The 72089-nt window shown below is 39.5% G+C and overlaps 1 protein-coding gene across 1 annotated transcript; it reads right to left on the bottom strand.

Moving 5' to 3' along the window:
• Positions 1-32289: 32289 nt before the first annotated feature.
• Positions 32290-71413, bottom strand: Pcsk1 (proprotein convertase subtilisin/kexin type 1). Its single transcript, XM_051182760.1, has 14 exons — positions 71169-71413; positions 68167-68271; positions 64906-65016; positions 61995-62141; positions 60749-60825; positions 56272-56360; positions 52697-52869; positions 51154-51366; positions 48602-48702; positions 40053-40286; positions 38914-39071; positions 37778-37911; positions 34760-34921; positions 32290-32952 (listed from the first exon to the last, which is right to left on the bottom strand). Exons 1-14 carry the CDS (start codon positions 71346-71348, stop codon positions 32575-32577), a joined length of 2262 nt encoding a protein of 753 aa, XP_051038717.1. The 5' UTR covers positions 71349-71413; the 3' UTR covers positions 32290-32574.
• Between the last annotated feature and the right edge of the window lie 676 nt (positions 71414-72089).

Below are 72089 nucleotides of genomic sequence, written 5' to 3'. Positions count from 1 at the left end.
ATTTGTATCACTTCCCATTTGCATTGGGCATCATAATGTACATTCCTATAAAAGGCAAATATGGCTTATATTCCATAAGATACTAGAACTACTAGTCTTTCAAACTGTTCTCTAGATTTTTTAAAATCAGTATAACAATGTGATTAATAGTACTGATCACAGTTTGGCTCTCTGTTCTTGAAAATAAAATATTACACACAATGTGCTCACTGTTCTAATAGAATTCGCTTGCTTATTGCATCAAATGACAATTAGATTTATCTACTACATCTCAAATCAAAACCAGCCTGGATGTCCTACTCATGAAAAACAAAAAGGAGAAGATGTCCACATTTTTAGGCTTCATTCTCCAAGGTTCTACTGCGTTTAGAGCAGTAAATGCATAACAGTTATCATGATATGATGCCAGAATGTAGAGATGGAACATGTAATTTTAGGCATACTAGATGGAGGTCAGGAGCCTATAATGTAGTTAACTTTAATATAAGGTCAGTGATCTGATTCTAAGACCAGGAACTCATGAAGAAGTTGTGGATCAGATGATTTTGGCATTTGTTACCCAGTATGGGTCTGGCTGGTAATTAATTAAATGCTATCTTAGGTCGGGTTCCCAAAAATTACAAATTTCTTAAATAACAAAGGATCTTTGGCACTGAAGTGGATAGCTTCTTTCTAATCTACTTATTGGCTTCTGGATTCATGTCATATACAACTGGATGCACAGAACTTCATAATGACCATAGGCATGAGGCATGAACCACATTCTAAAATAGTGCCCCAACTTCACATGGTGTCTCTAGGCTGGTACTTCAGTTAGCTTAATCTTTATTGGTTGAAATAGTAGTACCTGAGTTACCCGACCAGAGGGAACCAGTAGATTCTATGACTGTAATCCCATGATGCCATCTCCTATATCATGAAACGAGTTTGTTAATCTGTTAAAATATTATTCAGAACCCCATAATCCTAAGACGGTTCTCCTGAGTATCTGGATAGTAGATGCTCCTGAGTTACCATGGGCAGAAAGACAAACTTAGCCAGAAAACAAGTCATTTCTTTAATCCAGCTACTGCAATTTCCAGGATAGAAGCAGAATAATTTGCAACCAAAGGTTATAAGAGAGGATATGGCGGTATATCAAGTCTTAGCATCTTTATTTCTGACAGGGTTACTGTAGGTAAGGAACCCTTGTCTTTGTGTCACTGATTTCTCTAGAAAAAGGCATTTGTACCAGCTCTGTTGTGGTCAAGTTTAGCTGGTATTAATATACTGAATCACCTGTATGACCAAATGTTAAGTGTCTTTTCTGCAGTAATACTTTATGACGGACACTGACACCCACTGTACATTGTGTGACCATTTTCACCGGTCAAGTATCTGTCTTAACTCCAGGCCTGCGTCTAGTCTTCTAGTCTAAATGATCCAACTTCAAATGAATTATTAGTCATTCCTTGCTGCTGAGGAGTTTCACACACATCCTTCCTTTAAGTGACTCTTTTTGTTTATGCAAAGTAAATAACCAGAGGTGTATACTGTTTGAAACTGGTACCTTTATAAGTGGCAGTATAGTATAGCAGAAACTTACTTTTAGTTTGCATCAGAATACCAAACTGGCCCATGATTGAATCTGGCCTGTATTTGTTCCTCTTTTAATACTAAGTATTCAGGGTTGTTTTTACATGTCAAAATATTAGAGTTATTAGATATTTTCCCTGAGACTCACATCTTGTCAGTGAGTCTCTTCTGGCATTTCTATTTCACTTACTATGAACCAGTTTCCCTCCGACCCCACCCATGTTTTAAAAGTTATCCTGGAATACAGTATGATCAGCTCCAAAGCCCCACAGGCAGATTTCTGAAAGGAAACCAGTAGTAAAAGAAAAAAAAAAAGCCCCAGAGAAGATCACAAACCAATAAAGGTGATGTAAGGGAACCAATGCAAAGCACCAAGAATGTCTATTGTGCAGTAACAAGGCAGGGACACGTAATTAAGCTGAGCCAGGAGGATGGTGCTTTGCTAACTAGTTGGTTTTTAAGTCTAGAGAGATGTGAAGAGGGATAGTTGATAGTGTTAAGGAAATAGTAGAGATAGGAGAGAGAGTTTGTGCAGGAGAGAAAAGAAGGAAAAGTCTCCACAATATATATTTCTAAGGAAAAGTAGAATCTAAGTCTTCATGAAGGAACTGCTTTTGATAGTCAAGGACAGTTTCCACATTTAAACACAGAGGAGCACAAAAGAATCACTGAAGGTTTTGATGGGGAAAATTATAATTAAATTTGATAGATAACTTTTCTCTCCAATAGGAATATCATTTACTATGAGTTATGTATTGAGGAAAGTCAGAAGTTTGGAAACAAATGACAGATGGCACACAGAAGATTAGCAGATGACACTGAGGACAGCGAAAGGGCTAAAGCTAGATAGCATGAAACTAGGAAGGTACATGGGTTCAGAGAGTGAAATATATTCATCTGTAACATGGATGTTTTTCTAGCATTAAAGCATGTGGTAAGCTGGAAAAAGTCAACTTGAACTAAGAAGGCCTAAAGGGAAGTTAGCTTTAGCTGTCAGTAGAAAGGAAGGGAAGTTTGAAATGGTGTAAGAACTATTTGTCTTGAGCCAAAGATGCTGGAGAATAAAACCAGAAGTTTGGGAACAAGAACAGTACAAGAATTAGCTTTAGCTGTCAGTAGAAGGGAAGGGAAGTTTGAAATGGTGTAAGAACTATTTGTCTTGAGCCAAAGATGCTGGAGAATAAAACTAGAAGTTTGGGAACAAGAACAGTACAAGAATTATATTTGGGACAAGAAAACAGGGAAACATTAAATACAAAGAAAATTTGATAAGATCATGTTTTAAATGGTCATCACTCATCTCTTTTCTTATTTTTTTTATCATTCTGTTTTTTAAATTATTTTAGTTCTCTCTCCCACCCCTTCTCCTGCCACCCCTCTTCTCCTCCAAGTCTACTCCTCCTCATGAGTAAGGGTTCCCATGAAGACTCAACAAAGTCTGGCATAATAGCTTGGGCTATCTGAGGGCCCCCTGGCATCAGGATCCTGATATAATCCTGGTACATGAGCTAGTTTGTTGGAGCACATTCCCATCTCTTTACTAATTATTAACCCTCTAATCACTAGTGTAAATTATTCTTTACTTAGGGCAGTCTGGTTGGGACAATTTGTGAGCTATATTAAAATAATCTTAGCAAGGACAATAGAGATGATTCAGTGGGTTGAGCTCTTGCAAGGCAAGTGTTCTTAATAGCTAGCACCCATGTAAAACTCAGGGGGCAGTGAGAGGTAGATCCCATGGCCTCAAGGGCCAGCCCTATGTCAGTGAGAGTCCATCTGAATGAATCAGGATAGGAAGTGACACAGGAGGATATTCATGTGGGACATTCATGTGGGACACACAGGTATGTGTATACATACATCACACCACACATACACACACATAATAAATAAATAAATAAATAGATTGTAGTGTAGAAATTAAATTTGATTACTTCTGGTCTAAACTGAAATATTGATTTTAAGGACACATTCATATTTAGACTATAAAAATTTACTGTTTTTCCTGTCACTTTAATCATGTATTATTATCATGCCTTTAAAAAGTCTCAGTTTGACATGCTTGAATGTCCTGTTTAATTTTTTAAAGAGTTGCTTTTTGTCTTTGTATGGGGCACACATAGCCATTTGCAACTTGATTACAAACATCTTTTTTGTTTAACACTTCTATGATGGGAGATGTCACTCTGTAAATATGTTTCTCTTATTGGTTAATGAAATAAAGCACTGTTGGCCAATAGAGAAGCAAGATAGGTGGGACTAGGAGAGGTGGAAGATTCTGGGAAATGTAGGACAGAGTTGCAGTGTGATCTCAGGAGGAGAGGACGTGTGTCTGGTGTTCTCGGTAAGATAAGACCATGTAGAAATATATACATTAGTAATTATGGATTAATATTTAGGACAGAGCAAGCAAATAAAAAAGGCTAGTAACTGGCCAACAGTTTCATAATTAGTACAGCATCTCTGTGTGTTATTTTGGGACTGACATGACACTGGGACCAGGCTGGAAGGAAAGTGCTTGTAACACTTCTATTTATGTCATGGACTTAACTGTTTCTTGAGTCTATCAAAGACAACTTGGAATCTTCTCTTTACATATCTATGCATACACACACACACACACACACAGACACACACACACGCACACACACGCACGCACACAGGAAGAGTAGCCACATCTGTAAGCTTAAAAACAAAAGCATGTTTATAGCTTAGAAATCTTTATTAAACCAGAGGATGTACAAATCAAGAATGAAATGAGGTTTCACCTCAGGTTATTGAAAGATCATACTATAGGAGTGAACACCATTTTGTAAGTAGTAGGGAGCTGAGAGCTTTCTTTTTGACAACTTGAATTTGGGTTTAAAAAAGACAATTTTGACTTTGAGGTGGAAGATGGAGTTTGAAAAAGAAGGTAGAGATAAGAAAAGCAGGGAAGCTATGTATAGCCTGGGTCTACCGTAACATGGGGACATTGACATAGGTTTGCAGGGACAGAGGGAAGGTACTCCTGTTGCTGGGGTTCTGTCCCACCTGGTCCCACAGCCATTTAGCCCCAAATAAACACACTAATGCTTATATTAATTATAAACTGTTTGGCAAATAGCTCTGGCTTCTTATTGGCTCTCTCTTAATTATTGACCCATATTTATTAATCTAAGTATTTCTATGTGATCTTATCTTACTAGAGAATGTCTGGACATGTTACTCTTTCTTTGGTTACATGGCATCTTCCTTGCCACTCTCTCTGGGTCCTCTCCCCAGAATTCTCATCCCATAGCCCTGTCTATACTTCCTCCCTGGCTACTGGACAATCAATGTTTTATTGATCAACCAATAAGAGAAACATATATAAGAAGGACATCCCCCATTATGCTCCTCCCTTGAACAGCCCATGCATGGTTGGCAACCAATTAAATTGCTTGATTTGCAAATTATAATGAAAGTTCATGATTTCCAACCTAATTTTTCATTATTGCCACTTTAATTCAACCTCTCAATGTTTATTTCATATAAAAATGACTCCAAATATAATACAGGTATGATATGCACACTCACCATTTATTAAAATAAGCTGATATTTTTCTGTACCAAGCAGTGTTTGTTGTAAAAGAAATAGCAGGTCTCCATAAAAGAGGGAGAGGGATGAAAACCAATTATAATCATCTTTGCACAACCACAAATGAGGTAGGCTCTCCCGCTGAAAATGGCTCTTGATTTTCAAGTCCTTGGTAGAAATGAAGGGCACAGGCGACCACTGTCCATGGTTTGACACATATATAGTAATGAGTTGACATCCGCCCCCCTGCTTTTTTTTCTGCAAAGTGTGTCACCAGTAGCTTTTAACCAAACATACAGAGCCAAGATTGAGGCTGTGGCTTGGGACTTTTAATCTCATATTTTACATTTTTTTTTAAATTTCTTCTCTTTCTATGGATTTTAATATATCTATAGCTATAATTTAGTGTATATAATGAGCTTGTTACCATTTACTTATCTACAATATAAGGGTTACCAAACAGGAATATCTATTTCTCTTATTTTTTAGAGTTAGGCCATGTGACCTGTGAAAGCCAAAGAAATGTAGCTGAAAGGGACATACGTTCACCTGATCTGGGAGACACACTTCTGTCTGATACGGGCAGAAGCTTAAGGGTCAGCCTGCTGCACTTTTTGCTATGCTGTGACCAGCATAGATCCCAGCTGCTTTATCAGGTTGGGTCCCTGGGTGATGAGAAAGTGACAGGAAGCAGAGGCCTCAGCTAAGACAGGAGGGAACTAACTGTGTCACTGGCAAGAAATAAGCCTGTGTCGCTATAAGCCATTTGGTGTCCTTTGTCCCACAGTATAATCACATCAACCTGTTTTGATTGATGAAGGGTATGTGTATGTACTCAACACCTACATTATGTTTGAAATATTTTTACAAGAAAGAAATATTGAAGGAAAGATAGTGTGGGTGTAACAAGAAAAAATGGGTGGAAAATAGTCTTTAAATTGTCACTAGCACTAGATGAAAATAACCCACTTGTTCTTTTAAGTTTAACAATATGCTGCTATAAAAATGATCAAATATTTTGTTTTAAGTGATTCAGGTTAGGGAAGGAGGTGGAAGAGTTGGGAACACAACATGATAAATGTACAAAGAAGCTGAAAGTTCCCTCTAGGTTTAGTTTACATGGGCATCAAAAAGTAAATGAGCAGAAATGCCACTGATCTCAGAAGAGCACAGCAGATGGGTGGAGGTTGTGAGTCCTCATATGGATTAGCCTTCTTTTCTCCCACTGTGATCACATCTCAAAGAAGTGATCCATCATGTCCTGGATATCATGCAAGGGTCTGTGAGACTCACAAGTCACCCATGAGGCAGGTAAGGTCAACTGTAGAACATTGCGTGTGACCAGAAGAATGACTTCCAAGGTGCTTAGCACTTTACTACACTCATGCACATGTTGGGATTAGAAAGGACTTCCTTCTTCTGTCCAAGGAGTGTTATCCACATAGGAATGAGTGCTGTGGACTAGTCGGTTGAAAGGATATTGTGATGTTATCTCAAAGAAATTAAGGACCAGTTGCCTCATATGTATTGTGAAAGTTATTATTGGTGTGTGTGTGTGTGTGTGTGTGTGTGTGTGTGTGTAACAGAAATGTTTCAAACAGCTGTTTCCAGGGGTTTAGAGGGCTTATTCTTCTGGCTTTAATTTCTCCCATATCTGTGGCCAACAGTAGGTTTAGCACATCTCTCCTTCAAAAATAATTTAATTATTCCTTGACAATTTTATGCACACATATAATATGTTTTGATTATATTTACCCTTCTTCTTCCTCCCTCTTTCCAAAGTCCCCTTCCCAATTTCATGTTTTAAAACAGTGATTCTCAACCTTCCTAATGTTGCAACCTTTTATTACAGTTCCAGGTGGCAGGCATGCCATCTAGAGCAGAAGCTGAATGGTTGCATCTTGAACCACAAACAGGACACATAAAGAGTGAACTAGGAATGGCATGTGGCTTTGAAACCACACCTAGAGACTTGCTTTCTTCAGTTAGGACACACAACCTCAACCTACTGAAACAGTGCCACCAACTGGAGACCAAGTACTCAAACATTCAAGCATATGGGGTAAAGCAGACTTATTCAAACTATCACAAGGGCCATCCACGAGAGTATGAGGAGACATCTCTTCTTCCAAGAGAACTGACTTTACTCAGCACCCATCCACTACTAAATTTCTCGGCTAGTACAGCATTGTACTATTCCATTCTGCATTGTTGAGAGTGACTTGATTTTGTGCCAGTTTTGTGCAGGGAACTCCAACTGCCCTGAGTACACCATTGTAATGCCTACATCTGTTTTAACATAGTTACCAGAACAACATTAATTCAGTCTACCTATTGGAATCAGAATCTTGGTAAGGAGTGCTTGCATCTTCTGGACAGGTAGGCTATTACATGGGTGGTGTGGGAAATTGGTATGAGCTCGAGATCTCTAAGACCAAATTCTCAACACAAGGGAAATTTATTTTTCCTAGAGAGACAGAGGGCAGGGAATAAGAGACAAAGACAGCAGATAGAGGACCAGGGAGAAGGGGAAGAGATCAAGGGAGAGGGGGAAGAGGTGTTTGTCCCAGAGTTGGACAAAGGACTGCCTCTGGATAGAGGAGACAGATGTGATCCACAGGAAAATAATGACTCATAAAGGAAACTCTGTGCTAGGATAAGGTGCTTAATTTTAATTGGCCTTTTGATAGGTAGACTTTTGTAGTCAGCCTCAGGAGGAGGAAGGGGACATATAAGGGAAGAGGCCTTAGTGGCTAGCTTTAGGTAGCTTTAGGAATATAATCCAACAGTTATTTTTGTTTTGTTTTGTTTTGTTTTTTGTAGAGAGAACTGGAGAGAAGGACAAAGGCAGTCAGAACCCTGTTTTCCATGCTGGCTAGAGTCCTTTCAGGTAGCATTTTCTACAACTCAAGAGGGAAATAAGTATTAGAAAAGAATGTAGTATTTTAAAAAATCAATATTTTAAAATTTGTCTTTGAAAATGTTCAAGAACAAAAGCCAAAGACTTAGCATTTAGTAGGGTAGGCAGAGAAATGAAGAAATAAATCATATTTTGTCATCAGTTTAGCTGGATTGAAGTTCCAGGGCTGTATATACACAATTTGCCTAAGAATGACTTGTACACAGATGAGAAAAAGAAACACATGACTATTTGCATCATTGATCTTCCTGCTGTGGTGATTGATTTTACACGTCATAGTGATCATATTGACTGGCTTAGGGACACCTGGGTTTCTAGGTGCGCTCATGGGAATATTTTAAAAGCCTCTGACACTGAATCTGGAGAGTAAATGAAGTCCTATCCTGACCAATATGGGCAGTCTCCTCCAACCTACCAAAGCCCTTCATTGAACAAAAAGAAACGACGAAAATCTGCTGTCCATTCTGGATCTGGGACACCCATCTTCTGCTCCTGGAATCACAGCTCCTGCATATCAGGTCTTCAGACTTCCAGAGTCACTCAGTGTCTTTTTTCTTTCTGCTAGTGCTTTGAAAATGTTGGTTAATATTCTGAAAATTCACAATACTTTGTCAATAATCCCTTGAAGCATTTGGTTGACAGTGTGGCTGCAGAGACAGTACAGCAGGTAAAGTGCTTGCCTTTAGTATGAGGACCTGAGTTTGATCCCCAGATTTCAAGAATAATAATAATAATAATAATAATAATAAACCTGGGTGTGATGGTACTCATAATGCCAGAACTGAGGAGGAAGAGGAGGCAGGAAGACTCAGGTGCTCACCAGATACCCAGCCTTGCTTCCATGTGACAGACTCTGTTTCCTTAAAAGAAAGTGGACAGTGCCTGATGAGTTGACACTTGAGGTGGTCTTTGACCTGCACACTTTCACACATGTGTATGAGCATCCACATACACAGGGATGCACATGCATTCCACATGCACACATAAACATACAAACAAAAGCTGGTCTTCCTCATGTATTCCTTAGAATAAATATATTCCCTAGAATACTAATGTGTAATCCTCCTATCCATGCTTTTCTTTTTTACAGTTTATTTTTCTTATAATCTGTTTTATTATGCAAATTTACTTTTAAATGCTTGTCTGTTTCATATATATATATATATACATATATATATATATATATGTATATATATATATATATATTTGAAAATTTGGTTTAGAGATTCCTTTTTCTTGTGAAGACTTTATCTAAGCTATTGGCAGTGACTTCATCCCATAACCTTCAGGGCAGGGTCTTTCTTCCAGTCCCTGACAGGCTTCAACTGTCTATCTGGAAGCTGCAAGTCTGGGATTTGTTCTACCTTGCTGTGGCTGAGCAATGTTGTCAGTGAACACCCAGCATAAATTCCTTGAGACTTGCTCCTCATGAGATAATGCTCAGAGAGAAATGTCATGATCTCCTTCTGATGTTAAATTATCCAGCTGCCAGACACCAAAGACCCACTCAACAAGAGACATCTGAGAAACGCAGTGTTCAGGCGAATTCTGCTCGTTTCACTTCTTTGACTTTTTATGTTTATCCTCTTTACTTTTTTATGAAAATTTAAAAAATTTGAAACAAGCTTGTTTTACATGTCAATCCCAGTCCCTCCCCCCATCCACCCACAAACCCACATCCTATTCCTTTTCTGCTCCCCAGGGGGGTAAGGCCTTCCATGGGGAATCTTCAAAGTCTGTCATATCATTTGGAATAGGGTTGAGGCCCTTCCCCATGTGTCTAGGCTGAGAGAGTATCCCTCTATGTGGAATGGGCTCCCAAAGTTGATTTGTACACTAGGAATAAATACTGATCCATTACCACAGACCCCATAGACTGCCCAGTCCTCCTAGCTAACACCCACATTCAGAATCTGAGTCAGTCCTATGCTGGTTTCCTAGCTATCAGACTGGGGTTCATGAGTTCCCCACCTTGCTCAGGTCAGCTGTTTCTGTGGGTTTCTCCAGCCTGGTCTTGACTCCTTGGCTCATCACTCCTCACTTTCTGCAACTGGATTCTAGGAGTTCAGCTCAGTGTTTAGCTGTGAGCATCTGCTTCTGCTTCCATCAGCTACTATATGAAGGTTCTAGGATGGCATGTGATGTAGTCATCAATATCATGATAGGGGAAGGACATTTAAGGTAGCCTCTCCACTATTGCTTAGATTGTTAGTTGGGGGTCATCCTTGTAGATCTCTGGACATTTACCTAGTACAAGATTTCTCTTTAAACCTGTAATGACTCCCTCTATTATAGTATTTTTTTTTCTTCTCTATTCTTTACCTGACTCGATCTTCCTGCTCTCTTATGCCCTCCTCTTCTTTCCTTCTCTTTCTCCTAACTTCCTCTCCCTTCACAATGCTTCCAATTTGCTCAGGAGATCTTGTTCCTTTCCCTTTCTCCAGGAGACCATGTGTGTCTCTCTTAGGGTACTACTTGTTTCCTAGCTTTTCTGGAGGTATGGATTATAGGTTGATAATCCTTTGTTCTATGTGTAAAATCCATATATGAGTGAGTACATACCATGTTTATCTTTTATGTGACTGGGTTACCTCACTCAAGACGGTTTCTTCTTGTTTCATCCATTTGCCTGAAAGATTCATTGTTTTGTTTTTTTGTTTTTTTTTTTTTCTTCTGAGTAGTATTCCAGTGTGTATGTGTACCTCATTTTCTTTATCCATTCTTCAGTTGAGGGGCATCTAGGTTGCTTCCAGGTTCTGGCTATTACAAATAATGCTGATATGAACATAGTTGAACAGATGTCTTTGTTGCATGAATGTACATCTTTTGAGTATATGCCTAAGAGTGGAATCACTGGATTTTGTGGTAGATGGCTTCCCATTTTCCTGAGGAACCACCATACTGATTTCCAAAGTGGCTAGCTGTAGGAGTTTGCACATCCACCAGCAGTGGAGGAGTGTTCCCCTTTCTTCACATCCTCTCCAGCATAAACTGTCATTGGTGTTTTTTTATTATAGCCATTCTGACAGTATTAAGAAGATATCTCAGAGTTGTTTTGATTTGCATTTCCCTGATGACTAAGGATGTTGAACACTTTCTTAAATGTCTTTCAGTCATTTTATATTGCTCTATTGAGATTTCTCTATTTACTTCTGTACCCCACTTTTTAATTGGATTATTTGGTGTTTTGCTAACTAGCTTCTTGAGTTCTTTGTACATTTTGGAAATCAGCCCTCTGTCATATGTGGGCTTCTGTTTTCCTTGTTGACTGTGTCCTTTGCCTTACAGAAGCTTCTCAGTTTCAGGAGGTCCCATTTATTAATTGTTGATCTCACTGTCTGTGCTACTGGTGTTTTGTTCAGGAAGTGGTCTCCTGTGCCAATACATTCAAGGGTACCTACCACTTTCTCCTCTTAGATTCAGTGTGGCTGGATTAATGTTGAGGTCTTTGATCTGTTTGTACTTAAGTTTTGTGCCTGGGGATAGATATGGGTCTATCTGCAGTCTTCTACACACCAGTATCCAGTTATGCCAGCACCCATTGTATAATTTTAGCTTTTTTTTTAATCAAAAAAACCAGGTGTTTGTAGGTGTGTGGGTTAATATCACGGTTTTCAATTCAAATCCATTGGTCTACCTGTCTATTTTTGTACCAATACCAAGCTGTTTTCAGGACTATAGCTCTATAATAGAATTTGAAGTCAGGGATGGTTATCCTCTTTAATTTTCTTCCACACATTCTTCACCACATGTCTCCTTATATTTTCATCTGTTCATTTGTTCATTCTTTATTATCCTTGGTTAGGCTATGAAACTACATTTCTCTATTCATTATTAGATTTCCAAAATCTAAAAACCATGTCTTGAATTGGAATGAATTTAGGGAGACCACATGAAATTTCTACTACTCAATCTACTTTAGCCACTAAACACCAGTTTCAGCCATTTTCCTTGTGACAAAGTGATTTTAGGAGGTTTAGGATATCTTTTATAATTTGTTGTATAACTAGTAAGCATAAGCCCAGAAACACTAAATTATTTTGTGACTTTCCCAAGAAGCTATGAAACTGAGCAATGCTAGAACCTGTACCACAGTCTTGCATATACCAAGCACTGTTATCAGCTCTTGGAAAAAACAAAACAGCAACAACAAACCAAATGATGCCTAAAATTAATGACTAAGCACTTCTGGGGCTGAGAAAGATAAAATAAACAAGCAGACCCAGCAGAGCATTAAATAGAATTGTTCATTTCTTGTAACTTCAGTTAAAGGCCCCAAACTAAAGACAATACAGCATGAACCTTTTCAGTGTATCTAGTCTCCATACACTACTCCCCATCGTCTCCGGGAAAGGAGTGCTCATGCCAAGTTAAGCAGGGAGAGAGAGCCCTGGATCATCATCCCACCCTCTCCTGGGGCTTGATAGGGCAGAGCACAGACTTTTTTGACTATAAGATACTCTTTTCACTCAGATCTGTTGAACATGGTGGAATCACAGAACAAACCTACAGACAGAACAGCGGAAGTAAATCATAACTTCCAATTTTCCTTGTAGAAAAGCCAAGAGGGCTTGAGGAGCTATCAGGAAAATCTACTAGGAAGTCCAGTCAGAAAGCTCCCCAACCACTCAGGCCTATAGGAAGTAGCCTCCACAACACACTGATTCACTTCCAGTTCCTGGTATCTTCTATATTTTACAGGAAATGTAAGACACCCACTGAGCAGATGGCGGTCCTCTTATGAGACTGAAATACACTGCTTCAAAAGCCACAGCTACAGTGCAAACAGCTGTTGACCTGAGCTAGCAAGTGTCACTTTTCCATTAGCTCAATGTTCTCCAGGCCATCTGTAGCTCAGAGCTAAGTAAACGGAGCCATTTTTCCACGATTGTCTCATTTCCATAGGTTGGTTGTTATGTAGAAAGGCTGATAAGGCATGATTGCTGCAAAAGGAGGGAGGGTGTCAGGGATCCAGGCAAAGTTTCCAGGAAGGCCATCATAGAAAAAGCTGCTCGATAAGTCCTTAGAGATATCGTACTAATCCTGTGGCAACCGGAGGCAAAGGCTACATCTGCTGCGATTATTGCCAAATATCCATTAGGTATGAGGGAGAAGCTTGGTGTATCCATATTTACTATATTTTGTAATAGAAAATGTTGTCTTTTTTTTTTCTTTCACACACATTGGCAAACAGTGATACAGGGTATCTTATAAGATGACTATACTTTAAAGGTGCAAAATAATACTGTTAATGCTTATCTTCTGTAGGAAGTTGAATGGCAGGGAGGAAAACCCATTCTGGACATTGGGTTCTTAGTGGCCATTATAGCATCCATCACATAGCCAGTGCTCTATAAACACCTGATGGCTGAATATGTGACAAGCCATACACGTTCCTTAGGAATTTTAGGCTACAGCCTAGATGATGAGTCTATAAAAGGCACACCTATGATTCCAAACCTTGTGAGGCAGAAGATAAGGAATCATTGCAAATGGAAAGCCAGTCTGGGTTATGTTGTGAGTTCCAGGCCAGCCACAAGTGTGTAGGATCCTGTACCAAAAAACAAATAAACAAAGGAGACTGGGGGATATTGTTCAGGAGATAATGTGCATGTGGCAGTGTGAAGACTGGAGCCAAGTCTCCCATCACTTACATAAAAGTCCTGTAGATGTGGCAGCCCACTGTCACACCCCTGTGTGAGGGAGACAGAGACAGTGATTCCTGCTAGACTAACCAAATTTGTGCACTCTGTATTCTGGGCCTGCCTTAGCAAGTAAAGCATAGAGCAATAGAGGAAGACATCCAATGCTAATTCCTAGCCTTCACCTTCACATGCACGCAAATGTATGTGTCAGCATACCTGTGAACATGCATACATATGTGCATTCACACTACACAGACACTGTCAGGTCAATAGTCAAACTGCAATGTAACATACCTGTAATCCCACTATGAATAGTGAGAGTCAGGGAAATAAAAGTTTGAGGCCAACCTGGCTACGCAGAAGGACTATGTCTCAAAGACAAAGGAATACCATGGTGGCACTTTTGACTGATGTGAGAGCAATCAGGTGGGCACTATCCCTCCTATACACATGAGGACAGTCTGGAAATCACTGAGAGAACACACAGTATACTGCCCTAATGCCCTTGATTTTCTTTTCAAAGCTAATGTTTATTAAACATTGATACTATTTCAAGATAGTTGCATTCCTTTTATCCTGTAAATTATATGAACAAGAAATCATTCCTGGTTTGTAAATGGAGAAGTCCATGTGCTGAGTGTTTCCCATAAGTTTTAGTTAAATATACTGGTGTGCAACTGAGGTTTATTTGACTGTTACTGCACCCGGTTTATTAAATATTCCATGGCTCTTTCTGTATTCCTTGGGTTCGGTGGTGGCTGTCCTCAGAAGCCATGAGATGCTGCAGGTAGACAACTATGGGAAGGCAATCCCAGTAATCAAAGAAAACAGACATATTAAAGAGCCAAGAACTCTCCAGGTTATGGTCACAAATGTCCATCCCCTGGTACTTGAGCACAGGATCAATGGGTCTGAGAACCAGGGTTCTCAGATGTACCTTGGGACACATGCCTGCTTCCTTTATACTGTGACCCTTTGCTCTTGCTTTGTGAACACCCTCCACCCTGGTTGCCATCAGAAACACTGTAGACAATACCTTCTTAGAGGACAATGTCTCAGAAGCTCTCAGGTCAATCTAGGAGTTATCTGAGCAAATAAGCCCCTCATATGTGCATCAGCCCAGTTTGGGAAAACAACAATGCAGCCACACCCTGGTGCTTCCAGTGTACCCATGGTTCCTCCTAGTCATTCCCCATCACTTGAACCCCAGTCTTACATTTAGCCTATGACCACACTCTTCACTTTCACTTTTTTCTTCACTCAGGTTCCCACAGTGAACTGCAACACACTTTCCTCATTGGCCTTGACATTTAATTTTGACTGTATTTAGTGTGATGTTCAGATGCAGCCAGGAAAGGAAGTACTGATTAGGACACATGCCCCTCTTTTGAGCTGATTGTCTGTTTTCTTTGCTTTCTTTTTCATGAGAGATCTTTAGCATCAGCTAAACAGCCTTGCAAATCATTCTGATGAAGTATTCATCTCTATTTGACAGGAAGGATTGTCTTATAAAGAAAGGCTGGCCACCCTGACAGCTGATTGTATTATATTCTGAGCTTCCAAAGGGCACTGGATGGCAGGAATAGTGACCTATGAAAAGCAATTAAGGCTTCAGGATAATTTTTTTTCTGTGAGCTGGGAATGAGATGACAGGGGACAGCTTATAATGGATGATAGGCTTTTTGTGTGAGTCATGGGGTAAGGCACCAAAAACCTTATGTTCTGTAACAAAGTGTTAATGTTTCCAGAAACACAATAGAACTCTTTATGTCTAATGTCTAGTAGACTAACTTAATTTTATCCCTCTTTGCTAAGAATGTTCCAGAGAATATGTAAACACTTTTCTTCTTTGGGAATAGCCTGTTTTCTTGCATCACACAAGTGCAGCACATTCATTCTTCTGTCATGAAGGTGTAGCACATTCAGAAACTGGTTTTCATTCTGGAAAACATTGCAGCCCAGTGGGTTCCAATGGGGAGGAGAAGCAGCCATTCCCTTTGAAGACAGACTTGGTAATAACTTCCCATCTGAGACTGGACTATAATGCTTGAAAACAGAACATGGCCAGTCCTGGGCATGGAACAGGAGAATCCATATTGGTGGACTCTGAGCTGTTGTATCAACAAGAAATCTTTTTCTTTCAGTCACTAGTGTTAGTATTCAGGCATCTGTACTGGCCTGTCCTTGGGGTTCTGATAGGATACGCCCTCAGCTGCAGCCGTAAGCACTACCTGTGCATATTTACTATGTCTCCTTTTAAAAGGGTCCTGCCAACCTCCCATCCCTCTTCTTCCCTCTCTCTCTCTTCCTCTCTTTCTCTCCCTCTCCCCCCTCTCTCTGTTCCATGGTCTCTCTTCTCCTCTTCCCTTCCTCTCTCTTATCCTTTTGTCTCTCTACATTTCTTTCCTCTTTCCTCTCTCCTGCTGCTCCAGTGTCCTCTCTGAAGGCCAGTCTCCTCCCTCCCCTTCCCCCTTTTTATGATCCCTTTGCCTAATAAGAAACACCTCTGCTTGAATCCTGTCTCATGGCATCTTTCTCTTGAATACTTCTTTTTAAAAATTTAAAAACAGAATATGTTTCCAACTATGAGCACTGGAGGGACCCCTGGAAGAATTCCAAAAGGTGTTTACTTCCTCTGCTGTCTTCCAGAACTGGCTATTTTGTCTTAAAGATCTGATGTTGTGTACTGATTGTGGGCAGCAGGCATCACTGCTTGGTTCACCATGGAGAGCCTCTGCAAAGCATGTTTTAAAACATTACTGTTGGGTCCCACTCAAAATCGGTTATTCATCAGCCGTTCAAATATACTTGGTTAGAAAAACATGAGTTTCCATTGAGCCTAAACAATATTTTCCTGGAAGCAAATATGCTTCAATCTAGATGCTAAGTCTTTGTATTCAAATGTTTTTTTTCGGCTTTCTTTATCTTATTGTTGGTGTTATATGACAAATGAGTAAACATATTTAGAACCAGGTGATGTTGAGTCACAAAAAAAAAAAAGAAAGAAAAAAAAGAAAAACATGCCCTATATGTAGGAAAGGACATTCCTAAAAACAGCAGAAAAACTTTATCTATCCATTCTGGACATTTTGACATATAATCCCAGACTAAAATGCTGAAATGTAAAATTTGCTTTCCCTTTTTCAGGCTCATAGAGGGAGGGTAGGAATGGAAAGTTAGAGTAATGCCAAGAGGGTCCTTGTGGCGTGCCGTCTGCCATGTGCCACGTGAACTATCAGAATAGCTTGATGAAGAAGCAGCTCAGGATGTAGGCGTCTTCATTCAGTGCCTCTCCTCTACGTTATGTACGGTAAAGGTTTTAATGGAAGGATGAGTCACAGAGAGGTCAGTACTCTGGCAAGTGTGGTGGCAGAGAATCTCTGGCTCTTGTAGGCACTTGTGATGGCATGTAGGGCATCTTGTTCCAGGCCTGAGCAGGGTTAAGTGTTGGGTAGCAGACAGGACCCCTTCCCGCTGGAGTATGTGATGACTGACCCTACGTATCTCATTCCTAGCTGATAAATAAACATGTAGCCTCTGTCTCTACCTTGCCTTGAAATTCTGATGAAATTACACAATGAACCCTGCCTGTTTTGTTTCAGTTTGTAAATGTCCTGTCTTTCTGCTAACAGCTCTGGCAAGAGTAGTAGGGAGGAGAAGCAGCCACAAAGAGGCGCTGTAACCCCAGGTCTCACCAACAGGAAAAGGCTGGAGAGAGGAAAGATGGGGAATGAAAGGTTCTGAAGGGCTTCTTCAAATATGGAAGTTCTTGTCTCCCTTACACACAGATTTTACCCCTTTCCCTGTAGCTACATAAGAGAAGACACTGAGAATAAAAATTGAACAATTTTAGCTTATGAAATGGTATGAAAAATTAATGTTCTGAATCATCATTTGGAAGAACTCACTATTAATCAATTGTTTGCTTTTTGGTGTTTTTTTCCCCTATGCATATACATTTGCCTCACAGATTTAACTGCATATAACAGGTTGATTAGGAGATGGAGAGATGACTCAGTGGTTAAGAACTTGGATTTGTCTTGCAGGTGATCTGCGTTCAGTTCCCAGCACCCACATCAGACAGCTCAGAGTAGCCTGTAACTCCAGCTCCAGAGGATCTGTTGTCCTCTGCAAGAACTTGGCACATGGCACATTTGTAGCCAGTCTCCTCTCACATGGTTAAAAATCAAAATAAAATGTTTTCTGATTGTTTCTTCAAGACAAGTTTTCAGTCCTGGCTGCCTTAGAACTTGCTTTGTAGACTAGGCTGGCCTGAACTCACTGAGATCTGACTGCTTCTGCCTCTCAAGTGCTGGGATTAAAGGCGTGTGTCACCACCACCAGGCAAAATAAAATATTTTTTAGAAAATTATTTCTTTTATAAATATAATTATGTTATGTTTAATATAATTATAATATAATGTAATTACACTTTTTCTTCTCTTCAATGCCCCCCCCATATATCCCTCCTGGCTCTTTTGTCAAATTCATGGCCTCTTTTCAGTAATTGTTGTTATACAACTATCTATCTATCTATCTGCCTATCCATAATACATGTTATATGCATACATACATACATATGTACACTCCCCTAAATACACAAGTCAAACTTGCTCAGTCTGTGTGATATTATGCATGTATGCTTTCAGGGGTGAGCATTTGGTACTGGATAACCAGCTGGTGTGTCTTCCCTGGGAAAGACTAGTTCTCCTTCTCTCAGCTTTCCTTATTTTCCTACAGCTCTGTATGCACGGTTGAGGCCTTCTGGACTTTCCTGGTTCACATTGGCATGTCTGTTGTTGTTGTCTTTGCTCAGCTTGTGTTTAGGGAGTCATGTTGTTTACTTTATGGTTATAGCTTCTGACATTCCTAGGAGACGCAATCTCATAGCAAACTCTCTTCCTGCTCCTCTGGCTCTTGTAATTTTCTGCCCTGTGTTCCACAATGTTCCCTGAGCCATAGGTGCAGAGGTTGTACTACAAATGGGAGCCTTGGGACTGGGCTCTATAATACTGCATTTGGATTGGTTGAAGCATTTGGATTGGGTATGAACTGAGTGGGATATTATTTCACCTTAAAAAGAGGGAAATGCTAGTATTAGTAATAGCATGGATGAATGAGTGGATAGAATGCTAAGTCAAAGAAGCCAGGTACAGAAATAAAAACTATGTAGCCTCATTTTGTTTGGAATATGGAACAGTCAAATCACAGGAACAGAGAACAGCAGAGGGTTCTCGGAGCTCAGAAGGAGGAAAAATGGGGATCAGAGGGCACACAGTTTCAACTATGTTCAAGGAACACGTTACATACTGGGTTCTTTGCCCTCCCTCTAACATCTTTCTTCATTTCAGTATCTCTTTTCTCATTTCTCCCCCTTTTCATTCTTTCCTGCTCTTTTCTCTCAGTCTGCCCCTCTCAATGTTTCTTTCTACAAATGTGAATGAGACATTTGAAATGAGTGTTAGCAAGTCCATTCACTGTGGAGAAGACATTTGCTAGTTTCTTATGTTTGCATTCATGTATATGGTGGCATAGGGAAAATAGCTAGCAATAAGATAGAGTTGATAAGCAATACACTTTAAATATTAATTGTTGATGAATTATAAATGAGCAATTACAAACATTTTGCAACTATCCATTGTATTGATGTTGGAAATAAATTTACTGTTACCAGTGACTCACCCTGCATTGGCTCAATGGGAAGCAGCAGAGATGGTTCAGGAAATAGGATAATAGCTAAAGCTGAACAGTCAAGAAGAAACTGGAAATGATTTCTTTTAGGACCAAATAGCTGCTACCAGACACTGGCCTAGGAACTAGCTCTCTAGGGTGAGATAATTAGGAGCTAACCACAATGAAGTTTGACTTTGCTAGCATTGTTTGATTTTTTTATTTACTTATTTTCATTGTTTTCAGTTAGGGTCTTATACTAAAAAATCCTCATGGCTTCACCTTCCAAACATGGGAACAATAGTAATGTCTAAAACCTAGCTATATTGAAGATTTAAGTTATTTTAATATGAGCATTCTTTTGTCTTCTGGAGAACATATTTACATCTAGATGTTGGATTCTATTACTAAGTTCAGGCTTTCTTAATCAGTCCTTAACCAACCTCTTACTAATCATGGGAGTTTCCATATGGGTGCAGGACCAACCAGTAGAGAACAAACAACCTGGTCTCAGTGCTCGCCATTGCTTGACCAGGAGCATCTCTCTTTCAGAGTCTTCTTATGGTATTGACCTAAATCATATGAACTACCTAAAGAATTTATCAACATTGCTTGATACTAAAATTTTCCTATTAATGCAGCACTTTTGCGAAGTACATCAATGACCTTGCAAAGTCAAAGATCCTTTTTGAAGCATCCTGACCTGATTTGCCTTTGTTTCTCTGTTGTCATTCCCATCAATACTGAAAAGCTGTCACTACTGTGAGTAAGGACCAAGGCAGTGACTCTAAGCTTTCCTAGTCATCACTGGAGGCTTTGCCCTGCTTCATTGATAGCTAGAAAATAGCTAGATATCTTCAAAGCACCTGTAGCCAAACAATAGAGACTAAAATTTAGCCTTGAGTTTGTGATTTTTAAATCAGGCCACAAAACAAGAAGCTTGCATAATTTGATTTTCTGCAAGGCAAATGGTATGGTTGTTTTTAGGAAAAACATTTGTACAGTCACTGATGTGAAGACAGGAGCCTTTCTTCATGACACACAACTTTCATTATTAAGAAGTGGGTGAACTAATTATCCTCCCCTGGGTATCTTGTAGAAATTCTCTTGAAAATGAATAAAATTTGTCTGCTCCTTCAGGGACAAATAGCTGAGATTGTTTGTTGCTCATGGTACAATTTTTTTTGAGTGAGAAGTTTATTTAGAAAGAGGGTTGAGGGGGAAGGTAAAGAGACACAGAGGCACCAAGAGCAGAAGAGAAGAGAAAGCAAAGAGCAAAAGAGACAACTCATGGTACAATTTAATCTTTCAAGTAATGTGAATGCTTGGAAAACTCGTTTCTGCTTTTATGAATGTGAATTTCCCAGTATTTAAAGACTTTTAAATGGAATTGGAGATATTAATTAATATGACTTGAAAACATTTTGTGATGGCCTGTATAAACATCTGGCAGATAGGCATAACGAAGTACATCAGTGTTGTCTAGGTAACAATGCGTGATGCTACAAAACTATGCTTGGATAAATACCACTTCAAGACAGGCTGATGTGAGAGCACAAATGTTGTTTGGATATGTTCTAAGAATCTACATTGTACCCTCGGAGACATAGAACTTGACTGTTACTGTAGGATCAAAGAGTATCCAAAAACATATTTCTTCCTTTTCCAGCTATATCTTATTATACACATGCCTAAATATTGCTGTGTGGCAGGTTGATGGTAGCCTGAACTAGTTTGCAGAATTCAGCTTTCTTCTGCTAAGCTAGACCTCAAAGAGATTTGCAAGCATGTTTGAAAACAACATTTTCCCCACTAACGTTTTATTTGAGAAATAGTTATTTTTCCCATAAATAATTATTTTGAAATGAATTTGATTGTGATAATCAAAGACTTGGTTAGTAAATAAATATTTAGTTTTCCAAATTGAGTTCTAAACACAAAGTTTTAATAGACAAAGCCCGCATATATGAAGGCTCGTTAAGGTCCTAAGTAATTACACCGATAATGAAGAGGACATAGGTTTAAACATTTTAGGGACTATTATCAAACATATTAGGGACTAATAAATTACTCTTAGGTAATCTTTCATGTGGACATCATAGGCCACACCACGCAAGTTAAAGCATTTAATAATAGATTAGAATGCCTTCCTGATCTGAATGTAAACCAATAATGGTTATATAAATAATTAATGGATTAAGAGCCTGCAAAGAAAACAAAGCTGAGGCAGCTTCCTGGACATTTGACTCATATGCACTTGGCATTGCACTTGGCTGCTGATGTGAAACAGTGACCACATGTCTTGGTCTCTCAGGGAAGCTGTTTGCTTTGCCATATGGCACAGGCTTTTGATCTCAAATACCAGTCATCTACGCGGCTTACTGTGTTTAAAGCATCTGGCATATGGCTTGTTTATCGTTTTACCTTTTATTATGTTACTTTATCAAGTCACTTTGAAATCAGCCCGAGGAATAAATCAGCTGACTACCACTGTTTTAAGTGCATTTCTTTATCAAATACATAAAAGTATATTGCATTCTTATGAGTCAGTGTGCTTCGGTTGGTGACTTATAATGTAGACTTCAGAAAAGTATACTGTGGCATAATTGAATCCATTGTTGTCTGATATCTAGCATTAAGGAACAAAGTATACAGAGTGCCCATTTGATGACTATGCAGCCGAATGACAATAGACAGGGAAAGAAACTGTCCTGCCCCTTCTTTTTATGTTACTCATTTCCTCTTCTGAACTTTGAATTTCTCTCTTGTTTTCATCTTCCTCCCTGGCATCCAGAACTCTCGAACAGGTTTTTATGGGATTTAAGGGTCGTGTCTATGTTTTGAAGGTATCTGTCTCATGCATGTACACATACTGGACTGAATGTTCAGAGCCAGTAGCTTCATTCAATCCCTAGGCAGAAATACTCAAAGTACCAATTCATGCTCCTTGAGAAGGGTGAATTTCACTTCTCAGTTTCTGATTTTTAAAGAAAATTACAGCTTTCAGTGTTAAACTAATCAAGTGTCAAGAAAATATTCCTTAAAGGTTTGTTGTAGATTCACCCTTTTATTTAAGACACTTTGCTTTTCTTCATGCTATAGTAATTAACATGAGAAATATTAATGGAGTTGGCATGCCATTTATAGATACAAACACCAAACAGTTATGTGTTATTGAACCTCTAATACATTCTATATGGGAACATAAATGAGAAACTCTCACCGAATCCGGTCCAATGGACAGAAAAGCTTTCTCAAATAAGAGATTGCAAACTGAGATCAAAGATGAATAGAAAAGAATTAAGTAGAAAGATATAGAGTAGGGCATGTTGGTAGAATAGTATGTCCTCAATGATCTTTGGAGCAGCTAGAAGAGGATTAGTGTGCTAAATCCAGAGTGAGTCAGGAAGAAGGCATGGACTGCAACCAAAGTTAAGGGCAAATTCTCCATGGTTTCTGACCCAGGTCCATAATTTGGGTCTGATTCTAAGTTCTGTGGATTTTCAAAGAGAGAGTAACATAATGCAATGTACAGTTTGATGACATAACAGTATGAAAAGAGATCAGTAAAAACTCTGTCCACAGTAGTGATGCTGAAGACACAGTGTGAACCAAATGACAGTTTTGATGATGAAAATCTGGAAGGCTTGGACAATTAGACTTCCTAACTGACGACAGAGAGATGGGAAGGAGGAATATCCAGGTTTGATAGGACCTGAAACTTGAAATTAAGGGGCTCTTTCAGAAATAGTTGTTGTATTTAGTAATGTCTTCCAATAGTTATCAAAGTCTTTAACATTACATACAGATATAGGGTGATATAGATGGAGAGAAGCAGTGTTTTCTTTTTTCTTTCTTTCTTTTTTTTGATAACAGTATTACTTTGCCAGACAAGATACATATGAAATCATAATTGTAGTACTACAACAGCAATAAATCAAGGACATTCTCAAGAAATTGGGACAATAGCCACTTTATCACACATATGTGATAGAGTGCTCCCCCACCCCCTTTTTAAAATCACATTGAGTTCTCTCCCATCAGAAAGTGAGTTTCTTTTCTCTTTATTATTCCTGGTGGGCTCTGACTCATGTTCCTTATTGACTACAATTGGCACCTGCTCTCTGTCAGCTGGTGCTGCATCATCTCTTACTGAGGCAAGGGGATGGCATGAGCTGTAATATCCCAGAAATAATGAGGCATGTGGTAAATGTAAGCTTTACTCACTCTTTAGAACCTAGAATCAAGCTGTGGAGTTGTTAGTTGGAGAAAGTTAGCTGGAAGATAATGTCTCAACTTGAGAGAATTCTGATCCTGGCAGATGCTCCCAGGAAAATAATTCTATCTAGAGAGATGCTGAGCAAGGCACTTCCATCTCAAATGTTCATAGTAAACACCAATATATGAAATGGATGTCTGAGAACTCCTGCAGTGAAATCAAAACAAGCAAGCCTAAAACAAGTACAAGACCCAAAAGAAAACAACAAAAATGCAATCAGATTTTCCCACAAATGTACAAGACCATTGAATATTTTATAAACTTAAAGATTTCTCACATGCTCACCACTGAACAATATTGGAGAATAAGCTATGGAATTTGCATGTTTCAATCATGGCAAATACTCAGCAGCCCCAGTGTGTTTATTTGGGACTGAATGGCTGTGGGACCAGGCAGGACAGAAACTTCCATGTACAATTTCAAACAGTAGAAAAGAAATAATAGTTTAAATCACCCAGTTCTGACCTGACTCATCATACAATACCTTTTAAAATACACATGAGCTCTGTGTATTGCTACTGTAAGACATATCCTGAGATTAGAACTTCTACCACATTAAATACACAACTGTACTATTCGCCATCTCTGTGATATCAAACATACAAGAATACCTCCCCATACCTCAACTTTATCATGTACAAACTAGGAATGATACCATTCATTTCATACTTGGTTTACAAATCTTGTGAGAATTCAATTAAACAATGCAATGTTCTGTGACTGTAGTTAAGAATCTATGCACTACATGGTTAGTAATGATTTATACATCTTTTATATTTGAAAATGATACTATGACTCTTCCACAAAAGTAATTAACCATAACACAAAATTAAGCACGTTATTTCTTTCCTTATGCTCTTTCTCCTTACTGGTTTCCTTGGGATTTCCTTGGTCATGGGAACTCAGCTATACCTTCCTACTCCCTGTTGTTGGAGTACAAACTACATTGCCTGTGATTAAACAGTTGCCAGGGGAGACTTAGGGTTACAGTGGGATGATAATATCCAAGACAATAACATGCTAGCTAGAGAGATTTTACAGTATTTCTGTTTCTTTCCCATTGATCCTTACTTGTTGGCTTTAGAGAAAGCAGTTATCAATTTGTTAGAGAATTGACCAACACAAAGTACACATGAAAATGCCACAATGAGACATATTTATTTGTGTGCTAATAAAAAATAAAACACTTCGAACTTTTATTGGTTGATTCGTTTTAACTCTCTGAGTCCAGTTAGTGCTGCCCACAGGTGCATGGATGTGAGATCATCGATGGAGGCAAGGGAAGCCTACCAGTGGTCCTATAGCCATAGAAAAGTAACTTCCTTCCCAAGCAACCATCATTACCTAGCTCTTAAGCTATAGCTGGGCTTTTTTTTTAATACCCTCCCCAATCCAGGCTGATGTTTTTTGTTTTGTTTTTATTGGCTGATCTTGTATAGGACTTGTGTCAATAACCATATCTGTTGTGAGTGCAGATGTTGCATCCTTCCCTATCCTCTGACTCATTCTTGCCAGACCTGTTCCATGATTCTCTTTGAGCCTTCAGAGAAGGGAGTTGATATAGGTGTCCCATCTGTGGCTGAGCACTCACAGTCAATTCTTTTCAGCACTTTGAACACTTAACATATCTCTGCATTAACCACTATCCAGCACAACTAAGCACTTCACTGCCTGAGGTTAGTAGCATCACACATGCATGCATGTAAACATTAACATTTAGAAGGAACTTTAACAACACAATCATTTATAGGGGCAAAATCAATAATTACTCTCTTAGGATCTGTGACCTTCCTAGCTAAGGGTTTTGTCCATGTTTGTAGCATGAAAAATGAATTCCCCTGTTGAGTATGCATTAAATCCAATCAAGATAGTAGATTGTTGCCCTATAAATAGTCTTGATGCACCTTCCTTGGTAGTTACATAGTGTAGCATGTGAAGTCCTTCACTGGATGAGACCATAATGTCTTCTCTTCCCCGGTAACCTTGAGCCAACAGAAAAAGGTTCCTGGTCAGTTAAACATTAAATTCTCAACCAAAAGGGGTGGTGTCTTGAGAAATAAGGTCTTATGATCTAGTTATGAGGGGAAACTAAGATCAATAGCAATAGTCTATATTGTTTTGGATGTCTCTGGGGGCCTTTCAGAGAAATAACTCAAAGGGAGGTGATCCATGCCTTGCACCTAGATTTTCTTTTAATAACACAGGTCTTCTGGGAATATCATAGTTCATTAATGTGTAGTAACTATACTTAAATTCTTTTTTTAAAATTTCATACTTTTATTTAGCTTACAAACTTGTGGGGTTTCACAAGCCTTCTTGATACATACTTATTTAGAATCAACTTTCCCCTTATCACTTTCTTCTCATCCTCTGTCTCCATTCCTGCTTAAAATTTTAGCTTCCAGAATTCTCCCATGTTTTTCATATCACATTTGTTCTACTATCCATTTTGTTTACCTTCATATTCTTTATTATTATTATTTAATATTCTTTATTTTACATATCAATCCTAGTTACCTCTCCCTCCCATCCTCCTATACCCCCCCCACAGTGCTCCCCCATCCTATCCCCAATCCACACCCCAGGAGGGTGAGGCCTTTCATGAGAGATCACCAAAATCTGTCAAGTCATTTGGGGTAGGGCCTAGGCCCTCCCTCCCCATGTCTCTAGGCTAAGGGTGTATCCCTCCATGGGGAACGGGTTCCCAAAGTCCGTTTGTGCACTAGGGATAAATCCTGGATCCACTGCCTGAGGTCCCATCGACTGCCCTGTTCTTCTAGCTGACACTCACATTCAGGTGGCTTAGTTTGGTCCCATGTTAGTTCCCAGCTGTCAGACTCTGGTTCATGAGTTCCCACTTGCTCAGGTCAGCTGTTTCTGTGGGTTTCTCCAGCCTGGTCTTGACCCCCTTGCTCATCACTCCTCCCTCTCTGAAACTGGATTCCAGGAGTTTGGCTCAGTGCTTAACGGTGGGTGTCTGCTTCTGCTTCCATCAGCTACTAGATGAAGGCTCTAGGATGGCATTTAAGGTAGTCATCATTCTTACTATAGGGGAAGGACATTTAATGTAGCCTCTCCACTACTGCTGAGATTCCTAGTTGGGGTCATCTTTCTGGATCTCTGGACATTTCCTTAGTGCCAGGTTGCTCTTTAAACCTATAATGGTTCCTTCTATTGATGTGTCTCTTTGCTTGCTCTCCTCTATTTATCTCCCATTCAATCTTGCTGATGCCTAATGTTCTCCTCCCCTTCCTCTTCTTCCCTCCTCTTTCTCCTACCTTTCTCTCCCTTACCCCTATGCTCCCAAATTGTTGAGGAGCTCTTGTCCCTTTCCTCTTCACTAAAGGACAGTGTATGTCTCTCTTACAGTCCTCCTTGTTTCCTAGCTTCTCTGGAGGTGTGGATTGTATTCTGGTAAACCTTTGCTCTATGTCTAATATCCATATATAAGTAAGTACATACCATGTACTTTCTGTGACTGGGTTATCCGACTTAGGATTCTTCTACTTACATCCATTTGCCTGAAATTTTCAAGATTCCATTTTTTTGTTTTGTTTTGTTTCCGCTGAGTAGTACTCCATTGTGTAAATGTACCTCATTTTCTTTATCCATTCTTCAGTTGAGGGGCATCTAGGTTGCTTCCAGGTTCTAGCTATTACAATCAACGCTGCTATGAATATAGTTGAACAGATGTCATTGTTGTATGAATGTGCATCCTTTGGGCCTAAGAGTGGGATTTCTGAATCTTGCGGTAGACTGATTCCCATATTCCGGAGGAACTGCTATACTGATTTCCAAAGTGGCTGTAGGAGTTTGGAGATACAGGATTTGAATCCCAGAGGTGCCTTATGTATGTATGACCATTAAATATGCCCCTTTTAATTTTTTACTTGGTTTGCAAGAACACATTCCCAAAATAGCTTCTTCATGTACACTTTACTTTTCTAAAGATTTGTTTTATATCATTTGTGTGTATATTCACACATAGGTGTGCAGGTACGCTTTGAGGCCATGAGGGGCATCAGATTCCTTGGACATTTGTGAGCTGCCTGATGTAGGTGCTAGGTCAATTTCTGGTCCTCTGCTGCAACAGAAAACACTCTAAACTGCTGAGCCATCTCTCCAATCCCAATATTTTATTTGTTTAAGCCTTAATCTAGCCCTTCAGTTTCATAGCACCAAGTTTGAACTCTTCTTCCCCATATTCCTGGTCTCTGTAGCACAAAAAAATGAAAACCCAGAGACAGATATAGGAATTCAAACTGAAAATCAGAAAAGCAAAGCAGCCAGCCATTACAAAGTTCTCACCTCTACCAATGCTCAAACCAAAGGGGTGATCCACTGAACCTCATATTGCATCTCCAGCCTGTCCTGCTCTCCACTAAGCCTCAGAAACTTAGACTGCCCTCTGAGACTGCACTGAACTCCTTATATATAAGTATACGTGTGTGTGTGTGTGTGTGTGTGTGTGTGTGTGTGTGTGTGTGTGTGTGTATGAGAGCTGGGATTAAAGGTGTGAACTCTTTTACTTTTTTAGACTGATTCACTCTGGATGGCCTTGAACTTGGAGAGATCAATCTGCCTCTTTCTCTTGAGTTTTGGGAGTAAAGGTGTATGCACCACTGCTAAGCTTCTATGGATAACTTGTGTAGCTGGCTTTGCATTCAGATCTCAGGTAAGCTTTGTCAAATCATAAATAATCATGAATCGTTTCATTTGTATTCTACTATCTCCTATCACACCAAGTGCATCACTCTGTTAATACTTATTTCTAGTTGCTCACCTTCCATATCTACTCCATGTTAATTTTAAATACACAAAACCAAGGATTTGAGGCCAAAGCTCTAATGAGAAAGAATATGAGGCATTTGTCTCAAGGGCCTGAGTGTCAGCAAATTTATTTTCAGTTCCATCCTTACCCACCTGAAAATGTCAAGATTTCAGTTTTCATTTCAACTGATTAACATCCCATTGTTTATATGTACAATGTTTGCACTATCCCTTCATCAGCTGATGGGCATCTGAATTGATGGATAATAAGCTTCTAAAAAGTAAGGAGCATATTTATAGCCATTTTATCTTTACACAAAATTTTCTATATTTTAACTTTATTATAATGCTTATTGTAGAGAAACTTTACTTAAATTGCTAGATATATCTTGGACTGGGGCACGGGTGTATCTGTCTAATGAACCAACAGTTTGTATTGTACATACTTCTGTATTTTAAATTTTGTATGGTGAAAATTGTGTCCATACATTATTTGAATACCTTTATAGAATTAAGTCATCACTTAAAATTAGAAAATATCCCTTTGGGTAAAACAGTTTTCCCAAATGTTATGAGTGTAATCAATCTCTTTGTAATTGGATTAAAGCCTGCTTCACAGGAGAAAATATATACAGATAGCACAGCCAATACGGTTACGAACCCATGAGTGGGAAGCCACAAATGAAACAATTATTTCATCCCCCCCCCCTTTCAAGATTCAGAGCCATTATGGAAGAGGGCTTAGAAAGATTGTAAGAGCCAGCTGTTGTGGAGGACTAGAATGAGACAGTGTCTTCTGGACATGACAGGACCACTGTGACCATAAACCCACAGCCTTAGGAGTAAACCCACTGTCGTTGTTGTGTTAAGTATATGTAACAATACCTTTAAATTCATATTTCTCTTCCTGTATGCAGTGCAGCTCTTAGCCGTCACCAGAGAAGTGTCTTTGTGCATTGGATGGTGCTTAACACAGAAACAATGTCTGGACTAGGAGGGCAGAGCCCTGTTTGAACAGTCCCTGTGGAATACTTGAGGTCTTATTTTATTTTAAATGACTGATTTCTTAAGAAAGGAGAGTTGGTTGTTAGGGAAAACCCATCTTCAGGGACTGAAGGGTCTGTTTCTGAGCTGTAGAATTCTGAGGGATGTGCAGGAAGGAAGACCATCCTGAGGCTGGAGGCTGGAGACTGGAGGCTGGAGGCTGGAGGCTGGAGGCTCCATCAAGGAACATCTGAAAAGAAAGGGCCACAGCTTGGCTGCTTTACTTTGGCCTATACACTGAATTGTCACAAAGGAGTTCTCTGGGGCAGTGAGTCTGCTCAGTTTTACCTGCCTTTTCTCTTCCTCAACGCCTCAGTTAAGGTTCAGTCACACAGTGTTTTTGTGTTGTCATGAACATGAAAGTCTAGGTTGGGTAGGAAAATGAATGTGTTTGTTCAAGTAGGTACTTAATTTGCTTCTGTGAAAGACTGGATTCCTAAAAATGAGTTAATCAACATTTTAATGGAAAACCTCTTGTTTTCCTAAAGTCCATTTGGAAAACACATTTGGAAAAAGAGAGAACCTATTTTTCTTGGAAACACGAGCTTTTCCTTTTTGACTTAGTGAGGAGCCATTTATTCTTCTATTTATAAGTATATTTTACATATTCTGATTAATACATCAAGTGCATAATGTAGAAGTTCCATCAAGAATTCTAAGACCATGTTAGACTCAGTTGTACATTGCATTAGGATATTAGGTAAACATAACTTTTAGTATCACAACACATACATACACACATATATACATGTACTTTTATACACACATACAAGCGCACACACATACATACATATACATATATATGTTATATATATACTTTTCCATTCACAAAGGGACATGCCTTTCAAAAATATTTTATTGGATGAAACATTCTTATTTTCATGAAAGCTTTTGATTCTTTAATATAATTTATTATGCCTTTTAAAATTCTGTTTGATAAAAGCAGTGGTGCATTATAAATACCTGTAAAGAAAATATAGCTTAAAATTCCAAGGGAAATATTATATAATTATCATTTTTAACATTTTCACAAAAATCCACGTAGGCACTAAGAAAGACTGACAAAAATATTTTATATCTAGACAATATATACTCCAGGTTGAAAACATTCAAACATGGTATTGTCTAAATATTAAAGCTTATCCAGAGTGAACCTTTGGCTATTGCCCATGAGTTGGTTGGGGTTCTTACAGGGAAAAGATACTATTAGAAAGCATTGAGTAAAATTTCCTGATGTTTAGTATAAGGAGTAGGAAAGGATGGGGTTGACCTCCAAACTGTTCATTGTTTTAAATAACTAAATGTCAACTAATGATATCATCCTCCAGGCCATTTTTAGTTAGGTGAAATTTAATGTAATACTCTTAAGTTCTTTTCTGTTTTAATGTGTTACAATAGTGAAAATCCCATTAAACCTTACAGCAAACACAGTGTAAAACCTTCAAGGACATGGCTACTGCAAACCTTCTAGGTGTCATGGGCAAGGCTCTGGAGAGAGCCATGTATGTACAAAATCACATGAAGAAACAGGAGGTGAAATTTGTTATACTAACTACACTCAAAGCAAAAACAAATGAACTGCCTTCCTCAACTAGTTCAATGCTAGGCGTTGCTGTAGGATGCTCAAGCTGTAGGAAATTTACAAACAGAAACTCAGTTGGAGAATGCAGGCATACAGTCAACTAGAGTCTATGTTGGCATGTTAAGAGAAGGAAACAGGACTCTCCAGTTAATGAACAGTACAATGAACATCCAGGTAAGATAAGATTAAGTGCTCATATTAAAAAAAAAAAAAAACTTCAGAGGTATTTTTAGGATTCCAAGTACTCTTTTTACTTATAAATACAACAAGCTAACTAGGTCATAGCAAACTCAATTATTAATGGCAGAACCTGCCTGGAAGTAATTGTGGGAAATCTTTTTCCTAATGCATTTACACTTTATACAGATTCATTTAGTGTGGGAGTGGGCAAAATCACATGCATAGAAAGACAAAAATCACATTTTTTTATATGTGGAGTCTGGATTAAATGAAAAGACAGGAATTGGAAGCAGGAGTTCCAGTGGAGAGGAGGAGGACAAGTGGAGACAAGCAGAAGATGGGTTAATGGGGGACAGACATTGTCCAAGTACATTACATACTTGTAGGAGAATGTCAAAATGAAACCTTAGTTTCTACAACTAACACACTTTAATTTAAAAAGGATAAATGTCCACGGGATACTGAGTAGTAACAAATAAAGAGGCCATTGTCAAAAAGCCAGCCAGGGAAGCCTAGACTTAGAATCGTATTAGGGAGGTGTTACCTCTAGCCAGCTATTGCTGTAATGGAAGATGGGTATGGAAATCAGATTTTATGTGAAATCTCACAGTTTGAACAGCCCTTCACACTTTCAAAACATTCTGCATAAAACAAATAAGAACTAAGTGCTGCCCATTTGTTTTCTGATTCAAACCATGGAAGCAATTTGGTAAGGATTTGAATACTGTCCCCCGAGATTGGAGTCCCTGTGGTGTCCAGAAATGAACACTCATTTACAGAGAACCAGAAGAGCCTGTCCTAGGAACACAACTTGTGGGAAATGTCTCATTGCTTCTCCCCTTCAGTCAATGTTTCCTCTGTTATTACATTGGTTCTCTATCTATTGAGTGGCTGCTTGTTATTAAACAAAACTATGACTAGGAATTTTCCAATCTCAAGCATAATTTTGTTCTGAGAAAATGGCATTCATTAGTTCTTTGAGTCTTGAATTTGTGGCTCTGAAAGAAAACATACGACATCTCTCAGTCTTTTCCTGTTCTTGTAAGATATGGGATGAAGGGGGGCGGGGCTCAAGCAGCCATTCCATTGGATAAAGGGCTGCATGTCAACAGTGACTTTACAAAGACCTGCTTTACTCATATGATAGGGAAGACATTCTTAAATACTGAGGCCCATTCAGAAAGTTGGCTTTCTTTTTGGAACTCACCCCAAGGTACAGTTTGAGGAGAAAAAGCAAAAGTACCACAAAGAACATTATAAGCATAGGAATCAGTGACACAATGCTACACCCAGGAATGTCTAAGGGGAAAGAGGATGCGTGGATATTTCCAACTTGGGGCCACATGCTTATTACTTTTCCTCATTTAGAATGTCCACAAGAGCTTGCAGCAGCCGGTCATCTCTATGCTTATAAGGTTTTGTATTATAGAAAACATCAACGTAGTCACTGTAAAGACTGTCCTCGGAGTCTTCGAGCTTGGAGGGTTTGTTTAGCTTTTCCAGGGCTTCATAGAAACTCTCATAGGGGATGCTGAGATTTGCACCTGGAGACTTCTTTGGTGATTGCTTTGAAGGTGGGTTTTTGCTAAAAGCACTTTGTAGGAGCCGTAGCACAGCCTCTGAAGGAGCCCCTTGTGCCAGCTTGTCCCTTCTGCCCTCCACACTGCTGCTGCTGGAGCTTTGGGGCACCAGAAGATTTTCATTCAGGCTCTCTTGTGTGGGCTGCTCCTAAAACACAAAATGTCATCAACAAAGGGGGAAATCTCATTTACAGGCATGGAAAGTGAGCGGCAGTCCTAACACAAGTCCACGAGAAGCAATTGGAGAGTGGAGAGAACGCAAGGCTTAGAGTTACATGGGTTTGTATTTCAACCCTTATTTTCTCCCTTACTGGTTTACCTTTGGCAGCTTTTCCCATCTATAAATTCTAGCTATAGAGTAGAAATTAGAATGCTTTCATGTCTGGTGGTTTTGGAGATTTAGACTATGCAAGTATGCATTCAATATGCTGTTTTCCTTTCAAGCCTCCTGCAATCTAATCTGTTTGAGGAAATGATATTAAATATTTAACAGCTCACTTTTAAGACATCAGTTGGTTGCTGTGTGCAAATGCAGCTGACTAGAGGACCCTTGCTCCTGTTAGAAGCTATTGGATTCTGAGAAGGTCCTCGGGAAGAGAGGGAATGGAATATGAACTGGGAGATCTGAGAAGTGGCTCTTTGTCGACCATTATGGAAATACAGTTTTCTCTAGGATGCTCCATGATTCCAAAATCAATGGATGCTCAAGTGTGTAGAATGGAAGAATAACCTTCACACATCCTCCAGAATACACTATCATCGCTAGACCATTTGTAATACTTAGTACAATGCAAAGACTTGCTAGATTGCATTATTGAAGGTAAAAGATAAAGGAAAATGAGTATGCACGTGTTCAGTATGGAGGCAGTTGGTTCAAAGATTTTTGATCCATACATGGTTAACTACAAAAATTTAGAACCCACCCTTTGAAGAACTGATCACATTTCACTATTTTAACAAGGAAAGTCCTGTTCATACTTTGAAAGGAATCTTGGAGAAAGACAGTTACTGTGGAGAAATTGCTCCTAGACTCCACTTAGTAGAATACAAACAGGGCCAGAACCCTAGGTGAGGCTTCCTCAAAGTTAGTTTATAAGATCCTCATGTAAATGTCATGTCTCGAAATCTTCTAAAACATCAAGTAGAGAGACTTTCTATCTAGGACAGCACATCCTAAAACCCTTCCTACAGCAGAGGCACTATGTTAGATGATGGTCATGTAGGGAAACAGATGCAGTTTCTTCATGGTTTCTAAAAAGGGAAAGCTGGTAGCTCCTGAACCCAGGATAAACATTGGCTACACTTAGAAATTTTCTGAGAGAAATTGTGATGTCATAACTCTTCTTTTGATGACAAGGCATGTCAGCTAAGTGTCAGTTACTAAAGAGAAATTAGCAAAGAGAAGCTTACATGATTTGACTGACTAACCTTGGTCTCCTTTCTTTAAATATTTCAGTCTAGGTTACACAGATTATAATTAAAATGAAACAAGATTAAACATTCTTTTTTAAATTTATATTTAGATTTTTCAAGGCAGGGTTTCTCTGTGTAGCTCTGGCAATCCTGGAACTTATTCGTAGACCAAGCTGTCCTTGAACTAGAGGTTCACCTGCCTCTACTTCCTGAGTCTTGGGATTAAAGGTGTGTATAACCACCACCCAGCTAAGATTGAATAATTATACTGCAATATAATACTACATAATATATTATAATAGGTATATGTAACTTTGTAAAACACAGCTTGATATGAAGTATGCTGTCATACATGAATACAATTCATGTTACAGAATTTAATTAGTAAACTCTAGATTTAAGAACAAAAGAAAAAAACAAGGATTCATTCAGTTGGAAAAAAGGTTTTTTTTCTTCCCTTCCTAAAAATTAGAAGCATCTTTACTCACTCATTGTTTACTACTGTTCAAGGGAGAACATGCTAAGAACAGAGCTACACAGACCTCCACAACATTCACCATCTTCTCCACTCCTCTCCTGTCATTCTGGACAGTGTTGTAGGACGTGTATACACGGGGCTGCTTCATGTGCTCCGGCTGAGAAGATGTCCCATGCAAAATCAGCTTCCAGTTCACAATTCTGCCTTCATTTTGCATTCTTCCAGACTGGCAAAAACAAACACATGTGTCTTTTAGTCTGCCTTTCAAATATGAAACAAACTCATTCAAATTACCAAAAGAATCTCATAGTTAAAATCTAATTTTAAGGTGTTGTGCATTTCACATTCAAAGATCTGTTTTTGAAAGAAACCACAGGATCTACTCCTCTTTTAAAAACTGATACTATGTAAGTCCAACATTAAAAAAAAAAACAAAAACAAAAAAAAAAACTGGTTTATCACCTCACACTCAAGTATCTAGTTTTAAAAGCACAGTTCCCGGTGTAAATCCATTTTGTCACATTGGTTCTGTTCTTGAAAAGCTGAATGTCTCTGAAACATCTATACCTCCAATATCTAAAACTGTGTGGTCAGACTGTATAGAAGTGACATAAAGAGGAACCATCACTTAGTTTTCCGATGCTGAAACTGAGCTAAAGAATTGAGGAGGGACTGGAAAGGAGGCTCAGTGGTTAAGAGCATGAGCTTCTCTTCTAGAGGATCCAGATTCAGTTCTCAGCACCCACATGGCACTTCACAACCCTCTGCAATTCCAGTTCTGGGGGATCCATCATCCTCTTCTGGCCTCCTGTGTACCAGGCATGAATATGGTGTACACACATACACACAAACATACAGGCAGTACACCCATACACATACAATGGCCTTTGTTAAAGAATTGAGGACAAGTTCAAGAATAGCACTAATAAGTAAAAATACTACTCTCTTCCTATTAGAATGGAACTTACTACAGTCTCCATCTTCTAAACTATGATTGGTTGATTGATTGATTGGTTGATTGATTCTGTGTGTATGTATGAACATTCACAGTGTGACAAAGCACACGTATGGAGGTAACAGACAATTTATGTGAACTGATTCTCTCCTTCAACAATATTGTGTCCAGAGATCAAACTCAAAGAGCCAGACTCAGTTTGGTGACAAATGTCTTTAACTAATGAGCCATCTTGATGGTCCTACTTCAAAGATCTGTAGAAAAAAAAAGCTATTCTCAGAGAAAAGGTAGAAAATACATAATTTGCATTAATTGGCATGTTTAGAAGTTTAAAGTGATTTATCTTTGAAAACTACCTACACCCTGAGATCTGCACTGCTGGTGCTTACACTTTTCTCTCAGAACTCAAAGATGGAATCATTCATTTATATCCGACCTTTGGAGAAATCAGGAGAGTGGTCCAGGAAAAAGAATTCAGCTATTTGGCTTCATATCAGATACAGCCCCGACACATGATCCTGTGTACTTTAAAGTATGTCCAAGAGTGTCAGTACAGATTTATTATCTGAAATGCTGGGAACCAGAAGTATTCCAGATTTCCAAAGCTTTCTGGTCTTAAAGTGTTTATACAGGCTTTACCAGCAGAGCTTTCCCGAGTCTACAAATATGTGATGCTTTAAAATTATGTTTCTGACTATTATTTGAGCTTTAGAAATAATTTTTTTTGAGAATTGAAGTACGTTTTTTGTTACTAAAAGTAGAAGAAAGATATTAAATAAAATGTCTTGCTTAACTTGAAACAGGAAGTTGCTACTCAATGAGAGTAGCGGAAGAGCTATAAGGATGCTTGCTATCCTTGACTCCAGCAAAGGTGCCCTCACACCTGGCTGTTGCTGTGATTATGGATGGTTCTAGAGATCACAGGCACATGGCTAGCTGTTTAGAGCATGGCTGAATTTAGTAGTTTCTTAAAATTACAATCTATACAACTAAGTGGGCAGAGAAACCCTATACTTTCTTCTTTTAGGAAGTGGACATGTCAAGATCATTAGGACTGTCAAGGACTGTGGAAGTATACATTAGGTGATAACTAGTGTAAAGATGTCAACACAGCAAAGGACTGGTTCCCTATTGGAGGAGAATCCCATCCAGGCAAAGCCTGTAGAAGCACTGACTGGAAACTGTTGCTCCTGTCTTGTTTCACATGCACAAGAGCAGGTTTGGTGTCTCCCCAGTCTCTGCATTGATGTATGCAGTCCCTCATATGATGTATATTTAACCTCATGATTATATCTCAGTCTTATGGGCACATATTCCCGCTGATAATCGGGAAGATTAATTATCATGATTTTGATATATAGAAAATATACTAGGATATGCTTCATAACTATTGTTCCATGAGGACTATAAGACACTTAGTTCCTTTAACTTAGACTAAGACAACACTGTACATAATTAGCTCATTTTTACCTCAGAGCAAGTTTTAACCAGACTAAATGTTTTTGTAACCAGATCATAAGTTTAAAACTTTACAGTTATGCACAAGGTCAGAGTTGCAGGTGTCTAACCCAGGATATTAACACAAAGCTGCCTAAAAAAAAATAATGCCAATTCTTTGCTTGCCAAGTCTGGTTGATAAAAGATCTATGTCTCACAGCTTGTCTCACTAGGCACTGTATCCCCAATCTTTTGTCATAGTTTTAAACCAGAAACCTTGAAACTTTGCATTGCCCTGGTAAAGGACTTTGCCCTTATTGCTCACCCAAAGGAATGCAATTTCTTTTATTACTGCTTCATGCCACCTATAAAAAGTATATTTAGGCTAGATGAACAAGAAGCTAGGGAGAATTGAAACAAAGGAGAACTAGAAGCTGCAGAGGGAGAATTAAAGCCAAGAGAAGAATAAAGACCATGACATATGTGAGTTATTCTGTGATCACTCAGATTAGACATTTTCTAAGTTTTCTTCACTATGCTGTGGCCTCTGACCTGAACCCTGGAGGCAGTTTTGAGCTGGACTCATAAGCTACCAATATAGGAACTGACTAGTGATGCCATCAACATTTTAAAGTACTTCGAAGTATTTGAAAACGAGTTTGGTTTCTTTGTCTTCTTATTCATACTTACCATGTCTGTAATCTTCAATGTCCAGGTGCCTACAGGATTCTCTCCCCATGTGTGAACAGACATGAAGTCCCAATTCTTAAAGCCATTGGGGGATGTATCCCGCTCCCTTTCAGCCAACAGTACGGTGCTGGTTCCTAGTTTCATACAACAAACATAAGTCAGTGAATATCTCAACCTGAGAGACTGATCATATGATTCACTCTAGCATCTAAAAACTGAGAATGAAAGGATAGGTTAAGTGAACTATAGTCTGTGTAGGAGGGTGTAGGGACCTTAGTAGTTTTTCAGGCAAACTCTAAGGCATCTAAAAAGTATAACTCTCAATAGAGCTTACTCCCAAGCTCTAAGACTTCATATGCTAGAAAGATCATAGAGTCGCCCAGCTCATCTTTCCTTGTCTATTGTCTATGGAAACTGAAATTGACTGAATCTTATCAAAACATTTTGTAGAAAGCTTTTAATTATATTTACTTATTTATTTATTTGTGTGTGTGTGTGAGTGTGTGTGGGTGTGTGTGCATGTGTGTGTTTGAGTTCTCATGCATACACATCTGTGAACCATGGCACATGTGTGGAGTTCAGAGGACAACTTGTGGGAGTCAGTCTCTCCGTCTATCACATGGGTCTCAGGGATGGCACTCAGGCCATCAGGCTTAGCAGCAGGCATCTTTGCCTGCTGCCTGTCTCACAGTTCCATCAACATACTTAAGTACATAGGGACAACTTTTGGTTGTGGTTTATGGCTCAACAGTCCTTAACTCATCTTAATTAGGACTCTTTCAGGAATAAGGTAAAGTTTATATTTGCATATATTCTTATGCATATCACCATGAAAATTTAATCACTATTCTCAACAATTCCTAATTTTTAATTGATTCCTTCAACTATCCAGACATACCTATAAGTTTTGACTAAATAGAAAATTCACTGTCACCTAAGAGAAGTGAATATTTAGTCTTTAATCTGGAGAAATGAGCATAGTTTGAAAACAGGTGATTTCAGAAAAGCTTATTAATTAGCATACTTGAGCAGGAAGAAGAACTCTATCATCAACAAAAAAAATCATGTTTTAAAGAATTGTAAATGCCTATGAGGAGACTTAGTTCTACAACCATTGCTTGGTTGTTGAGGTTTACCAGCAGCAGAAGTGAGTGTGACATGAAGGTCTCCTCTACGAGAATATTCGATTGTTGCTTCAAATTGCACATGTTCCAGGAACTTGATAGCATTTTCTTGTCCTTCACAAGCTCTTGTTGGGATTTCAACAGTCACTTCCCCATTAGCTTTCAGGGCTCTACATACATTAGAGAAGCACATTTTTAAAATGTATTTCTTCTGACTTCCTTTTGTTTATTTGAGACAATTGTACAGGTATATGCATGTCTTGACTAGATAGTCAGCAGGGCTAATTATAATTATATGATTATCCGAATTAGAGTTCAGTTCAGAATTATCTATAAATGAATTTAATTCCTAAGAAAATGGCAAGAAATATAAATACATAAATATGATGCTATTGCTGTACAATCAAATTCAGACAGGGTTGTCTCCAATGCAACAAAAGTGGACCATGATAAAGATGTCAATAAGATTTTCATAAAAATATAATTTTGTTTATAAGGCCTTCCTGAGGAATGCTCCCAGGCTTTCCAGGCCCTGGAACTTTGTGAGAGTGGGTTTTTATTGTCATTATGGTCACCTTGATACACACACACACACACACACACACACACACACACACACACACACACAAAATCATAGTTCTGCTTTCATGACCACACATGAGTCAGAGGGAATCCATAAAAACCCCCTACTTGGAAGAAAATCCATCCATGACATAGAACTGCAGTATGAAGTAGGGCTACTTTGGAAAGAAGCTTTAGAGAATACTAGTTGACAAGTCCTGGATTCCATCAATGCTAAAACGCATTTTAAAACAAAAAAAATTTTTTTTGAGAAAAGATCTCAAAACTAATTGTTGATTGGTCTTGGTTTGAGGATGTTTTGTCTTAATGATATATAAAACAGTGGTACCTCTGAAGCTTAATGCTACATGGTAGGTAGTCTGCAAGAAGAAAATACAACTATGTTAACCTGCCTAGCAGATCTTTGATTTTTCCATGACTCCCCATCTGGACACAGACAAAGTGAACACTGTGAAGCTCCATCCTCATCTATTTCATAAGACCAAGGGCATGAGAAAAACTTAAGTGACAACAACTTAATATGACTGTGCTTTGGCATATAGCTGTTTAAAATTCTTGAAGATACTCACCTAGGCTCAAAGTTATTGTCTTTTACAACACATTCTTTCTTCTCAGGCACACTTCTCCAGGTCCTAGGATCGGCCAGATCCACCAGAGCTTTGGCATTTAGCAAACCAAATCCAAATCGACTGTTCACCATTAAGCCTGCACCATTCTTTTTCCAGCCTGGGTTATTAGCCAATGGATCATACTCAGAGGTCCAGACAACCAGATGCTGCATATCCCGCCAAGTGAGATTTGGGCTGGAGAGAAAATGACCCAACGTATCTTTTAGGGACAAAATGAAGTAGTCTTATAAAATCAAGTGCTAAAACGAGCATCTCCAATTAGGGATTATTAAGTGCCTTTTGTAAATATGCATTCTATTACTTAATGTTAAGTTCTTTTATTTAGAACTTACAATACAACACAATACTAAAAATTCTCATCTACAGCATCTAAGTTAGACATTTACTATCAGTAAAATTTAATCTCAAGCACTGTTGAGGTATGAAATTTTGTTCCCAACTCTAGTTATTTATATTTATCTAAAATATTTTGGGGGGATTGTTTGTTTTCACATGATTTTTATTGATTTTTGGGGGGGGAATTTCACATTCTGTACCCTAATTCTGCTCATTTCCAAGTCCCTCTATATCTTTCTCTCACCCCTGTAGAATGCCCCCCAAAATTTTAAAACATTAATTCAAAACAAAACTAAATAGGTAAACAAAAAATCTCCACTTCACTCCATCTTTCCCACCTCTCCAATACCTCTTTATTCATTTTAGTACCATTGGGAGCTGAGGTGTGTCATGCAGTACACCCTTTTGTCCACTCAGCTTTACTGTTCATTGCAGTGAGTTGTTGGTCTGGCTCAAGGCTGCTGGCTGCCATCATCACTGAATCCTCACTGAAAGTCCATTCAGATATCTTCCTCTTGCCCCAGGTCATGGAGCTCTTGTGGCTATTGGTTCTTCAGGACTAGTCCCTTGCAGGTTATAGATGGGTCCATGTTGGGGTGGGCCAAGTTAAAGCCCTGGATGTGGATCTGGGTGATAGCTAATTTGGTTGGTCTGGACCACTGGGACTTCTCCCTTCAGGCAAGGGTCAGAGCCAGCTCTCCTAGGCTCTGTAATGCAGGCCAACTCTCCCATACCTGTGAGGGACTGGACCAGCTCTTCTGCTGCAGTGGCCAGTGAAGGGCAGGGCCAGATCTTCCAGAGCTAGCAAGTGGTGTTTCCAGCTCAGCACTGTCCTCAAGTTTAACACCCATGGTTCCTATGGCCCGCTGTGGTAACATGGGCCATGAAAATCAACACAGACCCTGATGTAGCAGGACCATAGACCCACAAGGCCCTTGGCAATAGCTTGGGCCTGAATGTTACTATGGCTCCTGTGGCAGCCAAGGCCACCCAGATCAATGTGACTCTGATGGCAGCAAGGCTCTCCGACACTAAAATAGCCTCAGATGACTGACCAAACCCTGGTTATCTGCACAACCCTTGGTGGTATGAGGAGAAATAGTCATGAATTATTTTTTTATTATATATATATATATATATATATATATATATATATATATATATACATATACTTTCTTTGTGTCTCTAGTTCTGTTCATGGAATGCCTTATCCCCTTAAGCCTTGCTTTTGTCATAAGAAGAATCAGATTTGAAAGACAGGGGCTCACAACTTACTCAACACATCTTGCCTTTTCTATTTTTCAAATGTAGTAAGAGCTCCATATTTCTCGGTTCCACATACTTAGGATTCAACCAAGCATGGATCAAAAAACATTTCCAAAGAAAAACTTTTCATTTGTACTGATATATATATATATATACTTTCCCTTGTTAACATTCCTTAAATAGTGCAGTATAACATAGGATTTACATTGTATTAGGTATCATATGTAATTTGGAAATTACTTAAAATATATGAGATGTGCATATGTTGTTTACAATTAATTACTATACTGTTTCATATGAAAGACTTGAACTTCTTGGCAGATATTGAGGGATGGCAAGAGATGAAATCTGTCAAGAAATTCTTGGCTTCATGAGCTTACTCTTGAAAGGTATTATGATAAATATTATTAGAATATTCAAGGAGGTGGTTCTGGTTCTTAAGAAATTTACAGTACACGTAAAAAAAACCTTTTATATAACTATGTATGTTGAGTGTTACATTTGTAACTTAATGTACTGTGAAAGCCTGGAGAAGGTGTTTTCTGAGAAGACATATATGAGGTGAGTTTTGAAGGGTTAGTAGAGCTTCTAAGAGGGAGTACTTGGCAACCAGAGCAGAAGCAGAGTGATGTGGGAGAACAGCTGGGCCACTTTACAATCTGTATGCTAGGGCAGGGAAGAGGTGACGAAGAGACCTAAACCAGAACTGAAGATGCTGAATGCCACCCTGAGCTTGAATTTTACCATTTGGGCAGTGGAAATCATTCTGCATATCTGCTGAGAAAAGTGGTAAACTTTGAAGTTTCAGCAGAATTAATTTGAAAAGAACATGTCTAAGTTGGAGACTCTAAGTATTACAATAGGTTGACACCTTCCTTGAGTACCCTACTGAAGCTTCCAATTCCCTGCAACATGCTCTGGGCACTCATGTCCTGCTCAGATGTTTCTCTGACATACTGGTCAACCCATTTGTTTTGTGTCTTATTTTCTGCTGCTCTAGCAAAAGCTACCTACCTATGTTTGAACCAGCCCTGGTCCTGCTATTGTGCCTTTTAAAGTTGCAGATAAGTCTTTAGCTCCCTGGCCTCTTCTAAACTTTCCTCAAGTATATTCCTAGCCAACCCATCCCATTCCCACCCCCACCCACACACACCCCAGCTCCCCACCCCCACCAGGGCAAATTCCTTCCTTCATTGGCAAGCCTCTCTGTTGGAGACTTGCTTCGAAGTTCTCTTGAGGTACTTCTGTGAAGATTTCCTTAGGGAAGAAGATGTAGAAACCCTGAAGGCACTTTTCCAATTTTATCCTCTATCAAGCAATTATTATTTATAAGTGTGGAATATACATACAGAACTGCAAGGTTCATAAAACTACTGAGATCTGTCATTCGGGCTTTCAGAAATGAGACAAGCCCCATGTCTACGCTGGTTGCTATCATTGGGTGATTAAGGGCTTCACTCATTTTGACTTGTTGCTTTAGTGGACTACTCCAATACCGGACAGTTCCACTCCTTCTCCTCAAGTTGATCTGAATTCTTGACGGATACATTGTGAAATGCCAAAGCGACTGGTGGAGGCTTGAGAAGGACTCCAGTCTCGTGATTCCCAGTGAATCCCAGATCACCCAGTGTAAGGATTCAGGCATTATGGTGGCTTCTCCTGACACCTGGCAGAATGCACTCTGGCAGTACCCTGGCCAGCCCAGGATTCCATGAGTACTAGTCTGCACTGAGGTGTAAAGGACCCCTTTAAAAGACAAACCCGGCCCACTTTTGCTCCCTTTGCTTTCTTTGCTCTTTGTTCCTTGCTGTCTTTCCTGCTCTTCTCCTCTCTCTCTCTCTCTCTCTCTCTCTCTCTCTCTCTCTGTGTCTCTGTTGTCTCGCTTGCTCGCTTGCTCCTCTCTCCTTTCTTCTCTCTCTCCTCCCCTCCCCTTTCCTCCCCTCCCCTTCTCTCCCCGCCCCTCCTCTCCTCTCCTCTTCTGTTCCCCGTGTTTCTATGTCTCTCTTCCCTTTTCCCTCATTACCCCTTCTAAATAAACTTCTCACTTAAGCTCTGTCTGCCTGGCCTGTTATTTCCTCTGCCTCGGTCACCCTCGCCTGTTGTGGAACCTGCTATGCTCTCTCACAAGGAACCTTACTTTGGGACCCCCACGAGGGACACCACCCTGCCCCCTTCTCCACCTTTCTTCAACTTTATCCTATAGCCTATGACTTACAACTGTAACAAAGGAACAATACCTAGTACATCTTAAATAGTGAAAATTTCTGAGACATAGCCAACTCTACCAATGTAGGTAGGGCGGGATATTTATATTTTAAAAATTCAATCTGATTTTGTATTGCACTAAAGCTAACAGGAATTGGTAGGAATATTATAATCATATGAGCCGTTAAGCAAATTACAAGACAGTTTCAATGATGGCATCGATGTAGGGAGCAATTAAAAAGACAAAAAAGCAAAAAACCACATGAAACTGTTTAATGCTCCAGTGAATGGTTCGACCAAAGTCTGACTCCTTTCTTTGGGCCTGAGTCATCTCATCTGTCATATGAGAAGTAGGATGGGATGTAACAATCTCTAGAATGCCTTACAACTCAGAACTTCGGTCTGTTTAACATTAGAATTACCACTCTGTACCTATTGTTTTGTGGCCCTCACACATTTAGGAATCATTAGCTAATTGAACAGCAAAAGCTGTGTTCTCGAGGTACAAACAACAACTTCTGTCCCTATAGGGCATTATTAAGATGTCTGTTTCATTTCAGTCTTTAAAATAAAGTGTCTTAAGTAAAACCTCCCATCAAGGTGGGCAATGGGCAATGGACAAGTTTCCCATTTGGTTGATCAGTGTTTGCAGGTATGTGCAAAGGGGATGAAGATGGAGACTAAGGGCATAAGAAATGGTAGTGTGGCAATCACATTCAAGGTATACATTTTTTACTTTTCTATCATAGAGCTAGTTATTTGCAGTACTTTCTGACTTTCCAATTTAAATATAATCTTTGGGAAATATCTAAGGAAATTCACTGTCAAGCAATTAGGAAAACTAAGTCTTGTTTCATAACAATTATTCTGCAATTGTGTGCTTGCATTTTGTAAATGAAAAGAAACTGCTAACAGTAGACCCAGTTCCTGACAGCCTTCCTTTGTTAATTAGTGCATACCAGCATCTGCAATAATTAAAAATGACAAGACTGAATTGTTTTACTAACCAGAGATAAGTTATTGAAAAATAAGAGTTTCAGAAGTAAACACTGAATTAAGCTTTCCTTTAATTGGAAGAGATGCAGATTAGAAAAAAAAAAGTCTGGGTCCAAAATCAGCAATAAAAGTTCTAGGGTTACCTGCACCTATTTGAGTTCAGATATTGAAGAGTGTCTAACTTGAACTTTCCAAGAGAACTGTATGGATTTTTCAGGGGTTTGTTCCCCTGCAGGCTTTGTGCAATATTGATTGTTTATTTCTGATTTTCTCAATTTTAATAAAGCCTAAGGTTTTATTGTTTGTAATGATCTCCAAAGGTGTGATAGGATCCAGGGATTCACTTGATAACTTTTCTTCCTTATTAAAAGTGTTCTGATTCTTCTTATCTTGCCTCTGAAGAATGAGATGATTATCTGTAAATTTCTTAGACACACTAAATGCATAATAATCATGGTACCACAGGCATTTATGCAGAGACTGTCTTTCTCCTCAACTTGCCTAGTTGGTACCCACCTGGACATTCTCATAATCACAGCTGGATGAAGTTGAAGGAAATGGCTCTTAATGGGAGGGCCATGGAACTGGAATTGACATGTGAAACAACTTTATTTCAAATTTTAAAAAAAGAGAGAGAGAGAAATTGATTCTCAAAGCTTGACTAAAGTACTCCCAGTATTAAAATGCCTTGGATGCCTGGTTAAAACAGGGCTTCTAAGAGGGACACTTCAGAATTTGAATCCTTAGCAATGGAATCTGGTAAAGTACCTGGAAAACAACCTCCCTGAGGGATATTGTATTTCAGGGTTACTCCCTAGGAATGGAAAGTGTTGCCTTGTAGATTACCTCAGCCAGGATGTTTCTTTCTCTTTCCCTTAGTTCTTTTGTCTTCTAGGAGTACAGTAAGGAATCTGTGACTACAGCCTTCTGTGGGGAACTAGATATTCTTTCCCTAAGCCTCCTTTGTTTGGTGGTATGATTGCCTTCCATTCAAGACTCTCCTTGCTGTCAGAGCTGTGGGGGGCAGCATAGGGTGGTTCCATTTCAGGGCAGACAAGCCTGAGTTTATATTTTTTTATGTGAGATAATGCTCACACATGTTAACCCCTCTAAGCCTCAATTTCTTCGTTTATAAAACATAATTAAACTACTACTTTCAATATTGTATACGTGTCATAAGGATTAGAATTAAAATTGTATGCTAAAGTTTAGCACAGTATCTGGCCCTCAGTATGAACATGATAAGCACCACATGCCATTCTTGACAAGTTTCATCAGTGGTATTCCAGTCTCCCTGGCTGTTCCTTAGGTGATAATAAGTGTGTGAATAATTCACTCTGGAGTGACTAGAGACATGCTTGTGGTCTTGTCTAGAAATTCTAGCATTTCAGTTTCCTGATATATAGTCTTGAATAAGTCATTGAATGGAGTAAAGAAAGTCATGCAAATGAGAACAGACATCTCAACAATTGCTGTATATTTTAACAGGATGGATAAAAATGTTTAGACACATCAAGTCCATTATATTGATAACTAGAATCAAAATTAGGGAAATTAAAGTCATATGCTCTGTATCCGGAGGTCCATAAACTATTAATGTTTTAGTAATGAATATGATGAGGATATTCTAGAACCCACAAGCCAGTCCCCAGAAAACCCCATATATACCCCTTAAGTAATTCTGCATTTAGGAGCAAAGAAACTCACAGAGTGGTGGAAGTTGGGCATGTATTTCCCAGCAATAGTGCCCCTCCTTCAGATAAAGCCTACCACAGACAAACAGGATTAATTAGGGTACATCATTCTTACATAATTTCTCTCTCATGAAGGTTTGAAAGTTGAGAAACTTTAAAATCTCAGTTCTGGGGCTGGAAAGATGGCTCCATGGGCTTGGAACACTTGCTGCCCTTGCAGAGGACTTAAGTTTGATTTCCAGCACCCAGATCAGGCATCTCACAGTTGCCTCAACTCCAGTTCGAGGGGATCTGATGCCCTCTTCTGACCCACAGAGGCCTTGCCAGCATGTAATGTACACACATGCATAAAATAAAACAAAAATTAAAATCCCAGTTCTTATTTAAAATTAACACTATCGTGTTTTTAAAGATTATAAAATTTGGCTTAGTGGATACCCCTGCTCTACTGGTCACTAAACCAAAATGGCCTTGGCCTGATGTACTATATTTGTATGCTTCTGATAGATATTGAATAGAGAAAAAAAATCAAACATCTGTCCACTTCTTCTCAATAGGTAGACACTTGGTAAAAGCCTGGACAGGAGTCATTCTGGGTCTCATTGCTGTCACCAAGAAATTCTACCTTCATCTTTTTAGGGAGCTGCAGGAACCTTCACTGGACTGCTTCTGACAAGGCTCAGGCCTCTTCCTTTTGGTACAGAGGACAGCACGTTTTGTTCCTATGTGTCTAGTCTACACATATGTGGGAGGCTATTAAGCCCTCTTCCAGTTAGGTTAACCTCTTGTGACCAAATAGGCTTTTTGTGTTTTGTTTTTGTTTTGGGGGGGGGTTTGTTTTTGTTTGTTTGTTTGTTTTGTTTTGTTTGGCTTCTGTGTTAATTGTTAGAATGTTGAGCAACTTTTGTGAAGCAAAAATGTTGCTAAACCCACTTTTAGCATCATATACTAAAATAAAGACCAGAGGGATTTGCAAGTTAAGCATAGCAAAGGGGAGACAATAAAAACATAAATAATTTGAATCCAGCTTTGGTTTGTGATATTTTTTAAAGAAAGCAGCACTAGAGAAACAGACCAATTAAACATAGCTGATTACTGATTAGCCTGGTTACACTGTCAACTATGAGTAAAACTGAAAGTAAATGCCAAACTGACAAAGTATTAATGGATCATTGTAACCAAGATCATAAAAGCCAGGGACATAAAGAGGCTGCATCAGAGGGCAACTGGCCACAAACATAAACTTCTGAACTACAACAGTAATGGCCTGAGTATTAAACAAGACATCATTTCCTTCACACAACAAACACACTAAAGGTAAGCACTGTTAGTATTTTAGAAACTGGCACTTCCAAAAATACACTCCTGGTGAGAATATTTGGCCTTTCAAGGAGACAATTTGTCAATATGCATCAAAATTATTAAAACACAACTTCTCTGGCTCAGAATTTCCAATTCTGTGTGCTCATCTCCAGGAACATGAAAAATGTCAATATTTATAGAAACATGATCGGATGGCTTTATCAAAATTTGTATTTGTAGTCTGTAGCAGTGTGAAAAAATAAAGTCTAGTTTTTAATTGTCATGTCTTATCTAGTTACATTAGCTCCAGAATGAAGGTTTATAATGTGAAGAAAGCTCATTTGATCTCAGCATCACTCCCAGGAAATGATTCAGACAGAATTCTGTCTGATAGAACAGGCTTGGTGCACAGGACTAGGGGAGAACATGAGTTTAGAAAGTCAAAGAACATTGACTGAGTTGTGAATCAATGTTTCTAATATATTATGGATATTTTAAAATATTAGAAAATAATTTGCAATATGATGTATGATTCTTAAATCTACCTTGAGGTGTCAACAATTATTTCAAAGTGGCAGGATTTATCTAGATGCTGTTGTTGCTATTTCTGCAGTTGTTCAAAATTTCTCAAGTAATTACATATTCAGAGAAGCAGTCTCAGTCAAGCTGACCACATTTGGGGGGCCTTACTTTGCTTCCAAGGCCAGAGCGAAGATGCCAGCTGCCAGAGGTGCAGAGGCTGAGGTGCCTGTGTGGGTCTCTGTGCAGTCATTGTGCAGGTCGGCACTTGTCTGGGAAGAAGGAGAGAAAGATAGATACGTGAGGAGCATGGGAGGGGTAGCCAGACCAAGGTCTGCATCTGCTGTGACCAGGAAGCTCAAGATTCCATTCCCCACTTCCCCCTCTCAAGCACCAGCAAGCGGATGTTTGCCATCTGCTGATATTTTAGTTCCCTCTCCTCTATATGCAACTTGTCTATAATTCTGGCAGCGAGTTGCCTTTTCTGGGGATGAAGTACTCCCACTATGAATATTTTCTCTTCTGAGATTCCCAAACGAAATGTGTCTATAAAAAAAAAAGAACTGTTTCTAAACCACTGTGAATCATGCCAGCCCATTAATCATCAGGTCCATTGTGCATGGTGGGGCATATTTAGAAATTCCAATTCAAACAACATTCCTTCTGGCCTTCAGATTGACATGTGTCTGCCTCTGTAACACAGGGACATAATGACATCTTGATCAGAGTTCTTTGAACAGAACTTACTTAGAATAGATTTTGCATTAACTGTAAACTTGATTGGAAAGCTATGAGGTCATGTCTTCTGCTCTTAGATGGGAATGGTCAGATTTATAAATTAACCCACATTTAAGTCTTGGTTTAGGTTATAAAACTGCTGTGTACTAGATGTGCCCCATGGTCACATTATGTGTTCTTCACATTAGCAGAATGAGACTTAAATTTCCAGACTCATTCTGAGACGTAAGAGTCTGCCTTGTGATGCATTTGTAAACAATATTATTGTATGTAAGAACTGAGCAGGCTAACTTTAGGATAATAAAGAGGCTACCTAAATAAAGCAGAAATACCCCCAACCACTTCCAGTCAGTCTGCTGGCTGAACAAGCAGTGGAGCCCAATGATTACTAAGCAGACACCCACCCAGGCTTCAGTATCTTAGTTTTTGCTAGAGACTTCAATGTGTGGGAGGGAGGTGTAAAAATATAATTTGTTCTATTATCACCTCCTTTGGCTTCCCACTTAGTATCCTCAGATTTCTCAAGTTATGGTGGCTCTGCTTCTCAGAGAGCTGCAGAAGTCAAGATGCCCTTTATACCTGTTGACGCAAATAAGCCCTCAGAGATGACTATGTGGAGGAAACGTGTTATGTAAGAAAAAGCATTATTGCAACTGTCTCAAATAGAATCTACCATCTGTCTCTCTCAGGACAGCTTTACCTAAGGACGAATCTCTGCAAAGGTGGAAATCTCTTCCCTGCTTCAATGCAAGGGGCCCCAGATGAGGACAAGTCTGTGCAGTAGCAATTCCAAAATGCTTAACAGGCAATTTTAACATTTTAACTTTTAACAAAAGCCAGCTCTGGATGCTACAGGAATAGCAACAGCCAGGGGCTCTGACACCCATGGACAGATGTCTGGCAGGCTCCTTTCTAAGGCTATAAAGAACTGTTGAGTAGAATGTCACAGTCTATTATGCAAGTAGCTGAACATATGGCATGAGAGGGAGGGCAGCACCTTTCAGTGGAGACGACACAGCTCTGTTGCCTAATGTAGGTGCAGAAAGAGGGCAATAAAACACTGATCTTGTGCAAACCAGAAACTAGTGCTGGTGGTCTTTTCAGGGTTGTTGGTAGGAACTGTGCATATATTCCAGGACCCCCAGGATTCCCAGAAGATCAGACAAAGATTGTCATATAGATTGGGGTTACAGGCAACCAGCCCCCTGAACCTGGGAAGTATTAACTGACTCTCAGCCTGCTACTTTATTGAGGTTAGGATCTATGTGCTTTATCTAGTGGATTCTATGTTCATAGTTAAATTTGAGGCTTTAAAAGTTTAAATTTAATGTACCCATCTCTGTTCTCAACGCCTCCAAACAGTTCTTCATCATTGTGCCCTTGAAGGAAAATCCAATAATTGTTCATGACTCATGGAAGTGAAGGCACAGGCTTGCGTGGGCTGAAGATCGAAGCATGTAACTCCCTGAGCTGCTTGCTGCTTTCCTAAAGGCTGAGTTCACCCCAGGCAAAAGTGAGGCTGTTATTTTTCATGTAGGTCATCTGTTCTTAAGAGATCTCACTGGTGTACAGTCTATACTTGTATCATTTGCTAATGGTCGTCAGATTATATCCCTGTTATTAGAGGATCAGCAAGCACAAGGTGATGAAGCCCCATGACCCTGAAATCTCTCTGTTTCCAGAGAGGCATCAGACAAGCACAAAAAGATTTGGAGTGCCTACCACATGTAATGACAGGTTTTGTGGTTTCTCTGAGCTGAGTTAAAAAATGACAGGGAAGATCATCTTGGCAGAAGTGTCATTGTCCCTGAAGAGAAACTTCCCAATATATGCCAATCTTTCAAGTGAGCCAGCCCGAGTCTTCCCAACTGAGACATCAAGCAAACCATTGCCACGGAAGGTCAGGGAAGAGGATTGCTCTGAAAGCCCTGTTCCTCTACCTCAGCAGCGACACAGAAACAAAAGCAAAGTAACCTGTAACCTACTATTCGTTGGTCTGTGTAATCCCCGCTGCTGTAGGAAGTGGCCAGCGTGGAGGAGCACTTCTCTGCATACCAGGGTGACAGGCCTTGCTGGGAGGCACTGCTGATAGAGATGGTGTAAATGCTGTCTGTGTAGCCATCACAGTCACAATTATCTCCCTGACGACCCCCGTTCCCGGAAGCCCAAACAAAGATGGAGCCCTTCCCTTGTCTCCCCTAAAAGAAAAGACAACATATAATAATCTCTCATCATCTATTCTGGTTACCAGCAAGCCCAACAAAAGTACCAAGAAATAAACATACAGCATTCTCAGAGACAAGTCTTTGGAATCTGTCTTTAAATTCAGGGTCAATGTCAGATTGTCTGTTATAGGCCAGGACCAGAGTGTCCCTGCCAGCCTCTAGTTTTCAGGGCTCTCTCTGCAGTGGGGTCCAGAAAGGCTTTTCCTTTCTTCTTTATTAGTAGATTCATACTCTGGCCATTAGCACATGAATTAGGATTCTTTTCACTCTTCTCTAGGCTATGTCACTATACTTGAATCTTTGAACTTTCTCTATTTCTGAATGGATCGTCTGGCTGACTGATAGAATGACAAAATCAGGCATTATTCAGATCTGCTTTGCAGCTGCATTCAAAAAGACTCTGGATTGAATGAAACTCGTCAAGGCCACTTTTTTCTGTGATTTTTCAATTGGTGCTTTCCAAAGCTTCTACTTTTGTCTTGTCCTGCATAGTTCAAGGTCTTAGAATCTGTCCAGCAATGAAGTCAGCTCAAGGGAAAGAGCGACAGATGATGGGCAAGAGGGTCCCAGGGGCATTTGTGATGTGAAAGGTAGGGTGGCCTCCACATTCGAGAATACATTCTTACAGCAACTGCAAGACGTCTAGTCTATAGGTGACCTACTACAAAACACTGAAGAAAAATGAGAATGATGTCCGAAAGCACTGTGTATGCATGTCTCTGTGAGTATATGTGCATGGATGTAGGTATTTATGTTGTAAGTGCATATGTGTGTATGTTCAGATACATGCATTTGTGCAGGTGTACATGTATGTGTGTGGAGGTCAGAGGTCCGCTTCGACTCTCATTCTCGAGACACTATCTTCCTAGCTTTAAAAAAACATCTTGTTTGTTTAAGGTACATTCTCTCATGAAAGGTTGGCCAGGCAGTGATCTTCATGGATCTGTGCCTGTTTCTGTTGCCTTGGCAGCAAACATGCACTGTCATTTGTGGCTTTATACTCAGATGCTGGGGCTCAAACTCAAGTTTTCATGTTGTACAACCACCACGTTTTCAACTGAGCTATCTCCCTAGCCCCAAGAAATATTTTAAATGTAAGTATTCTAAAGGTCATGAATCTCTGTGCCATGTTGGATCCAAATATGGAAGTGCTCTTAATCTTGAACATCCATCACCTGAAGATTTAGTTAAGTGCATTTAAATTTGTGAAAGGCCCTTCCACGAAGTTCACTGTATAGTTCCCTCTAACCTAAGATTTCTCCTCTTCTAATAGTTTCATGTGAGTCCTCATTGAGCATCTCACCTGTTTGACACCATATTCAAATGCCTTCTGGGCCAGTCTTCCAGGCCCCTCCACCGTTTTCCCATCATCATTAGGGCCCCAGCTTGCACTGTAAATATCCACATGGCCAGGGTTGAAGCCAATTGAACTGGCCTCAATTGCATCAGTTACAATGCCATCCAGCATTCTTATGCCTGAGCAAAAAAGAAGCAACACAGTAAGAATGTAACAGGAATGCCATTGTATCCATATAGAAAAATAAAACACTCTGAATAATCACATTCTTAAAGGACTTTGGGAAACAAAATGTAACAAACAAACAAAAACAATAAAAAACAAAGCACTGGATGTTTGCAACACCTGTGAGGCAGTCCCTAACAGCCCCAAAGGGACAAATCCATATCTCTGTGAAGGAACTGTAGAGACAACATTAAGTACTGTAAAGTAGCTGAGATTTGTTGCTATTGCTGATGATTCAAAGCTGTTCCCAGTAATATCGAGATCAAAGGAAGTGGCATCTTTGCACAAGAGAAAATGCCATGGCTACTAGTCATTAAAAGTGTCTCCTCTCCCTCTAACATCTGAACAAAGTGACAGACAACAGAGAACTTTCAGAAGGAAAATTAATAAACATCCCTTCCTCAACACATCTGCCATGAAGTGCCCTGATTGGAAACTGCAGCTACAAAAGATCCATCTCCAATAAAAAACTAACACAGGGAAGGAGCCATTGTTGCTATGCAAAAATTAAAAGTAACCCAGATGTCATTCTTTTATAGGTTTGCTGAGAAATATTTTTTAAAAGCATGCTTTCTTTTCTTCAAAATAACCTCAAGGGAAAAGTCATTGCTACAGACTTTACTCCTGAGGGAGATCATTTTTTCATTAGGAGAGAGCTCTTTGTGCTTTCCTACACCCTGCCACCCATCATCATACTCATGAATCCAAGAGTCAAAAAGGAAAAAGGAATTTGAACAAGATATTATTCCTGGCTTTGGGCTGATAATTCAGCACACTACCTCATATTTTCAACTATTATATACTATGGAACAGAGTGGGAAGAATACATAATTCACACAATCAATGGAAGTTATTTAGAGAATTGCTTTTCTAAGCAAGGTAGCAGCTGCAATCCCAGCAGTTGGATGGTGGAGGCAGGAGGATCCATGAAACAGGATCATCCTTGGCTACACAGTAAGTTCGAAACTAGCCTGGGCCCCAGACCCTGCCTGAAAACAGAAACAACAAAATGCTTTAAATGCATTTAGGAGATAAACATTTCAACTCTAATTTTTCATAGCTGTATTGATACTGGGAAGCTATTCCACCTCTCCATGACACATTTTCATCAACTCTAAAATGTAGGCAATGGTAACAGCACACTAGAAGTATATGCAGTCATTAGTCCATGTACACACAGGAACTCATCTCTTCACACCTACCATTTCAGATTGGTGCTGAGGTTCTTGTATTTTATATGTGGACAGACTAAGGCCTAAGATACATAGTGGCTTCTTTAAGTCCACACAGCTTGAAAGCAGAAAGCTTGGATCCAAACTCCAGAAACATGGCACCCAAATTTACATTGTCCACTTCAGGGAACATGTTCTATAATTACTACATGAAATTTGATTGATGTATAGTAGATGCCTAGTACATTAAATTGTTCAAATTGTGACTGGACCACCAAAGGCAGGAGTGATGAAATAACACAATAGGTTTAGGATCAGAAGTTTTATATTTTACTTTGATGCTGATACTGTCAGCTATATCTTAAGAACCTGATTACAATTCTTCTCCAATACCCGAAGAATCAGAAAATTTCCCCATCAGCTATGGATGTTTGGTTTATATATGTTGGTGAATTATATTTTGAGTTGATTACATGATCTGTACCTGCCTTCATTTTCTTTTGATTAGAACAGCATTTTGAAGGTGGTAGTATTAAAAAAAAAATCAGGAGTGATGCTCGAAAATCTACATAAGTGTCCTACATTGGTGAGGATGCTGGCATATCCATGTCACAATGTGTATTCATTTGGTTTCTACAAAAGAAATCTATAGCCAAATTCAAAGTGTAACATGTATATTTTATGAGACTCTATTGGAATGACACTCACTACAAATGATCATTCTGTGGTTTTGTTTTGAAAAACAAAATTAAGCTCAATGTTTACTATGTAACTATAAAAGCCCAAGGTAGGTAGTAAGGAAAGAGACAATTTTTGTTTTCTTCCTATATCCTGATGGATCTGCTCTCCATTGGTTCTGCCAGTGTGTTTCTTGCATTCCCAGTGGCTTCAGTCAAATGCAATCACCAATAGGAGGATAGTCATGTAAGGTGAGTGAAGTCTTGGTCATCTATACCCTGCCCATTTGGAAATGACTTCTTTTACACACATGAAGCTAGATCTTTTGCCTGTAGATGAAAGTTTCTGTCTTCCCAGGTCCTGCATCCATTTATTCCCAAATCAATACACAGAGGCTTATATTAATTATTAACTGTTTGGCCGATGGTTTACTTACTGGCTTCTTACTGGCTAGCTCTCTCTTAATTATCAACATATTTCTATTAATTTATGTATATCCACATGGTTTGGCTTACCAGAGAATGCCCAGGCATCCTACCTTCTTGGTAGCTACATCGTCTTTCTCCCTTGTGACTCACTCTCTACCTTCTTCCTCCCAGAATTCTCCTAGTCTGGTAGCTCTGCCTATACTTCCTGTCTGGGCTTTCAGCATTTATTCATCAACCATACAGAAGGCACCCCCCCCCATTACTTGCCCAGGAGTTTTCCATAGCTATGTATTTCTCTACCTTCTTTGACCTCCCTTTCTGCTTGGTATTTTGAGCCAAGAAGTGGTAACCTCTCCATATTCTAATTTGTCCCTTGATTGCTACTTCTAATGTATATAGAGGCCTCAAATACCTCAAATGTCCTCAATTACCCTACACTGAACAAGTCAACTACTGATTCTCTCTTTTTTTTTTTTTTTCTTGCCATCATAAGATGGGCTACTTCATATAACAATACAATTTTTAAAAAAATCTTTTAAAAACTATTCTTTGAGTCTGGCATGGTGGCACATGCCTTTAATCCCAGCACTGCGGAGGCAGAGGTAGGTGGATCTCTGTGAGTTTAAGGCTAGTCTACGGAGTTAGTACCAGAACAGCCAGGGATGTTAAACAGAGAAATCTTGTCCTGGAAAAAATTAAAAAACCAAAAACCACAACCCTATTCTTTACTTATAAGCAAAGAATTGAGAAGCAGGGAAAGTCTGGCTAATTTTACCTATCCCTTCTGCTCTCTCATCAAGAATTTAATGGCTAGCCTCTGAAAACGGAACATAGAGAAAATTCAATTTCACTCAAGTGCCATTCAACCGAGTCATCTTTCCTGCAAGGATATATAGGCTATATTCTAGGAATTCAGAGCCACTAATTTTTTGCAAGTCACACTCAAGTCCAGCAACAAATATTGTTAAGAATTCATTAATTTCCCCTTGGATTGGGGAAAGTCCCCTCCCCCCATTTTATAGCAGGGAATACAAGCCTTCAATTAAAGTGCCAAACTACAGACAATGGGCAGCCTTACCTCCAACTTTGGAATTGTATGCAACTCCAACCCCACACTTGTGATTATTTGCTTGCATGGCAATTTCTCCTGCACATCTAGTTCCATGTCTAAAGATTAAAGGAGCAAAACTTTTAAAACAGAAACAAAGATCACAGTTGTGTTTTTCACATGAATTCACGATATTTAGATGTACTAGCTTTTTATCAGCTTTCTCCCTTGTGTTCTCCCTATCGAAGGTAAATACCATTTGTCAAGATGAAGGATGTAAGTAGTGAGGCCAAAACATGTGAGTTCAAATTCTGGCTTTTATCACTAATGAATGGTGTGGTCTTGGGTCAGTAACTTATCCTCAAAGGATTGTCATGAAGATCACATGAAGTGCCTGTGAAGAGCACATAGAACATATACAAAGAATGCAGCCAGTGTAGCTGCTGACACCATTGCAAGTAAGCCAACACCCAGGGACAGTCACAAACACACCTTTCTGCTTCTTACATACTGGAAGTGAAATGGCTCCTCACTTTCTATTCTAGGAATGGTTTTGCATTAAGTATTCCTGATAAAATGGTTCCACCCTTCCTATTTTGGATTGAGTAGTCCTCAATCAGCCCTCGTAAAGTATGATAGACTAGGTTCCCCTTGTTTGCCCTTCTCTGTGCCTCTGACCATGTGTCACACCACAACCAAAGATGTTAACAAGACGAGGATGAGATTTTCTGTGGACACCACTGACTAACTGAGACCAGAATCAGACAGGTTTTCCAGTCAGAATATTTGGTGGAATACACCAATCTCTACAGCAAGTCTACCACTGAGGTATCAGTTCTGAAATTCTGGAGAAAATTGTGCTTTCTTCCACCAACCTGACTCAGGGAGGCCCATAACTGACGAGAATGCTAAGGTAAATCTATTTCCAGGGTTCATTCCACTGCAGAGGCAGCTGGCTATAGTATGAAGCTGCTGGTGTTGTACAAGAGCCACTGTCAGAAATGCTGAAGTAGCTACCTACTTCTAGAAAGTACTTCATCCTAGCATAGGATATAAAATTCCTGAAGTTACTGAGCCAATGAAGACAATGTTGCTTATGATTTTTCCTTACACCCCCCAAAAAATCTCCTGGTCTTTTTCGAATAAATGATATTTGTGCTCCCTCATACTAATCGAAGACAGGAATTCTAGGTCAGAGAAATGTCAGTTTCTGTAGTAGGGCTCACAGTTTTAAGATATTTTTTGTTGCCATTTGTTTGTTTTTCTTTACTTTTGTTTGCTAGCTAATATGTTCCCAATTAATTAAGTAGGATCTTCACTATTCCTTGAGATTCTCTTTATAATGGTTACCTCCTCCAACCAGCTTGCAAGTACTGAAGCTGATGTGGGAAGAAAATATTGCCCTTCCTGGTAAACCTTGAGCACGAGGCAGCAGGTAAGTCAGATGCATCTTACTCCCACTCAAGACCCTATGGAGAATGAAGCTAAGTGGGCAATCTGCACTAACAGTGGCTGGTTTTGTGGGAACACATTATACAACTTCCAAAGTCTTGCAACTTCTGAAGCTAGATCATCCACTGGTGACTTTCAAATTCACATTTTACATTTTATCTCTGACTTAGGGTTATCTCACAGGCAACTGAAGTTGCCTTGGAACTTTCTGGAGAATGTTACAAATCAGAACACATAAACTGAATTCATGTCATCTTAACAGTAAGAATTACCTGAAATTTTATGATTTGTTGTTTGGTGACTCCTCTTTTGAATGACAGAGGGCATTCATATGTGGCTCTATGAGGCTCCTTATGCAGTAATTATGAAGGACAGTGATAGGAAACCCAGAGTTTTCAGACTAAGTACAAACAACACTATATGGGACTTTAAAACTCACTATAAGGATAACATAACTACCTCTTGGGGAAAGAAGGTTTACTGCTTATTGGATAAGGAATATTCCCCAAAGTCCCATGTGTCAAGGGCTTGGTCCTTACCTTGGATCTATTGGAAAGTACTGTAACAAATAAGAGGTTAATTTTATATAATTAGGGACATATACTAAAACGTTGATTGTGACATGTTGGTCTCTTCCTCTATGGTTGCTTTCTGCTTCTCTGAGGTGAGCAGCTTATTCCACTACATCTCAAAGACAACCACATGTGAACTGAACCCTCTAAAACTGAAAGCCAAGGGAAACATTTCCCCTTTTCAAGTTGATTTAATTTTATTTGTTACAGTATTACAAATATGACTAAGATGAAGTCTGGGTCCTTTCCATGACCAGAGAAATTGGAGAGTACCACTACACAAATCATTGCCCTAAGCTCTACATAGGATGGAGGTACACTGCCCTCTCTCACTAACAAACTCACCATTTGGCCACAGGGAGGTTGCTGTTAGTCTTAACTAGGGATTCAGTGAAAGTCATTCTAATAGGGTAATGGTTGTTTGCAAGTATATACTGACAATTTTCTCAGGAACTTTCAGAAATATAGACAGCAGGTACTTTATCTCCCATTTTAGGTGATAAGAAGAAAAATAGTAGAGGCATTGAGAAGTCAGTGGTTCCCCTAATGTTACTCCAAGTCCATGTTAGTAACTGGCAAAGCTACACCTTCCAGCTAGGTTAACATCAACCACATGGCAGTGTTCCAAAAAGAAGTTGTATTCCTGTTGTTGCTGACTGTCCAAACTGATAAATATGTCTGAAATCTTGTCCTTGAGCCCTGTTGTCATTCTCAAGATGGTCTGACTTTCTTCCAATGAGACCGCTCTAGCTTTTCCACTGTGTTGTTACTAGAATGTTCTGGATTTGTTATTAACTCCTTTACTCAAATTCTGGGAAGTGGAACTGAAAGAGTAGTATACAAATCATATACCGCCTTCCTTTTTCTTCAAGGAAGAAACTGATATCTGTAAGTTGAGGTCAAGTCTATATGGCCTAGTCTCTCTTGGTGCATGCTGTACTTGTTTGTGGAGGTGAGATGTCAAGCAGGGGTAGTCCTAGCTCAATAGCCTAGAAACAGATTTTCTGTAGATTTATAGGATTCTCAGTCAACCTTTAGGGGTCTGGAGGAGATCCTCAGGCCTTTCCCTCAAGTAGTAGGTACTGATAGAGTTGGCAATGCATGTCTGGGATCTGAACCTGAAGAGGAGGTATGGGTGAGGAATGCAGGTGCAAGACATATGAATGGTACTTAGTACAGGGTGAGTGGGGTTACTAGTGTGGATCAAGTGCCCCTTCTTGGAGAGGGGTGGTCCTTGGGGAGTGGGGATGGGTGTGGTTTGCTGTCTGAATCTGGTGCATGTCTAGAGAAGGGACCAGGTACCCAAATACAAACAATAAGGATGAGTTGAGCTCCTTGGAGTGAGTGGAGTGGAGGTGGGAGGGAATCTAGGCTTTCTTACTGAAGGTAAGGTTGTGGTGGAAAGGGATTCCATGTGAGTTGGTGCTCCTTACATGAGGGAAGTATACCAGAAGGATCACAAGAAGGCAGACAGGACATGTGTTCCTTAGGCAGGTCACAGAAAAATAATTTTAAACTAAAATTACTACCCAAGGCATACAGGCCCCAGAGGAAAGAACATCACTTCATGTTTTATGTACAAAGCTTCACACACCAAAACTTGTCAAGATGGTTCCTATCCTCACAGCACCATGCCCCGAGTTAGACCCCAATTTCATCTCTTTGGGTGAAAGTCTCTACTATATGGAGAAAAATCTTTGAATGTCTCCTCAAAGCCTGTAAGAAATACCAGTACGATAAAAGGCAAGTACTCACATGGGCATAGATATGTCTTTAAAGTGTCTGTAGAATTAGGCGAGGAAGCTGACAACCTTTGGCATCTGGATCATTCTTTGGCACCTAGCTTTGGAAGAACTGATAGTTCTAGGCTTCCCTTATACTGAGACTCCAAGGGGAAGCTATTAGCTAAGAGTCAGGGGCTCATCCCTCTTCTCCCTCAGAAGGCTCCTAACTGCTTCAACATCTTAGAGACTGAACCAGATGCAGAGAGCAGACCTCAGCTGAACTCCTATTGTCTGCTGCCTGACCATGACCTTCTGGTGGAGCTAGATTAGAAAGCACAATTGTTATTGCCATGGGAAGTGATTGGGTGTTGGTATTTACCTGTATACATTTCTTTATGTTTTTTTCATGATTAATATCAAGATGAAGGGGGAAAGAGAGGCACACAATTAACATCCATTACATTCCCAACAGTCTTCCTAAATCTACAAATATTCAATTATACTTGAGAGGCGAATTTCATGATAGAAGAAAGATAATTTCATAAAATAAGAAATTTAACTAAATATGCTTCTATAAACTAAAGGGAATATGAAAACAGGCTTTTGTTTCTGCTTTAAAAACAATGAAATATGATATGGAGAGTATATAGTAACATTTACTAAGACTTGAAATTGGACTAAATTTATAGCATAAGTCTCCTAGACAAGATAAAAAACATTGCACATAACTTTATTCCTCCAAAGTGCACATTTACTCACTTGTTTTCATTTGTGGGATCATATCGGGGAAATGGATCGTGATCATTATCATTAAAATCATAGCTAGCCTCTGGATCCTAGAGACAAAAAAATGACATAGCATCATAAAAGGTAGCACTTGCAGAGACTTTTCCATGCTGGCAGACAGCTCCAAAGAGCATCTTTTAGAGCTGCTAGCCTGACTGAACACATATTATACCCATAAGCCAGCGGCACTGATGAGCAAGATACCCAACACTCATGAATATGTCAAACTCATATTCCACAGATGCTCAGAAAGCTGTAAAGGGCTAGCATTCCATAGGGTCAGATGTCTCATTTTTCAGAAAAAATAGTGAGGCTCAGAGAAATTGGGTGACTTATTAAGACCACAGAGCTACATATTGATGTGGCAACATGCACGCCTTCATAACCAAGATGCAAAGAGATGGCTGTGGAGTATACTAACTTCTGTGATGCTTTCCCTCAGCCTTCCTAGGCACAGTAAGAATTCATGAAATTTAATTATTGAAAATTTACTTGAAACTCAAGCAAGCTTAACTTGCCTGTTTTCTTTTCCAATCATACTGCCTCATTTAGGCATCGCTGACTTTGATCCACCACCACTATTACTATTTCCATAGCTTTTAAAAAGTCTTGATTCTACTCTGGGTCATTTTTTAAAATCTCTTCTCCATAGTCCTTTGTCCTTAAGCTTTGAATTTTGGTTAGGGAATTTAGAATGGATAAAAAGGACAAGTGAATGATAAGGGATAATTTGATAGATGAAATATTTGCCTTCTGTTCTAAGGGCAATAGATCCATAATTGGAGTTCATGTTCTATTAGTAACTTCATTGACAAATATTTGTCTTCTTGCTTCTAGTAAACTCTTCCCTTATTGGCTTGGCATTTTTACTGTGGTACTCACCTTGATTTTGCATAGTGGGAATTGCATTCATGTAAGAAGGGATACTGACCCATAAGGCAATTGAAAAAAAAATCACCAATATCTGATGGCTTGTAACTCATATGGTGTGAAGGATTTTAACAGTTCCGCTTGTGTAAGCACCCCTCATCCCACCCACTTCCTAACACAGGTTGTTAGGAGACATCTTTGTCTTTGATGAACTCTTCATATGCCTCCTGGAACAGGCTCATGGCAGGTCCCAGAGACTAGTACCCAGGCAGTCCACCTCTCCTTAAGAAGAGAAAAGCCCTGCATGTCTGCAGAGATGGTTCCCTAAGTGACAAGCATGGGGACTCACATAATTGGCATATATGTCTGTGTGATTCCACTCCAAGCCATCATCCAGTACAGTAATAACAACTCCTTTGCCTGTGATGCCCTTTTGCCAAACTGGTATCACGTGAAGATCCAGCTTGGGCAGAGCTGCAGTCATCCTGGTGTCTTGCTAGTGAAGAAAAGCAAATAAACATAGATGAAATTGTGGGTTTTCTTTCTTAATCAGGAACTGAAGGCCATTTGTTTTCTTTTTTCCATGGGTAACAAAAAAGGCAATTGGGTAAAATGGAAACTCAAAGTTGAGAGTATGAGCCTAATAACCCATCCATGCTACTCTTCTAGTTGTCCTAATTGAAAAAAAAAAAATCTTAAGAGCTGAATTATCTGTGGTCTCTTACACATACTGTCTTGTTTTTTTCTTTCAGTTATGTTAAGAAGCACAAGCTTTCCTCATGCTGAGGCTTTATTTGGTAGTGTGTGTTTTTATCTCAACAAAGTCCTGAGCCTTCGTGGCTACACTGAGTTCTCATCGTGTCTGGTTGTTGTAGGGATATTCTCCTAAGAGAAAAATAAGCACCCAGGAGACTGTAGTTTCACTAAAAATTGCTATTTAATAACTTTTTTCTATTTATGTATAATTTAGGGAATACTACCTTTTCTGGTAATCTTCCAGATATTTACAGTGTGTATGATGGTAGAGAAGAGCTACCTCTTTAAAAAAAAAATGCAGTAGTGGGGAAGGTTCACCAGGTGATTGTGAGGCTGAATCACGAGAGTTGGAAATATATAACCTTTTGATTGGCCAGCAGTAGAGAAGGCCCCCATGTGAGTGTGCAAGTGTAATTATAGTGTTTAGTTGTTAAGAATATGACATCTTAAGACTTCCAGTGGAGGAACTGGGACACCAACCCAACCACCATAAGTTCAGCTATCCTGAACTTATACCAGGGAGCCTGTATGGGACTGACGTAGGTCCTCTGCATATATGTACCATATATGTGCTTGGTCTTCTTGTGGGTCTCCTAACAGTGGGAGCAGGGGCTGGCTCTGACTCTTTTGCTGGCTTTTGGAACCCTAGTCCTCATACTGGGCTGCCTTGTCTAGCCTTAATAAGAGGCTTAGTCTTACTGCAACTTGATAGGCCATGTTTTGTTGAAATGCATGGGAGGCCTGCCCTTTTCATGGAAACAGAGGAGGATTAGATGGGGGTAGGGAGTGGCAAAGGGGAGGTGGGGGAAGGGACTTGGAGGAGAAGAGGAAAGGGAAACTGTGGTCCAGATGTAAATATAAATTAATTAACTAATCAATGAATTAAAAAAAAGAATATGGCCTCTGGCTTGCCCCTTTCTGAAGGGAAGTGGAGGAAGAGTGGACCTGGAAAAGAGGGGAGGCAGGGGGAGGGACTGGGAAGACAGGAGAGGTGGAAAACTGTAATAGGGATGTGATATATGAGAGATGAATTTTTAAAAAGGAGTATGACCTCTGGAACCATGAATTATGGCCCTGCCACTAGTGGCAGTGCAATTTAAATAAATTATTCAACTTGACGATGCCTCTGTTTCTACATCAGTAAAATGGACATAATTAATAATCCCATCTTTTCAATATAAAGTAGTTGTGAGAGAAAATGAGTTAGTGATATCAAACATGTATAACTTAGATTTTCTTGAAATAGTCAAAATACAACATGTGTCTTCTGCTGGAATCAGTAAGCATTGCTTAATGTAAAAGAATGGCTTGAGGAACTAATGGCCTTGCCTATCTAATATAGGAAAAATACCTCAGTATGTGGTTATGGAAATTGCCTTTTATGCTATTCTCAGCGACACATCTGGTCTATTAGCAGCCTATGCCTCTACTGTAGAGGCTTGGCATCACCAAAGAGAACACCTGGAAGCCAAGCAATAGCATTTCCATACACCAGTCAAGGCTTGGTAAACATCTAAAAGGAACAATGGTTTACATGGCTAGATATTTATAAATAAAATTTCCTAGCATTTCTTCCTTTTGTCTCATTCAGAGATTCTTGTCTGAAGTATGTCTAAGAATTGTCAATTTGGACTGTACATTATGTTGACTATGGTCTGTGAGTGATTTAGAGGATACTCAAGAGCAAATTCCATCGTAGTGACCTTATCATGACTGGTCTTTCTGGAAATTCTCTCCTGCCTGACATGATTCTTCTGCATTTAAACCAGTTACACTTAAGACACAAAGACAAGAGGTATTAATATATGGATTTGTTTTAGACACTCGTTCAGCAGAACAAAAGGTCCACGTCAGGAAAGTTCTATCAGTCCTGCTTTCTAGAGGTATTACCTACTCCCAAATTCTGTTAGATAGTGTTATGGCTATTCTTGGTTGTCAACTTGACTGTATTTGGAATTAACCAAAACCCAAGTGGCTGGCACACCTGTGATTGGCTTTTTCTTAATTAAGTGATTTGAGTGGGAAGACCCATTTCTAATCCAGATCTTTCAAGGTGGAAGGAGCCACCTTTAATCTAGACCACACCTTCTGCTGTCAAAAGACATAGAAGAATGGAAGAAGGAAGCTGATTCTACTTTTGCCTGCTTGTTCTTGCTAACAAGTCCATTCCTTCCCTGGCATTAAAGATTCCAGCACATACAGAAGACTAGCTGAGACATCCAATCTCATGGACTGAATGACTACTGGATTCTTGGAACTTCTGTTGCTAGACAACCACTGGTGGACTATTTGGACCACAGCCCATAAGCCATTCTAAAATTCTCTTCTATATATCTATATATAGATATACAGATAGATGATAGATGGCTAAATATAGATTTATTTTGTAAGTTCTATTCCTTCAGAAACCCCAAATAATACAGATAAAAACACAGACAGATCCACCATGTAGATGATGTAGCAGTATAAGAATATAGATCCTACACAGTCCTTTCAGTACTTACCAAGTACCACTGCTGATTCCACATTGGGTCATTGAAGAGATTCAATGCTGAGTCTTTTTGGATTGAACGTTTGCTTCTCTCTTTTTGATATTGTTGTTCAGCCCATATCACCTACAAATGTTTTTATGGTAAGAAATCAAAGTCAGACTCCCACCTGGGTATAATCATCCTCCCTCTATCTCCAAGAGCCTCCCCACCAAAACTTATACAGCTCAGTGATGTTTTTTCCTGATCACAGCTCAAACTCCCAGCCCAGGGAGAAAAAAAGATTGCTCACTGAGGATACAAGGGTTCCTTCCATTACAGTAAGGAGTCCTTTTATAGGAAGAAGCCGTAAGTAAAGGAGCAAGACTTTCAGATTATTTACAGGGTTCACAGTGGGAATAGAAGTGCAGGCTGTTGTCATCAGAAACCGGGCCACACTGAAGTTCCAGGCCTCAGAGGCTGAAAATCGGCCCATTTCACAGAGTGAGCAAGCCAAGGGGCCTCTGGGACTGTTGTTAGAACTTTCTTGCCTCGTTTCACCCTTCACATCCAAAGGTAAACTCTACAGGTGTTAGGTAAGGACGGTTCTGTGTATGGAAATTTGAAACTTTGGTTCCTCTGTGTTTCTACCTCCTGCCTAGGAGTATTTAATATGAGAAACAGATTAAAGACCTGAGATTATCAATAAGAATTACTAACCAGGCACATCTGTCATTAATTCAGTCACATGCAATATGCAAACAGATCTGACAGTATAAAAATTACCTGGTCCACATCTCTGGCATAATCTTATTATACTTGAGGCCCTGAGAGAATGCAGGACTGTCTAATAGTTACTGTTATTGTAGGATAATACTATCTTCTTATTTTGCTGGGAAACGTAACCATTTCCTGTTTTAAACATTGCTTTTCTGTTGTGTATGTAGTGACAATCTACTGTAAAGTGGGATATGTTTAAAATGAGAGGGTCAAATCCAAAAATAAAAAATGAAAAATAATTTCCAGCTGAATGCCAAAGACATCCACTAGGAATGCCTTAAATGTTCAAGTAGAAAGTATATTGCAATCCTATTATAAACACTGGAGATACTGAAGAGCTAGGAATTAGTCACTATAATTTATTTTAAAGTGCTTGCATTTTCAAACTCTATCATTGTGGCTTAAAATAACACACTGCTTGAATACATTGCCTGTTGTCTAGCTTGGTCTTTGGAAGCTGGCTGCTAGGAGATACATAGAAATCTTTGTGTGGGGGGAAACTTAAAGTTGGGAATTTCATCAGTGTGAAAGAATAGGTATCATGATACATTTCATGGGATTTAATTGGAAGAAAATTGCCCCAATTAAAAAAGAGCAGCAAAGTGAAATCAAGAGCAATTTTTAAGAACAGTGTATGAGAAGAACCACTCTGCCACCCCATCAGATAAACACCCAATTGTAGCAAACCATGCTATGATTAATGTCATAAACCAGAACTGCATTTTAACCTCTAGAAGAGCAGACTAAATGGAATAGAAAATATTGGCAGTGTCTTCTTATTATATGTATAATAGGTATCATACACTTCATTGTAAATAACACTTTGGATCTGTGAAGATACTAAAATACAATCTTGTCCACTTCAAACTTCTATGACTCCAAGGTATTTCCTAAACTAAAATTATCCTGAGGTTAACTTTTCATAGAATTAACTCCTTTTTATGAACTTTCATTGATGAATAATTATTAGCCAATTGTTATAAGCTTGGGATTTCCCCGAAAATGATTGAGACAACTAAAAAGAATTAAATAATCTGTTAATTTGCATCAAGTACATTGGGTAAGAATAGCTGGGACACTCCACTCTGGCCAGCTTCTTCCATGAAGATGGGAAGGTATTTCAATTTGACTTCGTTATATATTAATGTTGGGCAAGCATTTAGAAAGAGAACGAATTATTTCCCCTGCTTTGTCCAAGCACTAAACCTAGTCAGGGAACTGGTCTGTTTTTTAGAGCCCACATACAAGGAGCTGTCTACTTTGGTGGTAGGCAGAAGAAAAGATCTCACCAAGCAGGAAAACTTTTTAAATAAGCTTGCTGGCTTTCAGTTTGGTCTATCACATAGTTGGTCTAGCCATAGTTGACACAAAGACATAGCAATGGGCCTGCCGTGGGATTGTAGTCCTTGGTTCTGATGAAGCAGCATCTGTGTGGGATGTTCTACTGCTTTTGAGCCCTGCAGACTAGGCCCAACAATTGATTCTCCTCATAATCTGTTTTCTTATTTAAAACAATCAATCAAGGAGCAAACTGAATCACAATATAATTTCCAGGATTCCCATATTCCATGTACTTTCAACTGTTATGTCACTATCATATGCTGTCACTTATCTTCTCCTCCCTTCCAAAGTTGAGATAACACTCTGTATTTCTCACAGTACCTCTCAGGGTGTCCTAAGAAACAGTAGTCACGTACACAGATATGAGGCCAACCAACGTGCATTTCTGTACGAACACCAGCGTTAGAAGGGAGGCAACACTGTACGTACATATTTTAACACTCCTAATATATGCATCCAGTCTTTTCTATTAGCACGACTTCTGACCTTGAAAATAGACCTCCAAACTGATAGGTATAATTAACTATGCATTAAAATTGTCCTCACACTATTTATCTATATCGATCCTATATTGTGATCCTATATATCCTTGTACATACAAGGATGAGAAGAACTGGGACTGATAGTTTGTCTCAAAGAACATAACAGTGCTCGGAAGCCCCTCATTAACAAATGGATTAAAAACTTTCTCATAAACACTAATATATTTTAACAATGCAAATGGTAGACTATTTTTTTGCTTATTGAAAACCAGGTCACCATATATCTTTGGCACCATTGAGTTCATATTAAACTGATCTTTACATTTTCTTTCAAGGGTGTCAAGAAGGAGCATTTCATATTTGCCACATACCATATAAAAGGCTGTTGAGTGCCTACAGCATCAATTATTTCATTAACTCTTTCCCCTGATTTTCAGCACTCAAAACTCAACTCTAGATATGTAAATGTATATTACATATAACTAAACACATGTATAAAATTAATGTTTGTTAGCTTAATGCAATCCAAACATATTATGAGCAATTATGATTCTACAGAAAGAAATAACAAGCAATTTGAGAAGCAGCCATGATTACAACATAAAAGGGTCAAATGTGAAATGCTTTTGCTCTTGTTGGGAGTTACACAGAACATAGTTAGTCAGACTGAGTTTGAGGACAAAGGCACACTTACACGATCGTCATCAGACAACCTTTTAGTGATATGAAGAGCACTTCTTCGAGATCTTCGAGGATGATTTTTGTGTTTGAATAAGTAGTGATTTTCAAGTGATCCAATCTATTTAAAAAAATCAAAATAACAATCCAATTTCTTTAGAACATATGTATAGACTAGTTAAAAAATCAGCTAACACAGCTGGCTTTTATTAAAAATATATTTTATTAAACCCACTGAAAGTAACTTTTTTTTTTCATGAGGAAGACATGGAAGTCTTGAGATGACCCTCAGGACTCGAGAATAGCAATGCTTCTGTTTCCCATAGCAATGGGGATGCTTTCTATTTTAGAGGAGTACCTTGGTATATTTTTGATGAAAAAGAAATGTGTATGTAGATATTTCTCAAAATATGCTCATTTAAGAAAATATACTCTGCCAGAAAACAACTATTTGTGGAACAAAAGAAAATCCCTTAGGATTTATTGTTGATTAGTGCCACATTCAGTGTAAACAAGATACTGTAGGTAGAGTGTTTGAGTCAGACGTTACCAGGCATTATTGGTGATTCAGGTTTTCATTGCCTCAGGGCTGTCAGGAAGTGTGCTGTATCTAAGACAGGTGCCCTACCTCAGGATATTTGTACTTCCTTGGTAGCTATCAATGCCTTCGGGATCATTTAGATTATGTTTAATAGTCTTTGAGCTAATGTCCTTTTACATAAATGGGGACAAAGTGTGAATTGACTAAATCCTTTAGATGCCTGTTTTGTTTTTCTAATTAAGAGATAAGCAATTGTGTCCTCGCAAAAGAAATATGTTCTTTATGTTGGTGGTTCTCGTCACCCAGAGAATAGCTTTTAGTGGAAATGCTGAGGCTTAGGTGCAAAACAGAGCCTTAGGCAGATGTAAATGGATCTGGAAAGAGATATCAAAAGCAGCAAGAAAATGCCAGGGTTGCTAGCGCTGTTTCTATGGTCAACTAGCTTTGCTCCTTGTCTCTACTCTGGCCCTAGCTTTGTCATGAGGCTGTAATGTTAGGATACTTGTCTTAAATTAGTATGGTTTTAGAAATGCTAAACAAAATGAGATCTGAGCAGAATCAGGAAAGCAAGTTACTATTTCCTGAAATTTTGTTATTGAATATGGCATTTTAACTAAAAATGACTAGAAGGAAGCTAGTTTATTTTGAAAAATTATTTTCATACCAAGTGGTCTAGGTTTGTATTTGTGTCTGGGGCTAATATGTGTGAAGGAAAGAAAAAGAGTTTATGTGGTTTTCTTCCTCAGTCACAAAGCTCCCCACCAAATACTACCCCTGCCACCCCAGAATTTACACATTTCCAAGAAGCTTATAGTACCCATCCGAATAATCCATCTGCTATTCTCTTTTTTGTTGGTTTGTTTTTTTTTTTTTTTTTTTTTTTTTTTTTTTGCTTTTGGCTCTCAAATACTCAAGAATTGCACACAATAAGCAATCTTAATTATGAAGCTGTTTTGTGTCTACTTGCCTGCAAGCTATTTTCTATGCTGGGGTGCTTCTCCAGCCTTACCATGTTCTCCTGACAACCTGACACTTCTTTCCAACTCTTGCAAAGTAGATATTTTCAGTAGCTTTCTTTCCTGCCTCCCATGTTCCCTTTTACTGTTCCCCTTCTCTGGGGGGGGGTAGCTGTATTAAACCACTAACTACGACTTTTCTTGCACAAATTGCATTCAGGTGCCAATATTCATTTCGAATCTACTGTCCATAGATCTGAATTCTATTGAGAGCACTCTTTTCCTCCTTTTTAGTCCCCAGGCCCCAAGGGGACTGTTCAAAAAGGCCCTGGGAATTTATTGAGTTTCATGCTGGGCCTTTCAAAGACCATTTGCCTCACAAAGTTAGAGAATGAAGCTTCTGGCTAGAGAAGGCGTATTTCCTAGTGGATTTGGTGCATGGAATCGACACCGCCCACGCTGATTACTCATCCATGACTTCAGAGTCTCAATCACCACCTCCAGAATAGAAAACGCGCCAAAATGTTTTACAACTCCCTCCTCCCCCGCATAACTGTGGACAATTTCCCCAGCAAGGGTCGAGGGGTTGACTCTACTTCAGAAAAGCTGAGATTAGAAATCACATCCCCTGGATTCCCCTTTGGGATGGTTCTTAATGCATCTGTGCGCCCCTCCCCACCCGTCTGTTAATTCAGCACACACTTGAACAGACATCAATTTATCTCATAATCTAACACCTTAGGAGATGATTTTGCACTTGTCCAAGGAACAAGACAGAAAGAGATCCTTTCCGGACAGTCATTTCTACACCTAGACCCTGCTGAGACATTGGCCATGCAAAGTTAGGAAGCTTTGACTTGACAAGTTATGGGTGAAAACCCTGAACTCCCCCATAAGGGACGCTCTGGCATCTTCCTTTACCTGGTCCCCTCCAGCCTCCCCCACCACTGGGCACCACCGCCACCCACCCAAACCCTGGAGTCACTAGTCCCAGCAGTTGGCGCTCTCTGCGAGCTCTGGGCGCGCCCCTACACGCGCGGGCATCTTCAAGCCTGCTGGCCCCTTGCTTCAGGACTGGAAGCTGCTGCCATATTGAAAGGAAGAAAAACGCCGGCTCTGGACACAGGCTGCTTGCCTGCCAGGAGGATGGGGCGCACTGGCTCTCCTACACGGTAGGCGAGAGCCTGTGTACACCTTAAGTTTCCAGAACAAACGTGGAGGATTATTTTTACCCCCAAACCTCGTGGGTGCAGATTTTAAGTCAAGAGCGGACAACAGAAAGATCAGGGTCTGCAGCGGCAGCTTCCTTCTGCTTGGTGGCGGCCAGCCCAAACAATAAATAACGTAAGCATTTTCCCTCTGAAAGCGCGCGGGGGGCGCGGGGGCACAGGGGATGCGCCTCGCTGCTTGTGACACTGAGAGCAGGGGAGTGCAATCTGTGGCTCCGAGTCGAGAGACTGTACTCCATCCCCACCAGTGTCCTCAAGCTCCAGAAAGTTTCTCGAAAGTGCAAACTCTTACCTGACCCAAGAGGTCATAGCCCAGCTCCTTGGCGATGGCAGAGGCTGCCTCCGGCCCTCCGGGGATCTCCGCCGCCCATTCATTGACAAACTGCCTCTTGGCTTTTACACTGTTCAGTGCACACCAAGCGCAAAAGAGGGCGAAAGCCGTATACTGCAGAGACCAGCCTCTTTGCTCCATGGCTCCCACCCCTGCTCTCACACAAGCAAGAAGGTCTGAGAGAAAAGAAGCGAGACGGGAAAAACACCAGCTAGACTCGACCTTTCTTCCGCCGTGCCTCTCCGAACCACTCCTGGCTCAGGGTTGCTCTGCGAGAGCTAGGAGGCGCGCTGGGAGAGGCTGGGCGGCGGCGAGCGCTCACTGAAGCGCTTCAGTCTCCTGGCAGAGTGGAGCCCCAGCCTCCCCAGCCAGAATAGAAATGAGTGTTTACACGTCAAATCTACGAAAGCCATCTTTTGACGTCAGATCTACCTGAACTGAGAAGTGGATGGTATTCCCGGCGGGGTGGAGAAACGACTAAAATAAGCAGGGAAGGACTAAGAAAAGGAAAGGACTGTTTAGTGGAATCAGTCTATTCTGCTGTCTGCCCATAAATACTGTAGCTATCAGAAACACCTCATTCATCAAAGAGAAGCGCTGCATTTGAATACAACTACGAAGATCCCAAGACAGGAAGCATATTCCCCTCCCACCAATTTTCACTGTGTTACTTTATTGTCTCCTATGAATGTGCCCCAGGGGAAGGGAATGAAGATAGGATTCGAATGACCCTTGAATATGAGCATTTACAATAAAACAGACAAAAAACAGGACTCGTGCTTAGATCTTTCAGATCTGACAGAGGCTAGGAGCAGAGGAGAGAAGCTACCTGCTATGTTCCTTCCACCCCAAATCACCTAAGAAAATTAGCACTACCTTAAG

This window comes from Phodopus roborovskii, unplaced genomic scaffold, assembly GCF_943737965.1.
Source record: "Phodopus roborovskii unplaced genomic scaffold, PHOROB, whole genome shotgun sequence".
NCBI lineage: Eukaryota > Metazoa > Chordata > Mammalia > Rodentia > Cricetidae > Phodopus > Phodopus roborovskii.
The sequence above is the reverse complement of the archived record's forward strand: the minus strand, read 5'-3'. Positions and strand labels throughout refer to the sequence as shown.

Excerpts from the sequence above, each read along its gene's own strand:
- Pcsk1 (XM_051182760.1), bottom strand. The coding sequence starts at position 71,348 with ATGGAGCAAAGAGGCTGGTCTCTGCAGTATACGGCTTTCGCCCTCTTT. Across the intron at positions 60,826-61,994 it reads CAGACATATATGCCAATTAT|GATCCAGAGGCTAGCTATGA; the intron begins GTGAGTCCCCAT and ends TTTTGTCTCTAG. Across the intron at positions 40,287-48,601 it reads GCTCTGGCCTTGGAAGCAAA|CCCAAATCTCACTTGGCGGG; the intron begins GTAAGGCCCCCC and ends TTTTCTCTCCAG.